Raw genomic sequence first — 72089 nt, 5'->3', positions numbered from 1 at the left:
ACCAAGCAAATGGATATGATCATTAAGGTTCATGTCATAGTCTGTTTCATAGTAGTCCCAAAGGAACTCACTATGTGACTTAGAAAGTGATTGAACATCCAACTTTCTCAAGACTTTGACACCCAACTCTCCCGGCTTGTCAATATGTGACTTCATCTCTAAGATGTGATCACACATAGACCTTGCTTGCCATTAGGGCTTGAGTGACCTTAAACTTGTGGGTTAGGGAGAATAATTGGAGGAGGTGGAGGAAGAGAAGTATGACTTCCATGAGCCAAACTCGGAAGTCATATTCATTAGGAAAGCTTGGTTTGGGAAGATCATTGTTGTCTAAACCAGACATCAACAATGGGAGAAATTCACGTAAAGTTGATTTAAGTCCTTAATATAACACCCAACATGATATATTAAGGCTAGGACCCAACAAACTATTTTATAACTTGGAAGAGGGATGCCGTAATCCAAGCTATAAAATATTTGAAGGTAGGTGAATGACGATTCACCAATTTCCACCAAGATAAACGAAATGTATTATTAGGTTTTAATTGGTTTTGAAACTCCTAGATTCTTTTGAGATTCATTGAACTTTTCAATGGCATGTTTCAATCTCGAGTGTGCCCTTTAGGTTTTGTGACTGGGATGCCGAGGATCACAAAACAAGGTGTGAAGTAACCATGCAAATATACTTGGTACCCTTAATATTTACCCCTCAATCGATGTGCCGGTTAACCACACACGCTCCAACGATACTATGATAAACATTAAGTTACCCTTTGCCTACCTTGTTAAGTCCAGGTTAGTGTGCCGGTTAACCACACACGCTCCACTGACAACTTAAACAAAGTGCAAAGTGTAATTTCATGGATTAGCACCTTATTCACATTTTCCTAAGTAACTAAGATTGAGAATTTATAAGTGTTTAGTTACATAGTATTTATCATTATACTTATAATGAAGGGAGAATTATAGTCCTTGTCCTACCTGTTCGGCTAACGACCCTCCACCGGTCAAGGAAGCGGTGAGTGAGAGTGGACACCCATTAAACTGCCATTTTATAGGTAGTAACCTTATACCCCCCTTATAGACCGGCTTCGTGAATGAGGCCTACTAATAGTAAAACGACTTGCTCTTATACATATAATATATTAAACTTTTAATATTCTAATAGTATAAGGGTGTATTTTAGACATTTAAAATACTTGGTGGTTTAATCTATTAATTAAACTAGACTTTTAATTTAATTAAACTCAAACTATATATTTATGGATTAATAATACTCTTTTAATTAATCGCTTTAATTAACTATTAATAATGTCCATAAGAGTTAATTGAATTATTCAATAAAAACATCATAATTCCAATTATTAAATTCAAAATTAAAACAATTTAATTAATTGTTTAAGTTATGAACCCAAGAGTTTTAGAATTCAATTCTTTTTTTTTATCATAAAAAACCTTTTTCCAAATTCCAAAACTTGAGGGCAAGTTTTGTAACTCTTGAAAACTTTTGGATTTCATAACTTATGGAGTTAAATACTTGTTTTATGATGAAACTTTTCATGTTCCATAACTTAAGAACAAGTTATGGAATTCTTTAAAACATTAAGACCAAGTTTTGTAACTCCATAAAAAACTTTGAATCAATTTTTTTGAAAAACCTTTTCATATCCATAACTTATGGAGGTTTCAAAAAACTCTTTAGATCAAACTTTTAAAACTAATAAAATAATCATATCATTTTATCTTTTACTAAATTTGACATAATTCAACTCATATAGCAAATGATTCAAATTTTACAAATAATTAGTTTTTCACAAAAACAAGTAATTATCTTAAAATTTGACAAACGTCATGTTTTTTTTCTTTTTTTTCCAACTTTGAAAATAAAACATTTGCATCAATATAACAGAAAACAACCCATGGCTCTGATACCACTGATGGGTTTTCAGCATTCTAACACTCCTATGGTGTACATACAACCCTAAATACCTTGGATCTATGTTTTCTCTATTATACATGCAAATATCAATTTTCAAGGTATTGTTCTAACTAGCATAATATAAAGTACATGTAATATAAAATCTAGTAGAATTACATACCTCTTTGTTGGTGCTTGATTTCTTCAAGCTTTAAGAGCTTAGCCCCAATAGTGTGGAAGCCTCAAATGGAATCACAAATCACCAAAACACCTTGGAAGAACTTGAGAGAATATGTATGCACACTAAAATCGGCCCACTCTTATTTTCACACACTTGTGCCAATTTTGTGAGCCAAGGACCCCTTTATATATTATGGAGGATTAGGGTTACATCCATGTAAACCCTAATACCCATGACCGTTCATTTACATAGGATCCATGGGTTAAAAGCTCCATGGACCATCCATGAAAGCTTAGCCCAACCTAAATGAACTTGGCCCATTCCATATATATAAGAGTCCATATTTAATTAGTTCTTTTTGATCACTTAATTAATTCTAAATTAATTCTTGATCAATACTAATTAAATAATATGATTCCATATTAATATATTAGAACTTATAATATATTAATATAAATCATAAATATACTATTCTCAAAAGACTATCCATATAAATTGTGCCGGTGAAGTGCAACCCAAATGGACCATGCCGGGTCGGGTCAAATACATACCAAATATAGTTATGGACTTAGACATTAATCCAACAAAATTTTCATTTTTAAACACCTAAAAGATACAAGTAATTGTTCCCAAACCAATCATAGTATAAATATCCTCAACATCAGACTAAAACCAGATAACAATGTGGAATAAAAATGAAGGAGATGTTGTGTGATCATGTCACGCTCTTCCCTTTGGAACTGGAAGTATATGAAAATGTTTAAACCACAAACCGTAAGCACAAAGCTTAGTGAGTTTTACCATACAAATCAATGGGTTCATCCCACACATTGGACCCAACCCATAGTAACGGGCTCAGACCCACAAACATCAGGCTCAACCCATCATACATACTGGCCCAAACCTCATGCAAACGGGCCCAACCCATATACCAACGGGCCCAGTCCTACATTCCAATACAAGAGTCATAAAGACAGCTAGCATCCTACATATCATAGTGAGAAGACTCACCTGTCTCATGAAATCTGATAAACTATAGCTCAACGTCTTGCGACATGCGCTACAAAGCACATCACAAATCAAACAAGGTTTAACCTTAGTCTTGATGGGTTTTGAGCATAACAACAATTCCTATGTGTGAATGCAACCCTAATGCTTTGGATCTAGGTTTTCTCTAATTGAACATGCAAACTTTGAACACAAAGAAGAGGCCCTAGGAGACTAGTATAATTATTGAAATCTACATAAAACTAGGGTTAGGTTACATACCTTAATTTTTATATTGTAATATCAATGATTCCCTTGAAGATCTTGAAGCTTGAGAACTTAATGTCACAATTGTAACACCTCTAATGGCTCACAAACAGAAAATGCAAGAGAATGATATGAGAGGAGGGAAAGAATTTTCGGTTTCTTTTTATTAAGAATGATGGCCAAAATTTAGAGGGTTAAGGACCCTTTTTATAGTGCACCAATGATGCTATGGAAAACCCTAATCTGAATAAAATATCATTATTTCAGATATGGTAATTATCCACCTCCTTTGATTATCCATATATGATAAGATATTCTAGAAATTCTAGAATAATCTTACATATATGTATATATTTCGTCCACCACCTTCCCTAGGAAGGTTCTGGACCCTTTAGCTCAACTATTGAACAATTGCACTTTTAGTTGTTGCACTTTTAATTAATTCCTTTAATCCCAAAATTAATTCCAAATTAATTTTTGATTAAATATTAATTAACAATATGATTTCTAACTAATATATTATTTCCATAACATACTAATAAATAATATATTTCAATTTATTAATAAAATTAATAAATTCTTCGTCTTCCTCTATTAATCATCATGTCTAGTTGCAAGTGTGAAGGCAACCCAAAAGGACCATGCCACTATCAATTCAAGTACATATCAATTATAGTTATGGACTTAGACACCTAATCCAATAAGTCTATACACTAAATCCAACAATCTTGACCAAAAGTTATCCCATTTCAACAAGTCAACTGTAACATACACGTTCAGTTATCGTGTTTTTTTTTAATATTATGAAATATTATGTGATTTTGAGCGTTGAGTTCTAACAAATAGTTTTTACTAGAATTGAAGTAAAACTATGTTTAGCATCATTCAAAAAGTATTGGAAGTCTTATGAGATTCCAATCAAATGTCAGTTATTGAAATTAACGAAAATATAACGTTGAAAATAAGTAAAAATATATTATTAAAAGTTGTAAAGAATCTCGTTAGAAACATTTAGGCGAAAACCTCATCAAAATATGAGTCATAACGAAGAAGTTATGAGTCCTTAAAGTTTCGCGACAGAACCGACACGACGCCATATGACGTAAAAAGTGAGTTTTCGATAAACTAATTTTAGCCTTTATGATCTAAATGAAAGTTGTAGTATTCGTTAAACCGAGAACTTTCATAAAAAGAACGTCAAAATCTGACTTCGTATGAGGAAGTTATGATTTTTCTAAGTTTCGGTATAGCAGTAGACAGGTAAAAACTCGAAATAAAGACCGAGTGATTTTTAGCCGACGCAACCTAAACGAGAATCTAAGGTCTCGTCAATAGTATTACAACGGTAAAAAGACAGACTAAAACGGACGTCGAATGAAGAAGTTATGAATTTTGAACGGACTTTTCCTATCCCGACCTGTTAAAAATATAATAATAAAAATAAATTCAAAATTAGCCAGCGGAGTCTAAACGAAAGTTGTATAGCATAATTTCACCTACGCATGGATATAAAGAGCGTCAAAAACAGAGTTCGTATGCAAAAGATACGAATTTTTGAAGTTTATGGAACAAATTACGAGAATGGTCCGAATCTGTACGCCCAGCGTACTTGGAAGCAAGGTCAAAGATCAGCCACGTTACCCTCTATTATCTCAGGTGACACGCAACAAGCCACGTCCGAGGCCCGGGTTCCGAACCATGGACATGTCGCTGGAACACCCTGCGTACGAGGGGTACGCCCTACGTAGCGAACACCCAGCGTACTCCGAGGCACCGCTACCCTATAAATAGAAACCGAAGACTTACGAATTTTGTTTACAAATTCTCCCATTTGATGCCCTTTACTCTCTCTAAATTTACCCTAACCCCCCCCCCCCCCTCGAAACTCTGCCCGAGTAAGGCCGATTTTCAACTAAAATCCCCGGTTTCATCACAGAAAGTCATATTTAGAGTCGAAGTGCTGCCCAAATTAATACTTTAAACCCCGGTTATTTCACGGAGAGTTCAATATATAGGAAAAATTGTATGTATGTGTTATATGTGCTATGTGCTTTTCCGTGTTATTATCTCGTGTTATTATTTCATGCTATTATGGTAGCAAAGTTGTACCCTTGACCATGTGATTAGTGAGAGGACTAGTATCACAATGGTATTGGTATGTAGCATCTGGCCATGGAGAGCATGTCTCGTAAGAGAATGACTTCTACCCTATGGCATTGGCAGAAGGTTAGATAGGGCTGAAAGCCTGAAATCTACCAATAAGTTTAATCAGAAAGTGTATGTCTTCTATGCCATTTGGGCCGAAGCTTTATTGATGTATATCAAGTATGGAAATTGTTATGTCTCATTGATTGTATATCTTTGAATCAAATCATTGATTGATATGGAAAGCTTGTCACATGATTCACATATGCCTTTTTTGTTCCTTGTTCCTCTTTGCTTCTGCCATATTGAAGTATATATATGGCATAATGTTATATTGTATCTATTATTGAACTCACTAAGCGTCACCGCTTATCCCTCTCAGTGTTTAACCATTAGAGGTAATAAGGATCCCGTATAAGCATATATTGTTAGAAGATTTTGAATAGATAATACTATTACTTTTGTAATTAGTGTTCATGTTTGTATAAAACTATAATATCCTGGGTAGTTATGTAATATATAACACTTTGTAATAGTTTAAATAGTCGGTTTGTATCCAGTCCTTTGTAATCAAATTATCAATGTAAAATATTATTTATGAATATGCACGTAGCATGTTTTGGAGTAATATAATGTAGTTTAAAGTTTTATTGAAAGTGGTTCTCTTAATCATATGAAAGTGTGGGTCCTTCAATCATGGTATCAGAGCAGTAGTTTAAGTGAACTAAATTCCACGGATTGGTATTTAGACTTAAACCGTCAGAAGTTCAATATATGAACGAATTCATTGTAAGTATATGGATACAAACCTTAGGAAAGACTTAAGTAAAGTATTAGATAATGATAAACCCTAATATTCTAAAATACAATGTTACTCCGTATTGCAGAGCAATAGCTGAACATGTGAGTAGCCATACACCAGAGATGGGTGGAGATCCTCGTCCTGATGAAGGAGATACTCTAGTATCCCCTCGTGAGGAGTGACTCTTCGGTAAACTTACTGGTGTTATTCGACAGACTCGAAGAACACAAAAAGAATGGTGATAAAGGAAAAGAGAAAGTCACCGGAGAATCTTCAAAAGTAGAGACGAGACATCCTTCATTTAAAATTTTTAAGAGTAGTGGTGCTAGAGAGTTTTCTGGTGTCCTTAATCCCATAGTTGTTCTAACTTGGATTCAGAACACAGAGAAAGTATTTTGTATCACTCATGTGGATAATGAAGACAAGGCTAATTATGCTTCTGCAATGCTCATCAGAAAAGCCTTGGTCTGGTGGGAAGCAACATATGAAGCTCTCAACGGGTTTGATCAGTAGAATTTATCCTGGGAAATGTTCAAAACTCATTTGCTAGGGAAGTATTGTCCTCTAGACATGAGGAAAAGATTGGAGAAAGAATTCCTCGAGCTTAAACAAGGAGGAATGACTTTGATTTATTATGAAACTCAATTCAATCAAAAAGCACGGTTTGCTACAAAGTATATTCCAACTGAAGACGATAAAATTCAGTTATTCCTGGATGGACTACGGTATGAAATCCGCGATTTTGTGGCTAATCGGGATGTTCTGTCATTTGATAAAGCTGTTGAGTATGCTCGAAAGTGAAAGAATGATTTAGAAATACGTGGTGCCACTCTTTCTGTTCCGAAGCATCCACGTATTGATAGAACTACTCATGTTTCCTCTATTCCACCAGCTCAATCTATTCGAACGGATCCTGGTAAACAAGTGCAAACTTGTTGAGAGAAAAACTTTGAGACACACTTGAACAAACGTTAGAACAAGTGGATTGCGGAATAGTTAATCTCGAAGGATCTAAAAGCTCAACAATAATATTCATAAGTTATAGTTAGAGAGTTAGTTGCGGAAAAGTAAAGAAATAGAAATGACAACAATTGTTATATCAAGTATACACATAAGTTGATTCATAACAAGGAATGCATTCAAACCAAGTTAATAAGGAAGATCAAACTTAGTGATTAAGTCACAGAAGACTTGCTCCGGAGAGAGGTTATAATCAGTTATGTTCTAGTAAGAATTGAGAGTAAGAAGTGATGCGTAGATAGAGAGAGGAGATGATTTCAGAGAAGTGTATTCAGAATAGATAGATGCGTGTTTTTTTTAATACAAAGAGAATGAGCTCTATTTATAGAGACTCACGATGTACACTAGATTACCTCTCTAATAGTAGCCATGCAAGGCATACTGGACAATAGAGAGTGTTACAATAAAAGACAAGTAAAGTAATCTAGTAAAAGTGACTGCGGTATGAAGAGACTCCGGTTGCGGCTGCTGATGAAGAAGTTGACTGCGGGTGTTGGATGGCTGCGGTAGCTGAAGAGGTTGCGGTAGCTGAAGTTCAAGAGGGTCACTTTTTATGATTCAACAATTTCCCCCTAAGTGACCTCTTTAACTTCGGTTCAGCTATCAAGTTTGAGAAACTTGATCAGGATCCACCAAAACTTCCTGATTTTTTTCAGCCAGGTGATTCTTCTTAAGATCTCGAACTTAACTTTTGCGGTAGTGTGTTTCGATCTTTCAACTGCGGTTCGACAGATGTCAAGTTGCTTCTTGGTGAGGCGATGCATGTCAGTCATAGGAATGAAGTATTTGACATTATCGATCTTCCTTTTGAAAATGACTCCAAGTTCAGGAAAGTTGGTTGCACCTAAGGATCTTTCTTGAGAGCCTTCGGTAGGCATTGGTGCAGGGTCGAGAGGTGGCATATCAAATTTCTTGGCAATGATAGGGTAGATATCTGCATCGATCTTGGCAAAATCACAGACCGTTTCCTTCAGAAAAGTATTGGCCTTTTCAAGCGCAATCTTCATTTTGTTGGATTAATGTCTAAGTCCATAACTATAATTGCTAAGACTTGACCCGACCCGACATGGTCCATTTGGGTTGCATGGCATCATGCATTTGGATAGACTATAATGAGAGAAATAACACTTAAGGTTGGTTAATATATTATAAGTTCTAATATTTTAATAAGGTTATTTAATTAGTATTGATCAAGAATTAATTTGGAATTAATTAACTGATCAAAAGGAGACTAATTAAATATATGGGTTGATTGTGTAAATCATTCATTCTTATATATGTGGGCTTGTGATCCAAGATTCCTTATGTTGGACTAAGTCCATGGGGTGACCCATGGATACTCCATGGAGGTTAAAATCCATGGAGCATAAGGAATGGGTAAAGTTATGAGTTACATGGTGTAACCCTAATAGCCACCATATAAAAGAATCCCATGGCTCAAGAAATCGGGCACTAATGTGTGAGTGTGAGGGCTAGACGATTTCAAGGAGTGTTCAAGTTTCTCTCAAGTTATTCCAAGTGTATTTGGTGTTGTGTGAACCATTTGAGGTGTCACACTTGGGGCACTAGGCACTCAAGCTTTATGAAGACATTCTACATCAAAGAGGTATGTATTCTATCTTGTTATATTTATTATTTTGTATGCTAGATTAGGATAATACCTTGGATGTTCATAATTGTATGTATAATAGAGAAAAAATAGATCCAAGGTATTTAGGGTAGCATGTACACTTAGGAGTGTTAGAATGCTCATAACCCAACAGTGGTATCAGAGCCAGGTTTGTTTTCTTGTTATACTTGCAAAAGTAGCTGAAAAATCGAGTTGGATGCATATATTCGATTGTTTTGGCTGGAATTGGACTAGGAACATTACCCTAAGATGTTTTTGGACTTATAAACTTGTTTTTGATGTGGTAATGTTCATGCTAATCCAATTTCTAAGATAATTGTCATAATTTCAAGATTTGTATTAGTTTGTATGTTCATGCTAATTTCTTGAAGATTGATGATTTGAATTATCTTGTTCTTATGAGGTTCTTAGATTAATAGAAAAGTTGTGTGAAATAATTGTTTTCAATCCATTTTAATCTAAGAGTTGATTCCAAAGTGTGTTTTTGTAACTTGTCCTCAAGTTATATGAAAAGTCACATTTAAGAATCATAAAACTCATAAAAGTTGGCAAAGGTTACAAAATGAAGAGTCTAGTTCTAATTAAATGGTTTTATGACTCCATAACTTGTCCTCAAGTTATGGAGGTTCAAGAGTCTCTTCATTAAATTAAAAAAAAAAGTGTAACCTTAATTAGTTCCATAAGTTACAATAAAAAAAAGTTATTTTTTTTATTAATTAGTTTAAAGTCTTCCATAACTTATCCTCAAGTTATGGAACTTGAAGAGTTTTTTTTTTAATTAAAACTACTTTAAACTCATAAGTTATGGAATTAATTAGTTTTGAATAGTTTCAAAACTTGCCCTCAAGTTTTGGAATTTGAAAAGTTTTCACTTATGAATACTTTAATTCCAAGTTAGCCCTTAGAATTTTAAAAGTTAAAATTCAACCCTTATACATTATAATATTATAAGTTAATAATATTTATATATATATGTATAAGAGTAAAGTCAGTCTTACCGTTAGTAGGCCTCATTCACGAAGCCGGTCTATAAGGGGGGTATAAGGTTAGTGCCTATAAAATGGCAGTTTAATGGGTGTCCACTCTCACCCACCGCTTCCTTGACTGGTGGAGGGTCGTTAGCCGAACGGGTAGGACAAGGACTATAATTCTCCTTTCATTAAAAGTATTAATGATAAATACTAAGTAACTAAACTCTTATTAATACCCAATCTTAGTTACTTAGGAAAATGTGAATTTGGTGCTAACCCATGAAATTACACTTTGCACTTTGCTTAAGTCGTTAGTGGAGCGTGTGTGGTTAACCGGCACACTAACCTGGACTTAACAAGGTAGGCAAAGGGTAACTTAATATTTATCATAGTATCGGTGGAGCGTGTGTGGTTAACCGGCACACTGATTAAAGAGTAAATATTAAAGGTACCAAGTATATTTGCATGGTTATTCACCCCTTGTTTTGTGATCCTCGACATCCCAGTCACAAAACCTGAAGGGCACACTCGAGATTGAAACATGCCTTTGAACAGTTCAATGAATCTCAAAGATCTAGGACTTTCAAATCCAATTAAAACCTAATAAATTATTTCATTTTTCATGGTGGAAATTGGTGAATCGTCATTCACCTACCTTCAAATATTTTATAGCTTGGATTACGGCATCCCTCTTCTAAGTTATAAAATAGTTTGTTGGGTCCTAGCCTTAATATTTCATATTGGGTGTCATATTAAGGACTTTAAATCAACTATCTTGAATATCTCCCAAAAAGATGTCTGGTCTAGACATTTATGATCTTCCCAAATCTCTTGAAACAAGCTTTCCTAAATGACGATGATGTCCCATGGATATCATACTTCTTTCACCTCCTCCAATTATTCTCCCTAACCCACAAGTTCCTAAAAAGTTTAAGGTCACTTAAGCCCTATTGGCAAGGCAATGTCTAGGTGTGATCACATCTTGGAGATGTAGTCACATATTGACAAGCCGGGAGAGTTGGGTGTCAAAGTCTTGAGAAAGTTGGTGGCGCAACTACTTTCTAAGTCACATAGTGAGTTCTTTTGGGAATCCTATGAAACAGACTAAGACAAGAGCCTTAATGATCTTATCTATTTGCTAAGATCAACTTCCTAAAACGCTATGGACATTGACAATGATGCCATTGGATATCCAGTAAAGCTCTCTCTTCCCAATGGAAAGGGATCGGCCATAGTCAACTCTGTTGACCCAATGGTAAAGAGAGAGGCGAAGTCTGAGATAGTCCCATTATCAAGGATCCATAGGTAACTATTGCCAAAGGAAGGGGCATTGGTTACGAAGCTGCCAAATTTACCTAAGGATGTTAAAGTCAATAAGTTTGGCTCTACTTCAGGTAAAGTCCATTGTCTAACTCTATTAAGTACATGCTGATTCTGATCGCGAAGATGGATTTCAATCGCATGGTTCGGTGATCAGAATTTTGGGCTATTACTTAAGAGTTATGATATTTATATTGCTTAAGAATAGATAACAACAAGGTTTTCATATGGATTGTAAGGATAAGTTTTTCCGCAAAGTTTTAAAAATAAAAGAAAAAAGGTTTTGATTTTATTTATTTTAAGTATCCTTACAATGGCATTTGTGAAAAGCTGTTGCTTATAAGATTCCATTGATAGCAATATTGGAAAAATGGATTTGATTCTTTCGGTTGTGGTAGTGTCTAATATTACCAAATAAGGAAAGATTCTCATCACCCAAGGTTCAATTGGACCGAAACTTGGAATCATGCAAGTTGTATAGTATGATGAATGAGAACTTTCAGCTTGGAAAATTAAGACTAATTCCTTATGTGAATAAGGAAAGGACTAAGGGATCGAGTACACATTCTTGTGCACTGGTCAAGTCCACCACAAAAGATCAAGAAGACTATTCGTCATGATTTACTTAAGTTGAGTAAATATGGTTATACTTATAAGTTTAAGTATAAGTCTGTAGCATTGGAGAAGTTTCAATGTGAGACAGAACGAATAAGAAGAATCAAAGTATGGCAGAAAGAAAAAAGTTTCTCAAATCTGAAAAGATGGGAGAGTACTTTAGTATCATGTTTATGATCATCTTAATGATTAAGATACGATATCACAATTGGTCCTCTAAAGTCAAGAAGAGGAGTCATGAATTGTTGAAATGGTTAAATCAAAAAGATGAGTCATACTTCATTCCAAAACAATTCTTAGAGTCATACTCCAAGATTGTAACTTGAGTGACATATCTTAAAGAGGGTTTGTTAACACTAGTCAAATGTAAGAGTAAAAGGTTATCTACTCTTGTACATTTGAAATTGGTAAGTTGTGATGTTTTGGATAAAACAGAGACCAACTTAGGCCAATTGTGTAAAGTGTTAGTCTTGATAAAGAATCCGCACTATCTCTTGAATATTTGACAAGGGAGTCTTATATGTCAAGAGGACAGTGGGAGTCTTAAAGCTCTTGAAAGTTTCAAGACTTAATCAAGAATAAAACCTAAAGTCCTTCACTAGCACACGACTTGAGGTTTATAACCTATCGTGTTGAAATTTTTGTGCCTATTCAAGTTGGCTTTGCATAGGAGTTCTGAGAGTTCTCAATTGGTTGCACAACTACTTGGAAGCAATGGCAGGCACCTGAGCTGCCAAATGGCAAGAATTTAAGATTGCACAAGTTTAATCAATATGAGTTTGGATTTGTCACTAACCTTGTCTTGTGATTATGGTTTTGACAAATTCACATGGATAAGAACACATACACTATTAAATCTAAGTGTCATAAGATTTCTCTCCGATTCATGAAAATGATGGTGAGGAAACACTTTCACTAAGTAGATTTTAGCTAGATAGCAATCGTGATATTTGCATTCTCAAAGTCGTTAGTGGAGCGTGTGTGGTTTACCGGCACACTAACATGGACTTGTGAGAAGTGGCAAAGGTCTAAACAATTGAGACTATGATTACGGCATCCCTTTTCATAGTTCTAAAATTGTTTAGACACACGTGTGAGCTATCTAAGAGAGGTGTATGATTTTGATAAAGTTTTATCAAACAATCTAGTATCAGAAATCTGAACTTTGGTAAGAAAGTCAGCTGATTTCTGAGTACATGTCAAAGCTAGTGGGAGCATAAGTGTTATGCTAATAATCATCATGTTAGTGGGAGCATGATAATTATGACAAAGGTTGCAAGTTAGCAATGTTAATTATAGAAAACAAAAGTTTCAATTCGTGAGGTTGCACGGGTTGAAAAAGTTGTTTTGCTATAATTAAGGGAGAGGAAATTATACTTCATTTCAATTCTAAAAAGCTTAGATTGAGATTTTAATCGTATTTAATCAAGGATATATATATGAATTTCATGTTGGAATGGCTCAACATAAGGAAATTCTATATATGGGTCCATTATTTGCGTTCTAAAATTCGATTATGATTATGGCATCCCTTTTCATAATCTGAATTTTGAGAACTTGGCAAATTGAAATGGAAATATTATAGCAAAAGACTGGTTTAGTCTTTATGTGAGACATCATGAATCGTGTCCCATATGCTTCGGATATAGGATCGATTACATGTGCTATATTCATCCTTTCTAAAATTTTCCAAATGCCTGGGGCATTATGAAGGGAAAAGGTCTAGAATTGGATATGACTAAAATGATTAAGCAATTGTCGAGGACAATCTAAGGTTTACCAAAGATTGGTTGCTCAAGGACAGTTGGAAGTATAATGTTAATTTTGGAAGGACCATATTGACATAATCTGTAAGGAGGCAACTCTTGTTCAGAAGTGATAATCAAAATGGAATATGGAAATGTTTCAAAGTTAGAAATTATTCAATCTGTGTAAGATTAGGAAACTTAATGAAAGAAGGATGTTTCCAAGGAGCTAATCTCCTTTGGAATGCTCTGTAATGATTGTTGTCAAGTCTTTCTGACTTTGTGCATAATCATTAAGAGGATCAATGCATATAAGTTTAGAATCTAACAGATTTCAGTAAATGGCATGAATTTGGAATTCTTGCATTTGCAGTAAGGATTTGGGACTGTGAAAAGAGGATCATTGGAGTGATGTTCAATTGATCTATTTTACAAAGTAAAGATCATAGACAAACATAGTATGCATACTTGGTGTATGGCATGACTAGTGTTTAGAAAACATAGTGTACATGCTTGGAGCATGGGACAACTATTGTTTTAAATTCAAGTATAAAGTTGATAAAACCGAAACAATGAATAATGAGTAATCAGTATGGTGATAAATAAAAGTGTTTTTTTATACTCATAGGGTTTGATACCATATTTGATTCATTTATTCTTGTGTTTCACTTTGCATGTTTTGACTTCCAGAATAACTAAGTCGCTCTTCCTGAATGATTAAGTTATTCAAAACCATCCACAGTCGGTCATATGTTGGAAGTAGATATGAATCAAGACTGTCATGGGTTGGTTTGTAGAGGTCCAAGTTGGTGGACAAAGTGGTGCTACAACACTCATGAGTGCTCATAAGTTCTGAGTATTGGATTCAACCCGCGCTCATTTGAATCACTTCATGGATTTTATCACAAGTGATCATGAGACGATAATATCTTATATTCTTCAAACCTAGAGATATGAGTTGTTACTATGAGTTGGTTATACATTGATTGCACGAAAACGCATTGGTAACTCGATGTTATAAAACATGCCTTTGTGTATGATTCAACAAGTTGTAGAACAAGCCATATGAGTCGAAGTTTATCCATTCCTTTTACCTTCGGGATAAAAGCGATATCTGTGGGCCCCTCGATGATTTAAAGATGATACATGTGAGTGCTTGGCCAAGCCAAGACTGATTTGATTTGTTCAATCAGTCAGTCATCATGAATCGGAAATCGGGAAACAACAAATGGACAGAGAGAATGATTGATAATCCATGTCTCAGTCCATATGATATCTAGAATGGAGGAATATATGATCCCTTATCTAATGGACAAGTCATTGACAAAGGTCAGAGTTCATCGACAAGGTCAGAGTTCGACAGAAGCTTTTGAGAGCTACGATTGCTGATCGGTTCCTGAAGTCATACGCAATAATAGTTTTATACTTATCCAAGTGGGAGACTGTTGGATTAATGTCTAAGTCCATAACTATAATTGGTAAGACTTGACCCGACCCGGCATGGTCCATTTGGGTTGCATGGCATCATGCATTTGGATAGACTATAATGAGAGAAATAACACTTAAGGTTGGTTAATATATTATAAGTTCTAATATATTAATAAGGTTATTTAATTAGTATTGATCAAGAATTAATTTGGAATTAATTAACTGATCAAAAGGAGACTAATTAAATATATGGGTTGATTGTGTAAATCATTCATTCTTATATATGTGGGCTTGTGATCCAAGATTCCTTATGTTGGACTAAGTCCATGGGGTGACCCATGGATACTCCATGGAGGTTAAAATCCATGGAGCATAAGGAATGGGTAAAGTTATGAGTTACATGGTGTAACCCTAATAGCCACCATATAAAAGAATCCCATGGCTCAAGAAATCGGGCACTAATGTGTGAGTGTGAGGGCTAGACGATTTGAAGGAGTGTTCAAGTTTCTCTCAAGTTATTCCAAGTGTATTTGGTGTTGTGTGAACCATTTGAGGTGTCACACTTGGGGCACTAGGCACTCAAGCTTCATGAAGACATTCTACATCAAAGAGGTATGTATTCTATCTTGTTATATTTATTATTTTGTATGCTAGATTAGGATAATACCTTGGATGTTCATAATTGTATGTATAATAGAGAAAACATAGATCCAAGGTATTTAGGGTTGCATGTACACTTAGGAGTGTTAGAATGCTCATAACCCAACACATTTTCGGGTGCTTTTCTGACTTGTTTTGGAACACCTTGGCAATGAGAAAGATTTCTTCAGGATTCATATAAGGAAAGTCTGCCTGGGTGCGGATATAGTCATGCTCCCTTCTAGTGAGGGTATACTGGATGTAGTCAGCCTTCATGAACTTCCGGATTTTGTAGTTCTTGACTGCGGATGGTCTATCGTTAGACCATATATTTTCAATGGAAGAGGCATGTTTAACATGAAAAAGACTAAGTCTCTCAAATTCCATTGGCAGTCTTTTGTGGTCAGGAAGGCTGCGGTCGAATTGCTCAAATAATGTGAAGTATTTGGCATTTGGAGAGATTGGGACATCCCAGTAGCCATCAGTAGGGGGTTCAGCATAGGTGAGGTGGGGTCTGTAATCTTCATCCTGCAGTCTGCGGTGAGGATTGATCCAAGAGTTTATCAAGGATTCGTCCATCATAGTATCAAAACCGTATTCTCTCCATATAAGCTCTGCAAGTTTGGCTGCCTTCCAATCGTGTTTTCTTTGGGTGGTGGCAGGAGAGTCAGTTGAGCTTGGAGATGACATGTGCTCAGCCAGGTTTTTGAAGTGAGGGGGAGTCTCTGGCTTTTCAGGAGTGGGCTTCTCTTGCGGTGGAGTGTGATGAGGTGGAGAATGATAAGATGGTTGCGGTGAAGGCTGTGGTGTAGGAATTTTTTCTGTGATGATGGGGGGGGCTCTGATGATGTGAGATGGAGTGATTAGAGTGATGGACTTCTTCTTCACTTCCCCCTCTTGAGGAATGCAACGGAGGAACTTCCTCAAGCCATTTTTTAAGGCCGTCAACCTTGGCAAAAACCTCTTGAAATTGAGCTTTGAGGGCTTCGGCCAACTGTTGATTATTGGGAATGGAGGAGCTGAAGAGTAGCCTGTGTATTTCCTTGGTGAGCTGGAGGATCTCGGGACCATGGAAGTTGAAGGACAGGGATCGTTGCAGTCTATTGATTGTTGCTTGAAGAACTGAGATAGTGGACTCATACGCAATGTGAGTCTCAGCTATCAGTTTCTGAGACTGAGTGGCTTGATCTGCAATGGCTGCTTGGAGATCCGTTTTGATTGCGGTCACCTCAGTGATGAAGCGTTCCGCAGCAGCCATAAAATCCTTGTGATCTGCTTTGCGGTTGTTGTCAAGGGACCGGATCCCCATTTCCACTTTGAGAGAAATTCTCTCAGCAGCCAAGTGCTCCCTTGTTTCCAAACGCTCTATACGTTCGATCAGTGACTGCGGCCCGAGGGTATCGTCTGGTTGGGGTTGAGTGGGCTTCACCATAGCTAAGATATGATTGACTTTGGTTTGTAGGCTCAAAAATTCTTTCTTGGTGACAACATTCTTCTTCTTTTTCTTCTTTTCTTTGGGTTTAGAAGTCGAATGTTGAGAGCCACTAGATTCCTCTTCCTCATCGAACATCATGAGGTCATCATCAAAAGGACTGGGCTTGTTTACTTCCTGTATGTCTTCATCATCAAGACCAAAGGTGGGAGTAGAACGGACTTCGATTGCGGTTCCTTCGTCTTGTGATTCATGGACTGTTGGACTTGGAGTTGGATTTGGAGTTGGAGTAGGAGTTGGAGTTACTCTAGAGGTACCTGCACCTTCTCCTGTTGCTTGAGCTCTGAGGAGTGTTTCAGCCATCTCGGTCATCCAGTCTTGAACCTTTAGAATGGTGGCAACGGTATGGGCATTATTGATTGCGTCTGCCCAATACCGTGCCACTGACTGGATTTCTTGCTCCTTTTGCTGTTGCTGCTTGATCTGTTGTTCCTTGCGGGCTTGGAATGCCCTCCTGAAGGCAGCATATTTCTTGATTTCTGACTCAGTTACCGGAGTGTACCGTAACCATGAGTCATTGGATTCATCGCCGTCAAAACCTTGGAAACGCACCGAAGTGTCCTTCGGGTCCACGGATCCTTGCACATTTGTGCTCACCGTGCCTAAACCACATGTTACCGATGTAAGCAGAGTAGGATTTCCTGAGCTTCCTTGGTCTCCTTGACCCGTGGTCAAGTTTGGCCTCGGCTCAGTTTTGGAATGGGCGGAAGAAGTGCCCTGCGGTTGGGGAGGTGTTTGAAGTGTTTGGGTGACGTTCAAAAGGATGGAGCGCAACTCCTCAGGTGAAAAGAAATGCAGTCGGGAAGCCCAGGAGACCTTAGGGCGAGTACCAGTGTCATCCTCGTGGGAGTGAACTGGGGGGAGTTTCCACGATATGGTGAATCAGACTCACTTTCTGAGTCTGATTGGAAAATGATAGTGGTGTTGAATGGGTCTGCAGCCACCCCAAGGACTACCAGAGCCTTTTGAGAGGCTTCAGTATCGGTCCGGTCACACATTTGGCCAGAGGTATCAGTTTTTCTTTTCTTAAGGATAGCAATTGGTTGCCTATCCTCATATGAATCACTATCAGGTGTGGTTGTGGTAGGTTTGGTTTTACGTTTCTTGGTGGGTGCGGTTCGTTTGGGAGCATCCTTCTTGGGTGTTCTTTGTTTCTTCTTGGTGGCCAATTGCTTTCTTCTTTGAGAAAGATTGGAAAGAGTAGTGGCAGAAGGGACTGCGGTACCTTCAGGGTTAATGGTTGCGGATGGGTCTTGAAGAGGCGGGGTAGGAGGGTATGGGGCAATACCTTCCGTAGCCTCAATATGATCTGAGACATCAGCAGTCTCAAGACCAAGTGTGGAAAGAATGTGGGTAGGGAGTCTTCGAATTGGTCCAAAAACAGTTTGATCAGAAAAGGGATTGCACCTTTTGAGATCCTTGGAGACAAAGAAATCGATGTCACTGCCCATGTCGATTCCAGCGTCCGCATGAAGGTCTGAAATGCAGAGTGACCAGAACCTTGCAAATGTGAGCTCGGTTGGGTTTTCCCTTGGGTTCCCCTTAGGAATGTATTGAAGAGAGTCGTCCTATAAGATCTGCCCGTAGTCTACATCGTGTCCTGTGAATATACTCCATACTAGCTCCAGAAGCTAGAGTCCCATATTGTCTGTGCCTCCGGTTCTGCCGGATAGGCTGCGGATGACGAAATGGCAAACAAATTGCCATACCGCAGACAATTGGTTTTTCTTGAATTCCCCAATTCCCCTTATCTTTTTTTGATAACCCATTTGGTAAAGGGCTGAAGTAACGTCCGCCATGGATGGGGAGAAAATCTTGATGGAGGGATGAACAAGGAGGTTTATGGCAGAAAGAAACTTTTCCTTGGACAGAATGACCAAAGAATCATTAACCAGGTTGAGATGAACTTCTTAGGGGTTTTCAATTGAGCGATAAGCGGAGAATGCACATTTGAAAAGGGTTGATATTGGGACAACATCTGTGAAAGCATCAAAGGGGCTAAACAGGGGATGATTCTTCAGAAACTTGATCATCATCTTGGTTGAAGCATTGTAAGATGGATAATCTTCGAACACTACTCGGAAGTTGCTTGATGAAATCGTGGGAGAGTCTGAACCAGTAGGGTTCACTGATCCTGAAGCCTTGGATTGTTTCTTGGATGCACCGGATTTCACCATTGTTGAAGGTTGAGAGAAGGAGTAAAGAAAAGAGTTCTTGAAGGATTTGAGAGGGAAGGTTCAATGTTCAGAAAGCGTAAAGTGATTTTAGGGAAGAAGAAGGGTTTATAAAGGGATGAAATTTTTACCCTAGGTAAAAAGAAAGGATAAAGTAAAACGTCGTTTGGGAGGGAATCTTTTGAATCGGAGATTAAATCTCAGCCACATAAAATGAAACGGTTTAAAAAAGATTTATTAAGATTTACCAAAAGAGGGTTTGCATTTAATGAAGTGTCAGACATATGTCAATACCTCAGGTGATCGTGGGGTGAGGGGAAAAGAAGTTGTAACGGATGGGACGTCCTGGGTAAGCGGAAAAGACAAATTAAGGATGTGATTATGAAAAAACGTTCTTTTTGTCATCATACCTAAAAATAGGTCTGACACAAGGTTTATTCAGAAAGAGAATGAGACAGTTTCTCAAGGGAATGTTTTTTTTATTTAAAGTTTTATTTAATGAAGGATCATTAAATAGCACACAAAGATTTAAGGGTAGATGAAACAGTTTAGAATTTATCAGAGTGATTGCGGATGGAAAAGTCATTGCGGATGGAAACGTCATTGCGGATAGAAACGACATTGCGGATGGAAACGATGAATGTCTGCAGTAAGGAACTAAGGAAAGCACTCGTACAAAAATTAGTAATAACAAACAATAAAGACCAATGAGAGATAAATATGATATATGGTTGCGGTACCTAGACTGCGGTACCAAAACCATCTATCATGAGTAACTCTCAGTTAGAATCGCAACAGAGACCAAGGATGGTCTGCGGTACCTAACAACTCAAAAAGAATTGCGGGTCTGGATTCATCATTCCTAACATTTGCAGGAAGATGTTAAGATTTGTGGAGTCGAGCGCTTTTGTGAACACATCAGCAATCTCTTCATGAGTATGGACAAAGATGAGTTCAATGTTACCTTTCAAGATGTGGTCTTTGATGAAATGATACCGTAGTTCAATATGCTTAGTCTTGGAGTGCTGAATTGGATTGTGAGAAATAGCAATAGCACTTTCAGAGTCACAATAAATTGGTATCCGCAGCATTCTATACCCGTAGTCCATTAGTTGAGTTTTCATCCAAAGGACTTGAGAACAACAGCTGGCTGAGGCCACATATTCAGCTTCTGCGGTAGACAGAGATACACAATTTTGTTTCCTTGATGACCAGCTGACGAGTCTTCCACCCAAAAATTGACATCCTCCTGAGGTACTTTTGCGGTCTAATCTGCATCCGGCGTGATCCGCATCTGTGAAAGCTTGTAGGATGAAGTCATTGCCTGCGGGGTACCATAATCCAAGAGACTTGCTTCTTTTCAGGTACCGTAGTATTTGTTTGGCTGCGGTCATATGTGACACTTTTGGGTCAGCCTGATACCTTGCATATACACCAGTTGCAAAGACAATGTCTGGCCTGCTTGCGGTGAGGTACATCAAAGAGCCTGTGATACCTCTATAAGTCTTGTGATCCACAGATTCGCCTGAGGGATCAGCAGAGATCTTATAACCGAAGGCCACGGGGACCTTAGTCGAAGAACAGTTGTCTATAGAATATTTCTTTAACAGTTCAGTGGTGTATTTCTCTTGATGAATAAATATCCCTTGCAGAACTTGTTTCACTTGAAGTCCTAGAAAGAAGTTAATCTCTCTATTCATGCTCATTTTGAACTTGTTGGTCATGAGTTTAGCAAATTCATCCACCATTCCTTGATCAGTCGATCCGAAAATGATATCATCCACATATATTTGTACAAGCATAATGTGACATCCCCAAAATCTCGGCCAGAAAAGACCGGTTTCATTTATGCTTTTAAAATAATTTCAGAGTAAATCCTTTTGATTTAAAAGAGTTGCGGAATTTGTTCCCAAAAACAAAATATGATAAAAATAATATTTACCAAAGCATTTCATCAAGAGATGCATTTTCATTATATAACAATATTCGGGATGTCATGTTCCGATAAACAGACCAAAAGCATAAACAACAAAAGATAGACCATACAACAGTTACATATAACAACTGGTCTAATAAACAAAATAACTTGATGATTCATCCATCTTATGCCCTCTCGCCACTACCTGTAATACAAATAAACTGAGTGGGTCAGGCTTGGGAGCCTGGTGAGCATATAGGGTTTTCAACCCGCAATAAATAATTATATTTACTTTCACCAACCAACAATAACCCGATTACCCATTCCCGTTATCCTCACTTTACGTCCCTAAAACAACATCTATCTCAAGGGACCTAATCTAGGATTTTTCATCGGGACGGACATTACTGCAAAGGGGTTTCCTCGACAGTAGATGTCCTAAAGGCAACCATGAGGGGGATAGAGTACACCGGTGAACACATCGTTCACAACACCTACAAGTTATGAGCCTGCTAGCGTTCCACAGGACTGTCTAGAAAGAGTTTGTGGTTGTTATCCATACTCCGCTGAATAACTAGATCAACAACAACAACATCGAGGCCTCTCATCTGTTTATCACACATCAACTATCTACCCATGTTCTACCCAACATATTAGTAGATAAAAATATATATTTTTATACATAGTTTAAAACCTGTATAGCATTCTCATTCAATACATATTCCAAACAACAGATGAGACACATACACATAACACATATTTCATAGAGAATAAATCATATCTATGAGATAGAAGAAAGTGAATATACATTCACACATATAACAACAAAATATACACATAACACGTATTTCGTATAAAATACTTCATAATTATGCGTTAGAAGAAAGTAACTACACACTCACTTGATCAGAAGATGATCGGACAACACTACGGCTTGTAGAAGTAGTATTCTTCGGTAGATCTGGAAGATCTTCACAAAAACCGGGCTCCTCGCGGGCAGAGCTTCGGCTCGGGAATTTTACTTCTCGGGATCTTCGGGGCTTCGGGACTTGCTTCGGGACTCGGGAATGATACCGGGGATTCGGGATATTTTTTGCATGTAAAACAGGGTAAAAACGCGAGAGAGAGAAGAGAAATTGGCAAAAGAAGCCGGCTGCCCTCGCATGCCTTTTATAGAGGCTGAAGCCTCGCATTACGCTGGGCGTAATGCTCCGGTACGCGGGGCGTACTCCGGATTCGTCACTGCATGCGTCATCAGAGCACTCGAGTGCGAGGCGGGTCACGCTTCGGTGTACACTGGGCGTACTCAACTACGCTGGGCGTAGTTCGGATAAGATCAGTGACTCCTTCGGATATCCATCCGAATTAAAGATTAAATAATAAATATTAATTATTTAAAAACTTCAGAAATTCATATCTTCTTCATAAGAACTCCATTTTCAACGTTCTTTATATCCACGCGTAGGTGAGACTACGCTCTACAACTTTTATTTAGATTCCGTCGGCTAATTTTGAATTTATTTTTATTATTTATTTTTTGTAGGCCGGGACAGGAAAACTCCGTTATAAATTCATAACTTCTTCATCTTACGTCCGTTTTCGTCTGTCTTTTCACCATTGCACTACTATCAACGAGATCCTCGATTGTCGTTTAGATTGTTTCGACCAACAATCACTCGATCTCGAATTCGAGTTTCGGGCTGCATACTGCTAAGCTGAAACTTAGAAAAATCATAACTTCCTCATACGAAGTCAGATTTGGGCATTCTTTTTATGCACGCTCTCGGTTTAACGAACTCTACAACATTCTTTTAGATCACTATGGCTAAATATCGCTCCATCATAAATTCACTTTTTACGTCATTCAGCGTCGTGCCGGTTCTATCGCGAAACTTCGACAGGTCATAACTTCTTCGTTATAACTCGGATTTCGGCATTCTTTATATATTCGAAAACCTCGTTTCAACTACTACAACATTATCCATAGATATCGGTTTTATCTAATATTTCATTTTGACACTTATTTTTATTCTTAATTAAATTAAGACACACAATTAAGCACAAAACACATAATACTCAAATAATACATCTTTATTATTTCAAGACGGGTTACACAGGTTAACCTAGACTATCACATCATCATTAATGACGAGCCCGGAAACACAGGACTTACACATAAGGTGGTTACCATTTGCTTTTCTAAATAACGTGGGGTCAATCACTCCTCTCTTGTACCCGGATGAGACAAGGAATTCAGAAAGAGTCTCATACCATGCTCTTAGGGCTTGCTTCAGACCGTAGACTGCTTTTTCAAGCTTGTAACAGTGGTCTGGGAATTCAACATTTTCAAAACTTGGAGGTTGCTGAAGATAAACCTCTTCTTTTAATTCCCCATTGAGAAATGCACTCTTAACGTCCATTTGGTGTACCTTGACGTTCTTGTGGGCTGCGTATGCTAGGAAGATCTGGATCGCTTCCATGCGTGCTACCGGAGCATACGTTTCATCATAGTCAATGCCTTCAAGTTGACTATACCCCTTTGCAACTAGCCTTGCCTTGTTTCTGACTACCGCACCAGATTGATCCAACTTGTTTTTGGACACTCATCTAGTACCAACAATAGAGTGACCACGTGGCTTTGGAACGAGCTGCCAAACTTTGTTTCTTTGAAATTCTTCTAGCTCTTCTTGCATTGCAGCTATCCAGTCAGGTTCAAGCAATGCTTCTTTGATCATTTTGGGTTCTACCGAGGACATAAATGTTGCGTAGTGGCAGTGATCAGATAGGTCCTTGGAAGATCGAGTCTGGATACCTCCGGATGGGTTGCCGATGATTTGACCAGATGGGTGGTCCTTCGTCCATACGTGTAGACGGGGCTGCAGATGATCAGCAGCCGCGGTAGAGGGAATATCTTAAATATTAGGAGAATCTGCGGTTGGAGATGGCAGTTCCCCCCTGGACTTGAGAACATCCTACTGAGTCATCTTGGTTTGTTGGAATGAGAATGGAGTTTTCTTGAACAGTTGGGAGAGGTTCCCCCTGGATTACTGATGGGAGTTCCTCTGGAACCTGAGAAGGTTCCCCCTGGACTGCGGATGGGAGTGTGAGAATCCTTGGATCGGTTCTCGTGTCAATGTTCTCTATGAGTTCATCATCCGAATCCGAAGATACGTTTGATGGTAATGATTCTCTGCAGATGGGAATTTGAACAACATCAGGTACTGGAACCTCGATGGTTGTTGCTAGATCCAGAGTAGAGCTTTCCCCCTCAACCGGAGAGGTGAAAGTATTGAGAGATGCTACTTCAGATAGAGATGGTCCAGAAACATCAGCATGTTGTTGTTGAGCTGCGGGTGACACAAGAACTTCGGATAGTTTCGCCGTTTCAACAGGATCAAAAATATCATCATAATTGACTTCAACTAGATTTAAAGTACCTGAAGAGGCAGGAATGTCGCTTTCCATGATTGTGGTGGTTTTAGTGGATGGAGGAGCGTTGTGGATGTGAGAATCATTAAATTTCACATCGAAGCTTTCATTGATCAGCCTTGTACGTCTGATGAGCACTCGATAAGCAACCTTGTTAGTGGAATAACCAAGGAAGATGCCTTCATTAGACTTCGGTGCAAACTTGTTAAGCTGATCTCTGTTGTTGATCACGAAACATCTACACCCAAAAATATGAAAGAAGTGAACATTTGACATGCGGTTGTTAAGGCCCTCATATGGTGTTTTGTTGAGGCGTTTGCACACAATGCTTCGGTTTTGGACAAAGCATGTGGTTGCTACAGCTTCAGCCCAAAAGTAGAGAGGAAGGTGTGCGAAGTTGAGCATGGATCTGGCTGCTTCTACTAGTGTGCGGTTCCTTCTTTCTACTACTCCATTTTGTTGCGGTGTGTAGGGGGCTGAGAAGTTGTGAGAGATGCCCTTAGACACCAAGAAGCTGTTGAGAAGATGATTAGTGAACTCTGTGCCATTATCACTGCGGATACGTCTTACTGGAAGCTTGATCTGAAGTTCAATTTCTTTGATGAAGTTGATGAAAATATGCGGTGTTTCTGACTTGAGTCTGAGGAAGAAGACCCATGTGAAGCGTGTAAAGTCATCAATAATAACCAGTATGTACTTCTTGTGGTGGAGACTGGCTACGGTTGATGGACCGCAGAGATCAATGTGCAATAGCTCCAGTGGTTCAGAAATAGAAGAGTCCGTTACCAGAGGATGACTTGCTTTAGACTGTTTACCGCATTCATAAGCCGGACAGAGAGTATCGTTGCTGAATTTGAGAATAGGGAGACCTCGGACTAGTTCTCCGGTGACTAAATTGTTGATGTACCTGAAGTTTAGGTGAGCTAGCTTGCGGTGCCATAGCCAGCTGACTTCGGATACAACTTTGGATAGGAAGCACAACTGCGGTCTGCCAATGATCAGAGAGACATCCAAAGGATACATGGTACCTTCGGATATGGATTTGATCAGACGCGTGTTCCTATCACTTGTCATTACGTAGCAAAATTGATCATCAAATTCAACTCGATGTCCTGCTTTACATAGTTGGCCAACACTGATGAGATTGTGTTTAAGGCTTTCTACATAAGCCATTCGCATTGTTGCCGAATGTGACATTTCCACCATTGCATATTGGCCTGAAATCCCGAAGATATTCTAACCTTCCGGTCATGTGCAAGGAGCAGGCACTGTCGATTAACCATTCTTCTTCTTGTTCCTCCTTGCACAAGGCCTGAGAATTACACGGTTAGTTTAGGTACCCAAACTAGTTTGGAGCCTGGGGCAATTGGTGAATTTCTGAAAGATGCATGGACCGAGGTTGCAGGGACGGGTCTCTTGTCAACTTTTATTCCTAGTCCTGAGTGTTTGTGCAGATTTGGAGTGTTGTGAGTTTTTGAAAAAGTACTAGGTTTCTGACTCCGACTAGATTTGACATAGGATGAATCTTTTTGGCAACTACACTGACATTTGCAAAAAGATTTTTTGTCATTGGATCTGACACTATGTTTGGTCAGCGGTCCATAGGATGAATTGGACTTGTTACCGGTCCGAGGTTGAAAAGATCTGACATGAGTGTTATTTTGTTTCTGAAAAGTTTGTTTTGAACAAGGTTTAGTACGTGTAGATCTTTGAGTCCTTTTTGGTGGATTTAGTAGAATACCTTTCCATTTGTTGAAGTTTTGACGTGACTTTAAAAGTGTTGGAGTGGGTAAAATACCTTTCCATTTAGGATCATTTGAGGAATAGACCTGAAAAACATTGTTTCGAAAAGACTGAACACCCTTTTGGGTTGTGTCAAAAGGATTAGGAATGACTTTTGAAACTGGACTTTCCTTTTTGTTTGTTTTCTTGGTAGGAGAGTTTTTTGAAAAATAGAGTGAGAAAACAAATTTTTCTGGACTTTTGGATTTTGGAAATCTGACATGATTCTTGTTTTTCGAAAAAATTTGTCTATTTGTGCCACGGGATCGAATTTCTTCTTTGAGTGCCTTTTTAGCTAAGGATTTTGGTGAACCGCAGTCTCTGTTGTTCAACTGCGGTTTCCTAGAACCTTTTGAAATTTTGTGAAAACGTGGGCTTGAGTCATCAGAACTTGAGGATTCAGGAATTTGAGAGCATTGACCTACTTCAAAGTTTTCTATGGGTAATTCATGATGAATTGGCTGAAGAGTCACAGTTCCTTGTACTGATGACTGCGGTAGTGATGATTTGACTACTGCAGAGTAAGTCTGAGTTGGGACTTCGGTGTGACTTCTGTGGGACTTTTGACTATAGTGAGAAACACTGTGGTATGAGGGTAGAGATGGAAAGTCTTTCGAGACTTCGGGGCCCTCAATGACAATTTCTTCATCAACTACATATGAGGTTTGAGAATTTGGATAACTGGTGCCACAGATAGGAATTTGATCACATGTGTGACCCGAAACCTCATGCACAATTTCCTCAATGACACAAGTATTGCTTAGAGTATGCAGTCTACCGAAGTGAGTTTTGATATCTTCGGGAAAGGTCTTGTCATTGACTGGGAAATGAAATTCTCGGTCTGGAGGGACATACAGTCTATCTTTGTTGAACCGGGGTGAGGAATCCATTGCGGTAGGATATCCATTTGACCAACCCCAATTGTATGTGTTGTCAACGGTTCCATTGTTTACCAAATTTTCAATAGCTTCACTTTCATTAAATAATTTTTCAATTAAGAGATTTAAGCGTACAATTTCTCTCTGAGCTAAATCTCTCTGGTTCAAAGCTATCTCTAATTGGGTTTCACTTAACATTCTTGCATCTTTTTCTAACTCTAGGTCCTTCTCTAACATAGCCATTTTGAGTCTTTTGTTATCCAGTCGTCCTTTCACGTGGAACATCTCTTGGGACGCAATGTTCTTCTCATCTAAGGCTTTGTTATAGTCTGTTAGGACGGCATCACAGGTGTCATTAAGATCATCTATGTAGGGCTGACAGTCATGCATGCTATAGTTTAGAGTTTGGATCATAAGTTTTACCTGTTCAACGATGCTTAGAGTTCCATCCTTTGCCATGTAGCAGTAGTTCTTGTTCAGCATTGTAGACCCATCATCATCCACAGTGGCCATCATGCAGATTTTCCCTTTTCCTTTGACACTGCTGATGGCTTCATCTTCGTCTCCGGATGACCAAACTTGATGGTCTCTTTTGACATGGGCGACGTATGCCCTTGCCTTTTCCTTATCTTCCAACTCTTGATCCATTCTAAGGTAGAATGCTCTGTCTTTTACTACATTGGCCTTACAATCTCTTGCAAAGTGATTCTCTTTGTTGCATTTGTGACAAATTACAATATCAGTTTTGTCTTCTGAGGGAGTACCGGAGTCAGTGGTTTGAGAAGACTGCGATACCTCCTTTGGTTGATTATTTTGAGATTGCGGTGGTGGATGAGAACTTTTGGGATATCGATGATGGTTATTCTGGGAACCGAAGTTACGGTTGAATGGAGGTTTGTTGAACTGTTGATTCTTGCGGAAGGAAGGAGGTGGTAGACGGTTGAACTGTTGGCTAACCAGAGCAATAGCCTTCTGAAATTCGTCTTCATCGTCATACTCTGAGTCAGCTTCGTATGACTGCGGTGGAGTGTCATATGAGGGAGAGTAGAGTGACTGCGCTGGGGCTTGTGCAATGAGTGCGAGTGGTCCTCCGAAGTCAGCACATTCTTTGAGTACGGTGGATTCTTGTGCTTGAAGCTCTCCATAGAGCTTGTAGAGTGACAAAGAGTGAATCTTTCTATCGCCCTGGACTATCATCTTAGTCGTAGTCCAATGTCTTCCCAAACCACTAAGAAACTGAAGATTTGTTTCATGGTTACTGCGGATGATGCCCGCATTGGATAACTTGGTGAGTATCAGGTTGAACCTTTTGAAGGAGTCTTCCAAACTTTCGCCAGTATGAGCTTTGAAGTTGTTGAACTCATTGAGTGCAGTAGTAAGCTTTTTGTCTTGTGCTTGTTCTAAGCCTTCGTACAAGTTCTTGAGAACTTCCCAGATCTCTTTTGCTGATTTGCAATTTATGATAATATCGAAGTTGTCAGGAGCAACTCCACAGGAGATTTCATAAAAAGCAACAACATCATTTTCCATTTTATCGAGATCATCCTTGGTGGGACGGTTCATGACTGGTTGACCTCCTCCTAGTCTGGTTGTAGCGCCGTTAGTTTGAATTGGTGTAAGGACTGGGACATGTGGTCCTTCTTCTACGGATCGCCATACATCTCTACCAAGTCTCCTTAGGTATCTTTCCATTCTTTGTGACCAGTGATGATATTCATGTGCTACCAGTATTGGGGCTCGGTTAGAACCACCAACACTGTTGGAAACGTTCAGAGATAACGATTGTGCCATTTGAAAATTCTTGAAGAAATGAGCTTTAGTGGTATAGAAGGCCCTTTGAAAAATCAGAGTTCCGTTTTCAAAAAAGCAACCACTATGGCTCTGATACCAATTGTTGAGAGAAAAACTTTGAGACACACTTGAACAAACGTTAGAACAAGTGGATTGCGGAATAGTTAATCTCGAAGGATCTAAAAGCTCAACAATAATATTAATAAGTTATAGTTAGAGAGTTAGTTGTGGAAAAGTAAAGAAATAGAAATGACAACAATTGTTATATCAAGTATACACATAAGTTGATTCATAACAAGGAATGCATTCAAACCAAGTTAATAAGGAAGATCAAACTTAGTGATTAAGTCACAGAAGACTTGCTCCGGAGAAAGGTTATAATCACTTATGTTCTAGTAAGAATTGAGAGTAAGAAGTGATGCGTAGATAGAGAGAGAGGAGATAATTTCAGAGAAGTGTATTTAGAATAGATAGATGCGTGTTTTTTTTAATACAAAGAGAATGAGCTATATTTATAGAGACTCACGAAGTATACTAGATTACCTCTCTAATAGTAGCCATGCAAGGCATACTGGACAATAGAGAGTGTTACAATAAAAGACAAGTAAAGTAATCTAGTAAAAGTGACTGCGGTATGAAGAGACTCCGGTTGCGGTTGCTGATGAAGAAGTTGACTGCGGGTGCTGGATGGCTGCAGGTAGCTGAAGAGGTTGCGGTAGCTGAAGTTAAAGAGGGTCACTTTTTATGATTCAACAAAATTCATAATAACCCTCATGGCCGCGGTAGGTCACAATCTTTTTCTCTTCAATTGCCATCGTGTCGAAATTGTGGAAAGAATCATACGGGCGAATGAAGATTAGAAAAAGGATCGGTGGTCTTTTATGGATGTGGAGAAGTAGGCCACATGAAGTCTGTTTGTCCGATGAAGAATGTTACATGCTTTGCTTGTGGTGTTGTTGGCTACTGGAAGCGTTTTTGCCCTACTCTTACTAGTCAAATGACGGGAAGTCAAGCTTCTGTTCAACAACCGGTGAGAAGTCAAGCTCCTGTTCAACAACCAAAGGGTACTCCAACTAAAAAGGAGGAGGTGCCAAAAGCTAAGGGTCATGCATTCCAAATTACCATAGAGGAGGCACGCGAGGACCCGAATGTTGTGACGGGTACATTTCTTGTCAACTCTAGACCTGCTCACATCTTATTTGATTCTGGTGCCTCAGATTCTTTTGTGTCTCATGAATTTGCGCATTCCTTTCAAATTGCTTGCTATGCACTTGCGCAACCATTTCATGTAGATACTACGGGAAGTATATCATTACTTGCTGATAAAATCTATAGGGATTATGTCATAGAAATTGAAGGCTACAATTTTCTTGATAATATGATTCCTATCTCCTTGCCCAACTTTGATATTATTCTCGGCATGGATTGGTTGTCAAAGAACCACGCAGAACTCTTGTGCTATGAAAAGATAGTACGCATTCCCATTGAAGGGGAGAATCCTATTTATGTCTACGGTGAACAAAGAATCTTAAAAATAATCTCTTTCCTCAAAGCCCGTAAATTCATATCGAAAGGATGTTCTATTTATCTGGCTTACACAGTTGATATCTCAAAAGAGGAGAAGAAAACTGTAAATGATGTTCCCGTTGTTAACGAATATCCTGATGTTTTCCCCGATGATTTGCCTGGACTTCCTCCGGACAGGAAAGTAGAATTCCGAATTGACCTTGTGCCTGGTGCTGCTCCGATTGCAAAGACTCCTTATCGTCTTGCGCCAGCTGAAATGAAACAAATGATGATCCAACTACAGGAATTACTTGACAAAGGCTTTATTCGACTGAGTACATCTCCTTGTGGTGCACCAGTATTGTTTGTCAAGAAGAAAGACGGTTTGATGCGAATGTGTATTGATTACCGTGAGCTAAATAAGGTGACTATCAAGAACAAGTACCCACGACCTCACATCGACGATTGTTTGATCAACTTCAAGGTGTTAGCTATTTCTCAAAGATTGATTTGAGATCTGGCTATCATGGCTTGAAAGTACACGAGCAGGATGTACCGAAGACTGCTTTTCGTACTCGATATAGGCATTATGAATTCCTTGTCATGCCGTTCGGTTTGACAAATGCTCCTGCTATATTCATGGATATGATGAATCGCGTATGCCGTCCAATGCTCGATAAATCGGTCATCGTATTCATTGATGATATTCTAATCTATTCCAAATCTGAAGCTGATCATACCATTCATATTCGCAAAGTATTAGAACTTCTTCGAAAGGAGAAATTATATGCTAAATTCTCGAAATGTGAATTTTGGCTTCGCCAAATTCAATTTCTCGGCCATGTGATTTCTGGTGAAGGTATATCCGTAGATCCTACCAAAATTGAAGCCATTCATAATTGGGAAGCGCCTCATAATGCTTCTGAAATTCGTAGTTTCTTGGGTGTCGTGGGATATTACCTGAGATTCATTAAAGATTTCTCACGTATAGCTGTACCACTCACAAGTCTTACACGAAAGGAAACAAAGTTCGAATGGGGTGAAGCCCAAGAAAAAGATTTCTCGACTTTAAAAGATCTTTTGACTCATGCTCCGATCTTATCACTTCCAGAAGGTGATAATGATTTTTCCATATATAGCGATGCTTCAAGGTTAGGACTTGGTTGTGTGTTGATGCAACATGGTAAAGTGATAGCCTATGCCTCAAGACAACTGAAAGATTATGAAAAGAATTATCCCACCCATGATCTCGAACTCGCTGTAGTGGTATTTACCCTAAAACTTTGGAGACATTATCTTTTTGGTACAAAATGCCAATTGTTTACCGATCACAAAAGTCTCAAGTACATATTCAGTCAGCAAACTTTGAATATGAGACAGCAACAAGCCATGGAACTGATCAAAGACTATGACTGTGAAATCCTGTATCATCCTGGAAAGGCCAATGTAGTTGCTGATGCTCTTAGCAGAAAAGTTTATCATAATAGTATGTGTTATACTATTACTCACACTACAGTAAAGTTCACTATTCTTGATGAACTAGAGAAATGGCATGAAGAGGCTTTAAAGCCAGAAAATGTGAAGAAAGAAGGGATGATACATTATACTGATGTTTTACTTGATGATCCACAAGGATTGAAGGTATTTAAGAATCGGTTATGGATTCCAAAGATTGGCGGATTAAGACAAGAGATTTTAGATGAAGCTCATAAGTATAAGCTGTCTATACATCCTGGTACAAGTAAAATGTAATGATGTACGGACTGATTATTGGTGGCCTGGATTAAAGAGAGACATTGGAAGATATGTGCAGGAATGCTTAGGATGCTTACAAGTCAAAACAGAGCACCAAAATCTTTACGGAACTCCAGAAAGTCTTAGTGTTCCCGTGTGGAAATGGGAAGAACTGTCCATGGATTTTATTACCAAATTGCCAAAGACTGCTAAACAGCACAATAGTATTTGGGTAATTGTCGACCGCCTGACTAAGAGTGCACATTTTCTCTCCATACGTGAAACAGCTCCAATGGAGAAATATGCACAAGTTTACTTGGATGAAATTGTTGCGAGACATGGTGTGCCACTAAAGATCATTTCTGATTGTGATACTCGCTTCACTGCTCACTTTTAGGCGAGTATGCAACATGAATTGGGATCTCGAGTTGCTCTTAGCACATCTTATCATCCCCAGACAGATGGTCTAACGGAGAGAACAATCCAAACAGTAGAAGATATGCTTCGTGCATGTATCTTGGAGTTCAGTGGTAACTGGGATAAATACTTACCTCTTGTCGAATTTTCATATAATAACAGTTACCACGCTTCTATCATAATGCCACCATATGAAGCACTTTATCGACATAGATGTCGTACTCCATTATGTTGGTGTGAAATAGGACAGAAAATCCTTGGAGGCCCTAAAATGATTCTAGACACCACCTACAAGATTCAAATCGTACAAGAAAGAATGAAAGCGGACTAGGATCGACAAAAGTCTTATGCAGAAAAGAGGAGACGACCCATAGAATTCCAGGTGGGTGATTTTGTAATGCTAAAGGTATCCCCATGGAAAGGCCTTATGCGATTTGGGAAGAAAGGAAAGTTGAGTCCCAGATTTGTTGGGCCTTCTAAAATCATCCAGAGAATTGGTAAACAAGCATACCGCTTGGAATTACCTGAAGATTTGGCAGGTATTCATGATGTGTTTCATGTGAGTTATCTGCGTAAATGTTTAAGTATAGATGATGAAACAGTCTCGTTATCCGAGGTGAAACTGGATAATAAATTAAGATATGTAGAAGAGCTTGAAGAAATCGTGAACGAAAGAACGACTGAATTGCGTAATAAAGAAGTGGAGTTGGTGCTTGTCAAGTGGAAACATCATCGAGGCCCAAATTATACTTGGGAAAATAAGAATGAGATAAGAGCAAAATATACCCATTTGTTTAAATCGATGTAATTTCGGGGACGAAATCCTCAAAAGGAGGAGGTATTTGTAACATACACGTTCAGTTATCGTCTTTTGTAATATTATGAAATATTATGTGATTTTGAGCGTTGAGTTCTAACAAATAGTTTTTACTAGAATTGAAGTAAAACTATGTTTAGAATCATTCAAAAAGTATTGGAAGTCTTATGAGATTCCAATCAAATGTCAGTTATTGAAATTAACGAAAATATAAAGTTGAAAATAAGTAAAACTATATTATTGAAAGTTGTAAAGAATCTCGTTAGAAACATTTAGGCGAAAACCTCATCAAAATCTGAGTTATAACGAAGAAGTTATGACTCCTTAAAGTTTCGCGACAGAACCGGCACGACGCCATATGACGTAAAAAGTGAGTTTTCGATAAACTATTTTTTAGCCTTTATGATCTAAATGAAAGTTATAGTATTCGTTAAACCGAGAACTTTCATAAAAAGAACGTCAAAATCTGACTTCGTATGAGGAAGTTATGATTTTTCTAAGTTTCGGTATAGCAGTAGACAGGTAAAAACTCGAAATAAAGATCGAGTGATTTTTAGCCGACGCAACCTAAACGAGAATCGAAGGTCTCGTCAATAGTATTACAACGGTAAAAAGACAGACTAAATCGGACGTCGGATGAAGAAGTTATGAATTTTTAACGGACTTTTCCTATCCCGGCCTGTTAAAAATATAATAATAAAAATAAAGTCAAAATTAGCCTACAGAGTCTAAATGAAAGTTGTAGAGCATAATTTCACCTACGCATGGATATAAAGAGCGTCAAAAACGGAGTTCGTATGCAAAAGATACGAATTTTTGAAGTTTATGGCACAAATTACGAGAATGGTCCGAAGCCGTATTCGGAAGCAAGGTCAAAGATCGGCCACGTTACCCTCTCTTCGCTCAGGTGAAACGCAACAAGCCACGTCCGAGGCTCGGGTTCCGAACCATGGACACATTGCTGGAACGCCCCGCGTACGAGGGGTACGCCCTGCGTAGCGAACGCCCAGCGTCCTCGCTGGTACGCCGAGCGTACTCCGAGGCACCGCTACCCTATAAATAGAAACTGAAGACTTACGGATTTTATTTACAAATTCTCCCATTTTATGCCCTTTACTCTCTCTAAATTTACCCTAACACCCCCCGAAGTCCCGATATCATCCCCGACACCCGAAGCAAGTCCCGACGCTCCGAAGTTCCCGAGAAAATCATATTTTCTAGTCGAAACTCTTCCCGAGTAAGGCCGATCTTCAACTAAAACCCCCGGTTTCATCATAGAAAGTCATATTTTGTAACATCCAGATTTTCAGAGGTATTATGGTGTAGGTTAATCTTGTGATTAAAGGAGAGACTTGACGAGTTGAGGGTCCAACTCGCCGAGTCGAGTCGGGTTTCTCCCGTGGATTTAATGAGTGTACTCGACGAGTCCGAGGAGGGACTCGCCGAGTAGGTGCTGGGCAAAGAAACCCTAATCTCCGGGGTTTGGGACCTATTTAAAGGCACTTATAGCCTTCTTGGCCCCTTCCCAACAGTGTCTTCGCCCCTTGAGAGAAACCCTAGAGTTATTTATGAGCTAGAGAGGAAAGAGGCTTCTTGGAGGTCATTTCTTTGAGAAGAAGATCAAGGGAGTTGCATGGATCTCAGAGGAGAGTTGGTGGATCAGTCTCATCTTCATTTCAAGCTTCAGATATAGTACAACTCTTGCCTCCCTTGTGTTTGAGTAGATTTCCTTGGTTGTAAAGTTGGGCTTGTATCCTTAATGATGGGGTTTTGGGTGCATCCAAACCCTTTTTCGAGTCAATTGTAGATCTGGACCTTGTGAGGTCCAGAGATCCAGAAAGTAGGCAGCCATGAGTGAGTAACCTTGGAGCTTTGAAGCTATGGAGCTTCAATGGAGTCAAAATGGTGTATAGAGCAAAATACACCATGCATGAGCCTCAAGTTCAGACCTTTGCGTGACTTTTGGGTAGTAGGAGGTTAGATCTATGAGTTTGGGTTGCATATCTGACCTCAAATGGCTGAATGAGAAATCTGTGGGAGCCAACTCGCCGAGTCCAGGGATGACTCGACGAGTCGTAGCGGGTTTGACTGAGTAGTCTTAACCCAGTGTTGGCTCGCCGAGTTGGGAGTCAACTCGACGAGCTGAGTGAGTCCTAGGTAGAGTTCAGTTGATGCGAGGGGACTCGACGAGTCGCATGGGTGCACTCGACGAGTAGGGTCAAATGTGGACGGTTGACTTGAGCTTGACTTCTGTTGACTTTGGGGTTTTGGTCAACATAAGTAATAGAGGCCTTGGAAGGGTAAAATGGTCTTTTACCCACTTTAGAGAGTTAGAAAGAGAAGGAACCGCCTTCGATTATCTGAGTCGTGAAAAAGAGTTATTATAAGAGATATTCATCCTATGTGTTAGGCGGTGGCGAGTTCGAGATTCAAGTGTGAGGATAGCTGCTTTCTGCTTGCCAGGTGAGTCTTCTCACTATACTTTACCTAGAGTGGTAATTAGAGTTATGTGACGGAGTATTTTGTATGCTATTTATGGGATGTGATGCACTGCATTATTTCTATGTGATTTATGATGTGTGTGTGTTCCAGAGTTTATAGAGTTAGGACCGAAAGGTCCACAGAGTTAGGACCAGAGGGTCCACAGAGTTAGGACCAGAGGGTCCATAGAGTTATAGCCTCGAGTGGCTAATATGTGTTTTATGTGGTATTTTGGGGAACTCACTAAGCTTCGTGCTTACCGTGTTATGTGATATGTGTTTCAGGTTCTCAGGATCACGAGACGGCACCGGTTGATTGTACACACCAGAGAAAGAGTCATGAGGATCCTGGATTTTTAATTACTAAAATATGGAGTTATGTTTTGTGAATTGAACAAATGAGATTTTAATAAAATGTGTCATGAGGATTTATATGATTTTAAATGAAAAACTTCTTTTGAAATTTACGTTGTTACAAGTTGGTATCAGAGCCTTGGTTTGAGGGACTCGGATGCACCTTCGGGTATGTCTGAACTCAAACTGAGGAATAGAGGAAAGTTTTTCAAAATAAATGATTTTTCTAAAACGAGCGGGAGTTTTAAGAGAAAATGAGAAAGAGCAGTGTGTACAATCAGCCAGAGCCCGAACAGTGATTTCCCAAAATACCCTTACCTTATGTGTTATGAGATATTATGAGATATTATACATGCTAGAGACAGGCTAGGTATTTCATATTTTAGGACTAGAGTGGCCTGATTTGTGACGCCTTAGTCTAGGAGTTGCTGTTATCGGTGATGCTCTTTCGAGTATGTGCTGAGTAACAGTATCCAGCGGGAATCCTTGTAGCGAAGGGACTTGAGTAGAGAAGTAATCTAGGAGAGATACCTAGATGAGCATTTATGACACCCGCGAGGGGTAGAGTTACTTGATTTTGGTGATATCTTTTGAGCGTGAGTAGAGCCAGTGGAGTTGTACCTAGAGTGGTTTCTCATGTTGGTAGAGATTATTCAATGCTCGAATGTTGCTTGCTTTGTGCTTTGTAGAACTCTCGGTGATGGGAGACAGCTACTAAATTAATATGACGATATTCAGGAGGTAGATGGCTGGCATTATTAGGAGTTCTTCAGCAGCTGATGGCGGAGAAATGTGAGAACCTAGGAAGAGCCTAGGAAGTGACCTTAGTCAGAAGAGTACGCTGGCAGAGTAGAGCATTTCGCTGGGAAGCGAGTACGCGTATGGGGATTGGTGATTGAGAGAGTTAGCAGCTACTCAGGGAATCTGGGATGGTCCGTGTAGAGAGTATGGGTAGATGTGGCAGGTAGTATGGGCCGTACTACTGAAAGCAGAGGACCCATACTCGATGCAGGGAGTATTCTAGATATTCTGAGTAGCAGATCGAGAGGTGATGTCATGGTTCGGGTACCATGATCAGTAGCAGATCGAGAGGTGATGTCATGGTTCGGGTACCATGATCAGTAGCAGATCGAGAGGTGATGTCATGGTTCGGGTACCATGATCAGTAGCAGATCGAGAGGTGATGTCATGGTTCGGGTACCATGATCAGTAGCAGATCGAGAGGTGATGTCATGGTTCGGGTACCATGATCAGTAGCAGATCGGGAGGTGATGTCATGGTTCGGGTACCATGATCAGTAGCAGATCGGGAGGTGATGTCATGGTTCGGGTACCATGATCAGTAGTAGATCAGGAGGTGATGTCATGGTTCGGGTACCATGATCAGTAGCAGATCGAGAGGTGATGTCATGGTTCGGGTACCATGATCACTAACAGATTGAGAGGTGATGTCATGGTTTGGGTACCATGATCGGTAGCAGAGCAAGAGGTGATGTCATGGTTCGAGTACCATGCTTCGTAGCGGATAGTGTTTGTGCTTTTTCTAGTTATCCTGTCGTGTTTGGGTTATTCTATGATCGGATGCGATAGAATATGGGGCCGGAGGGCCATGTTGAACGAGTTTCAACAGAGCATACCTTGAGAAGAGATTTGAGTTGATTTCCAAGAGATTTTTAGTGAGATGTCAGTTAGAGTCGCAAGACTCAAAGATGAGTGGAGATGGTATTATATGAAGGATTGCGGCCTGAGTTGAGCAATCAGCCGATAGTGGAGATGTCACCTTCTGTGATCTGAGTGGTGCTATTTCCGTTTCCTGTGGGAAACATAAGAAGTGTCGAGATCTTCGGTTTTGAGCTTGGGGGTAAGCCCTGCGGGGTAGCAGTGATGGCGATCTTCCGCCGGAGTATTTGGCAGTATGTCTGCCGCGAGGTAATGATATAGCATGAGCAGGCTGTCGGTGGGAACTAAGATGGTCAAGGACCAGGACACACCCTACTCGAGTATAGTAGGGCACGTGTTAGCTGTAGCAACGGATGATCAAGAAGAGTATATCGGGGCGATGGCTTTTTGTCTATGATGGGTATCGAGAGTGGAAGTGGAGTCTGTGCTCTTATGATGAGTGATGTGATAGAACGTTGGTTGAGGAGTCGAGGATGAAGAGAATGATAGTGCATTATTTCCAGACTAAGAGTCAGAGTTAATACTGGACAGTTGGGGAGGTCCGGTGATGGGAGGGTGTGAGTTTCTGAAAGACTAGAGACAGTCATGATGGGAAGTTCTGAGGATTTCATCTGAGATTGGGGTTATTTGGGGTTGCTTGATCTCTATCGGGAGATCATCGAACGTGCGTAGCACCTTCCAGGAGTAGGTGCGATGTTACTGGTGGGAACTGTCTGTGGGATAGATTGTTGTTGCGTCAAATGATGATGGTTCAAACCCTGAGTGGGGGATAACCGGGTATTCTAATGAGAGAATCAAAGGTTGGTTCAAGAGCGGTTAGAGAACTGGATATAGAGACCTGGGGTACGGATTCAGAATACCAGCGTTATTGGTGGTTAAGGTGAGGTGCAGAGTAAGTTCATGCATGAGGCTCGTGCTCATGAAAGGATGAGTGTCTCCACGGCCGGTGGCCGTTGGTCAGGGAACTTGTAGTGGTTAGAAATTCTTCGAGGTGGTTTGGCTTGTAAGGTTAGTTCGGCGGTTGGGAAATTCCGGTCCGGTGTATGGGCTGTTATACGTAGTTTGGGAAGAGCAGATGTGGAATTAGACAACCAACCTCAGGGTCGGTCAGTGTATTCTTGCATGAGTTTTGAGCAATAGAGGAGGGAGTTTCAGATGGTTGTCATCATGTTCCGACTCATTGTCGATTCATCAGTGTTTCAATTGAGAGTTGGGATACTCCGAAGTTGCGTGTTGTGTGAAATGAAGGATAGTTATGATATCCTGAGGGAATGCATTGAGGTATCCGTGTGTGATGTCGTAAGTATGGGATAGGTGGTTGAGGCAGGACATCGTGATGTTCTGCGATGGTGTTCCGGGGTATCCGAGTATGATGCCCTGAATTCCGAATTATTTTTAGAGTCTTGAGTTTGAGGCGGCAAGTGGTGTATCAAGTATCTACGGTTCCAGTGGGAGCCCTTCGGGTATTGACATCAAGAGGGATCATTTAAGAAGGTGGATTGCAGCAGGGAAAGGTGTTTTGTTATGGCGGTTGTCGTCAGATATTATGATGCATAATTTGGATGAGTGTGGGTACCTATCTATGTTAGTCCGCGGAGCATGAGTTAGAGGACGCAGTGTGGTGTTAACGTGAGTATGAGACTATGGGATGATAAGAGAAAGCTGCTAGTCAGCGAGAGGGTGTTGTGATACTGCGGGGAGCCGTAGTACTCACTAGTCAGCGGGAGGGTGTTGTGATACTGCGGGGGGCCGTAGTACTCAGCAGTCAGCGAGAGGGTGTTGTGATACTGCGGGGAGCCGTAGTATTCACTAGTCAGCAAGAGGGTGTTGTGATTCTGCGGGGAGCCGTAGTATTCACTAGCCAACGAGAGGGTGTCGTGGTACTACAGGAAGTCGTATTATTCTCAAGTCAGAGCATGACGCAGAGGAGTGTTAGGATTGGGTAGCCTTATTATTGAGTTTTTGGGGACCTGGTGGTCGGACCAGGAGCGAGACCATCGTCTCCTTAATGATCAGGAATCATTATATACTGAGTTAAGGTGTGGTTATCACAATCAGAAGGAATTGGGGAAGTGATGTACGCATGGGTTGCGGGTCATGAGTCATGAGTTGAGTGGTTGATAGGGACGAGTGGTTCCAATTCTGGGTCGGACCAGACTCTCGAGTTCGAGTTTGGCTCTAGTGGTGCTTGGAGTAGACGAGATGAAATTCTAAATTCTGAGATGGGTCCCAAGTTGAGGGGTATTGTTTATCAGCTCATGTCTTAAACCTGTGTAGGTCAACACTCGGGTACGGGAGGTACCGCGAGGCGCATGTATCTAGGGAGTGGTGTTCGACAGAGGTCGAGGGTGAAACGATTTAGTGGGATTGTGGTATTCGTTGGGGTAAAGAGAGCTTCTTGACTTGTGTGTCACCGGGCCAAGATTGTGGTTGTGAGAAGGAAGTCGGTGAGACATTTTGGGACATGTTATGGGTGACCTTTGGAGGTTCAATTGTGGAGTCAGGAGTTGACTTAGTGCCCAGTATTGAAAAGGGATATGAGAAACGAAGTTGGGGCTTACGAATGTATTGTCTGAGGACACTTCTGAGCGAGTATGGTTTTTCCCTTGTGTCTGAGGGCAGAGTGTTAAGGATTCTTTGTTTGGATGGGTTCTGATAGCGATTTAGTGGATGAGCCCTAGTGAGGTGTGGACCCTTCCGTTTCTTGGGGCGTGATTCAGATCTTTTAGCATGTTGGTATGAGTGAGTGGTATCCGATTGTTGGATTCGGTCTTGTGAGAATCAGAGGATCAGTGGGTTATCAGGGCTGACATTCGAGGAGCGAATATCATGGTGATCGCTTGAGTAGGTGGTCTGGCGGCGAGTTAGGCCACTATAGTTTCCAGATATTGGGAAAGAGTATATTAGCGACCGAAGAGTTGGTTTAGTTTTGGGACTTGGGAGTTTCTGTGTGGTTTCAGGTGTCCATTGAGAAAGATATCGGTGTAGTATGAGATCCTTCCGGTGGTGTCTTTTGTGTTGATGAACTTTGTGTGGTCACAGAGTGATTTCGAGGGCGAAATCTAATTCAAGTGGGGGAGAATTGTAACATCCGGATTTTCAGAGGTATTATGGTGTAGGTTAATCTTGTGATTAAAGGAGAGACTCGACGAGTTGAGGGTCCAACTCGGCGAGTCGAGTCGGGTTTCTCCTGTGGATTTAATGAGTGGACTCGACGAGTCCGAGGAGGGACTCGCCGAGTAGGTGCCGAGCAGAGAAACCCTAATCTCCGGGATTTGGGACCTATTTAAAGGCACTGATAGCCTTCTTGGCCCCTTCCCAACAGTGTATTCGCCCCATGAGAGAAACCCTAGAGTTATTTATGAGCTAGAGAGGAAAGAGGCTTTTTGGAGGTCATTTCTTTGAGAAGAAGATCAAGGGAGTTGCAAGGATCTCAGAGGAGAGTTGGTGGATCAGTCTCATCTTCATTTCAAGCTTCAGATCTGGTACAACTCTTGCCACCCTTGTGTTTGAGTAGATTTCCTTGGTTGTAAAGTTGGGCTTGTATCCTTATTGATGGGGTTTTGGGTGCATCCAAACCCTTTTTCGAGTCAATTGTAGATCTGGACCTTGTGAGGTCCAGAGATCCAGAAAGTAGGCAGCCATGAGTAAGTAACCTTGGAGCTTTGAAGCTATGGAGCTTCAATGGAGTCAAAATGGTGTATAGAGCAAAATACACCATGCATGAGCCTCAAGTTCAGACCTTTGCGTGACTTTTGGGTAGTAGGAGGTTAGATCTATGAGTTTGGGTTGCATATCTGACCTCAAATGGCTGAATGAGAAATATGTGGGTGCCAACTCGCCGAGTCCAGGGGTGACTCGAAAAGTCGTAGCGGGTTTGACTGAGTAGTCCTAACCCAGTGTTGGCTCGCCGAGTTGGGAGTCAACTCGACGAGCTGAGTGAGTCCTAGGTAGAGTTCAGTTGATGCGAGGGGACTCGACGAGTCGCATGGGTGCACTCGACGAGTAGGGTCAAATGTGGACGGTTGACTTGAGCTTGACTTCTGTTGACTTTGGGGTTTTGGTCAACATAAGTAATAGAGGCCTTGGAAGGGTAAAATGGTCTTTTACCCACTTTAGAGAGTTAGAAAGAGAAGGAACCGCCTTCGATTATCTGAGTCGTGAAAAAGAGTTATTATAAGAGATATTCATCCTATGTGTTAGGCGGTGGCGAGTTCGAGATTCAAGTGTGAGGATAGCTGCTTTCTGCTTGCCAGGTGAGTCTTCTCACTATACTTTACCTAGAGTGGTAATTAGAGTTATGTGACGGAGTATTTTGTATGCTATTTATGGGATGTGATGCACTGCATTATTTCTATGTGATTTATGATGTGTGTGTGTTCCAGAGTTTATAGAGTTAGGACCGAAAGGTCCACAGAGTTAGGACCAGAGGGACCACAGAGTTAGGACCAGAGGGTCCATAGAGTTATAGCCTCGAGTGGCTAATATGTGTTTTATGTGGTATTTTGGGGAACTCACTAAGCTTCGTTCTTACCGTGTTATGTGATATGTGTTTCAGGTTCTCAGGATCACGGGACGGCACCGGTTGATTGTACACACCAGAGAAAGAGTCATGAGGATCCTGGATTTTTAATTACTAAAATATGGAGTTATGTTTTGTGAATTGAACAAATGAGATTTTAATAAAATGTGTCATGAGGATTTATATGATTTTAAATGAAAAACTTCTTTTGAAATTTACGTTGTTACATATTTAGAGTCGAAGTGCTGCCCAAATTAATACTTTAATCCCCAGTTATTTCATGGTGAGTTCAATATATAGGAACAATTGTATGTTATGTGTTATATGTGCTATGTGCTTTTCCGTGTTATTATCTCGTGTTATTATTTCATGCTATTATGGTAGCAAAGTTTTACCCTTGACCATGTGATCAGTGAAAGGACTAGTATCACAGTGGTATTGGTCTAACGGCGGGGAAGGCTTTCGCCTCGAATCCAAACGATTTCTCGTCTTTTCTTAAGAGATTTGTAGTTAGGACTTGATCGAGGGATCAATTTTATCAGGAACATGAAGTAAAAAGACTAAAACCCCGTGTGGACAATGAACCAACAAAAAAAAGAGCGTCAGCCCTAGGCATTCTTTCTGGTGTGGGTAGTGGTTCATTGGAAACTATTTCAGGTTTCGGCTCATCAACCTGAAGAATGGTTTAATATACTTCATGGAAAAAGTATAGCATAAAAGAAAGAAGATATGGCTTTGCAAGAGACATGATATGTTTGAGAAGGGGTCTATTACTCGCTTTTTGTTATTCAAAATTTATAGTTTCATTCTTGTAATTTTCTAGTTGTTCCAAAGTCTTATAAGTTGAATCAATCAAATTCAATTTTTCTCGCTCTGTCTCATAGTATCAATTCACGCGAAACTGAGATAGAGAAAGCTCTTCCAGAGATTCATGTCAAACCACTTCTTGAAAAACAGCCAACTCATGCAAAGAGTCCTTTCCCCATGCCCATGCTATGAAAACTTATGTAGCCTCTGGCCGTGTAGAGCATGTCGTGGGAACTGGGTCTGAACAACTTAACGAGTTATGCTATTTTCTGACAATTCAAATAGCTCAAAAGCTCAGATCTGATCCTTCCCAAGGTCTTGATGAATAAAGTTTCCAACTTTATCCATTAAGACATTCCAATAAGACAAGATCTCTAAATCTAGGTTCTTAAGGACATCAAAAGGCGTAACTTATCCCTTAAGCTCTTAATCACCAAAGACACTCATCTAGGTTTTCCTAAAAGCTTTCCCACACCAATTAGATCACAAACGTTGGTACTTTATGGACATGCATGTCCAATGCATGTCCAATGCATGTCTCTACTCTATTTTTAGGTCAAAACATGGGAAAAATGAACATAAACGTTTGCATGGGACCAAATACTCCAAGATACTCTAGATCTACAACATATGACCACAAAGAGACCTAATAGATCTATAAAGTTGCCAACTTTATGGAGTCTAGTCCTTCAAACTTTCATATTCATGAATAAATAGGTCCAGAAACCTATATCTAGATGCTTAGAGAAAAAATCTTGGATCTTGAACACTTACAAGAGTCCAGAGAATGCACAATAGGATGATGATGATGGTTGCTTGCTGAACCAACACACTAGAACACCTTTTTACCAAAAGTACCAAAATGAGCCATGAATCACCAAGATGAATTAGAGTTAGGCTTTCTGAGGTTGAGAGTGATGAAGGATGAGAAATATGACCGAGAATGAGATTTAAGGTGTTTATATATGAGAGAAACCCTAAAAATATTGGGTTTTGGGTTGCAGTGGCTGCCACGTCATAGCCATCCTTTACCACGTCGTAGAGCGCATCAAATTTGTGCATTCCAGGCTAACCTTGCCACGTCATGGGCTTCCATGCGTCACATCGTGGCATGTTGTTTTCCCAAAAACTCCATCTTTTTATCCCGCTAAGTTGAAGCTAAACCAATCTAGAAAACAGGTGTTACACCAACACGCTTTGCTTTTGCAGTTAAATTGAAAACATAGAACTCATAAGCATTACCAACTTAATTGGAAGTACACAAAAATAAGAATGTTTCAATTAAAACACAATAGGTTTTTCAAACTCAATTCACGAGCTAGTGACAAGTAAAAGGATTCTTGTCCATTATCACTTGTCATTCTCAAGATTAACACGACTTCTACTGACTTCCTGACATATGATTTTTTATCTCAAAGAACATTCCTTAACAAAGTTCAAAAATTCATGCGGATTTCTTGTAAGAAACACATTACAAAATCATACTATATTTAGCTTTTATTTTCTGATCAATGAAAACATCAAAACTCCAATTCTCAAAGTGTTTGAGTGAAGAAAGCATTCTTACTCCACATCTTATGATGTGCTACCGACCTTCTTAGTTTGGAATGAGCTAGAAGACATGATACTAGAGTTATTTTAAGCATAGCTCTAAAACTTGATTGGAATGAATCATGACTCATCTATGATCGAACCATTTCCAACAATGTTCGATTCCTCATCCAAGTCATACAATTATACTAAGATGTTCTTTGAGGATCTAATCATGATATAATTCCACAATTACTAAGATTATTATAATACATGATATTAAAGTATTCTCTTTTCCTTTCAGATTGGAGAACCTTCATTTTTCTAGCTAGTTGATTCTTCTACGTCATCCTATTACTCTTTGAATCTTTTCAAAAGTATCATAATTATGCTTAATCTTATAAACACAATCATATTTACTAAAGCATTAGTAAATCATGACGAATAGAGTTATCGTCCCTTGTGGTGGATCTGAAGAGTCCATATCAACATGCGCTAGATCTATCAATCCTTCACTTGCTTCACATGACCAAGTGAATAATGATTCAGTCATAATTTTCCAAAGAACAAGATTCTCATGCATCATGCAATTCGAATTGTACGACTCCAAGTTTCTGTCCAATTAAAACTTGGTGATGATATTTCTTTTCACTTGGTTAAATATGAAAACGCCACAAGCGCATTTTAGAAGAGTCAATACTGATTATGAATATTGCAATTGTCAGAGACATAATTGACACACTATTTAATGCCATTGCAAGAAAATATAAAATAAGGCAACTTTATAAACCAAAACTTCACTTTTATTGATCTAAAATGAAAATTGGAATTTATCCTTACAATGCATAAAATGAAAAACTGTGTTTCTGACCATCGAACCATGCGACAAAAGTCCATTTCCCATGATCAGATGTAGCTCGTCCTACCCAAGCTTCCTACTTTTTTTTTAAATCCTGCAATACCATTAAATATAATCATCACATTATGTATTAAGAGTTTATTAATAGGAAATTATTATTAAAATAATGGAGTTGGGTAATGGATGGACCTGAAGTAGACTCATACAACTTAACTTTAACATCTTTAAGTTCCTTCAGGTTTTTTGGGTAGCTTCGCATCCAAGGTCCCTTCATTTGGAAGTAAAAACAAATGGACTCATTGGGGTCAACACAAGCAGTGATCTTAGAACTAGCCTTTCTCTTTATCATATGATCAAACAATTTGACCTTGGCCGATCCCTTTCGATTGGGAAGATAAATCTTTTCTTAATCACCAATATTACCATTGCCAATGTCCAAGTAACTTTTAAGATTAGATCCTATAAGCATTTATGCTTCATTTGTACTCCTAAGCATTTTTGCTTCAACAGTTATCAATATATAAGTCAGATCAAATAGGGCCACATCGATATTCCTCATATGAAAGTTCTCAATGGACTAACCATATGAATTTGAAAGCGATAGAAGAACCAAATCTTTAGCTTTATACTTTGGGAATACGACACTCGTTCTTCCTAACTTGTCAATGTAAGATTTTGTTTTAAGAACATGTTCACACACAAAATTTTCATTTTTGTGTTTACATGCCAATAGGGCTAGAGTAGTCTCATATCTTTCAACTTGAGGAAAATGTGACGTTGGGAGAGGCGTAGGAGGAGGAGGTGGGAGAGGTGAAGATGGAGCATGTCCAGTTTTACCACTACCTAAGGAAGGGAAGACAATTTCACCTTGACTTGAACATGGAAGACCATCTCCAGAAGATTGAGGAAAACCATTTCCATAAGAATGAGGAAGACTATTTTTATCTTGATTCTAGTTAATTTTAATCCTTAATTATTAACCCAAATATCAAATTAAGGCTAGGATCTATATTTTTATTTTTTAATATGAAGAGGGATGGCGTAGTCATATCATGAAACTATTTTAGGTAGGTAGAAACATTTCACCAATTTCAATCATACGAAACTCCTAGAACTCTGGAGATTTTCATCGAACCATCAATTGCATGTTTAATCTCGGATTATGCTCTTACCAATTATGACTGGGATGCTCAGGATCACAATTAATATGTGAATAACCATGCAAACCCGCTCAAACACCCTTGATCGTTTTATGATCTCCCATTGATGTGGCAGTTAACCACACACATTCCATCAACAATCATAAACACGAGTTGTTTCATCATTTCATCTTTGTAGTCTCACATTAGTATGTCGGTTAACCACACATGCTCCACTAACGACTAGCAAACAAATGATGTGTATTTTTTCATGGATTAGCATACATTTCACATTTTTCCTAAAGTAACTAGAGAGAGATTTGTAGAATGCTCTATTACTTTATTTATTATACTTTTAATGTTATTTATGTCCTATCAAATACATTCGGCTAACGACCCTCCACCAGAAGCGATGCGTGAAAAGGACATCTGTTCAACGGTAATTTTATAGGTTGTTTCCTTATACCTCTCTTATAGCATGACTTCGTGAATGAGGCATACTAGAGATTCGACTGAATTTTAATGAGTCATATAGTAATAAAGTCTTATATGTATAGGGTGTATTTTAAACATTTTAAATTTTCAAGGTTTAAATATTAATTATCTAAATTATCTATTAATTAATTAATTAATCTTTTAAACCCTTATATGATTTATCTTTATCCTTTAATTAACTAATTAATTAAATTAATTGAATTGTAACACTCGATGGTACTATGGTATTATTTTTTTAATTGTCTAAACCATGTAAGTTGTTTTGGGCTTAGTGGACTGGGCCTTTATGAGTGGGCTTAGTCGAGGTCGTACATTGGGCGTAAGCCTGGTGTATGCAGGGCGTAGATGGATCATAAGGAACGCGGAGGCATTCACGTACGTGCAACGTACAAGGTGGTACGCGCAACGTACAAGGTCAGACTCAAAACCCTAATTTCTAGGGTTCAAGCCCTATATAATGTCATTAAGTCCCAAGTGTAAGCCTCCTTATTAGCCTCTATTCTCCAGAAACGATATCGAACCATATAGCATCTTGGTGTGTTCTTGACCTTGTGGAGTGTATTTTTCGTAGTTTGGAGCCTCATAAGTAAGATGAAGAAATTGGTGAAGAAGAGTTGTTGAAGCTTGAGCTTGAAGATCCAGGTTATCATCATCATCATTTGGCACTCATTTGAGGTATAAATCTCAGAACTTGTTGTGTTAAAGCTTATATTTCCTTTGTTTGAGTTTTTGGACCCTTTTAGTCTTATAGATGAGATCTTGTGGATTATTGTCATTTCTGAAGCTTACAGTTGCTACTCTTGGTGTTCTTTTGGTCCGAGATTCATAAAGTTGCCATCTTTGAAGCTTAGAACCATCCATGCATGAGTTTGAGTTCATTTAATGGAAGTAGACTGTTGTATTTCGGGTTTGGGTCCATTTAAGGCATGCAAAGCTACCAAGTTAATGACTTTATGGTTTAAGATGTTCAATATGACCCAGATCAGTGATTGGGACCCTTGGATTTAAGTAATTAAGATCTTAATGGAGAAATACCTTAATGGGTGAGTACGCTGGGCGTACAAGCTCGTACACGCAACGTACAAGCCATGCAACATCTACATTTAGCGTACAGTTCAGTATGCCCCGCGTACTCAATGATTGGGCTTTGCGTCTTTGGGCCTCGGTTGGGCTACTTCCTTGGACATTTCTGTTTTGGGCCTTAATGGGCCATTTGGAATCGAACTTTTAGACTAAGTGAGTTTATTGGGCCTAGGGGTAAGGCCTATATTTTGGGTTTGGGCCCAATTTGGAAAATTGGGCCATTAATGGGCCTTAAAGGAACAAGTGATTTTGGGCCTTGGTTTTGGATGATATTATATCAGGGGTAAAATGGTCATTTTACCCCAAGAACGGATTATTGGTTATGGATTGGAACCCAAGTGTTTATTGGGTGTAATTTTTGTACTGTTAGCTCGAGGAGTCATTAGGACAGCAGCTTGAGATTTATTTCAGTGAGACTCACCATTCGAGGTGAGTTTCCTCACAGGGTTTAGCGGGTCTAAGGCACCAAAGCCAACCATGGATTGGCTATGTTAGTATATTTGTTGTCCGTGTGATACTTGTATGTGATTGTATATGCATGTTATTTTGGGCGGGGCCCGTTATGTGAGTGTGGGCGGGGCCCGTTGTGCGAGTATGGGCGGGGCCCGTATCTCATTTGGAAAGGTCTGTTATATGTTATGTATGTTATGCGGTATCTTGGGGAACTTACTAAGCTTTGTGCTTATGGTTTTTAGTTTATGTTTTAGGTAGTTTCAATTCCAATGGGAAGAGCTCGGGTTGACTACATCGTACACACCATATGGATTCTGTTTATGGGACATACTCTGATTTTTATGATGTTTGACATACTTATTTTATTGGGTTGTATAAACAATGATTTGGAATACTATTTTCACTTAAATCAAATTTTTAGGTCATATTATTTGGGATGTTTCATAAAAAATATAATCCAATTATGGAGTTTATATTTATCTTGTGATTAATATTTAATTAATTTAATATTTAAATCCATAAAGTATAATGACATTCAATTATCTTATAATTACGATTAGGTTTCCTTATTTGATGCCTTAATTTTAGGGTTAGGGTTTTAATTTCACTAAGCATTATAGAAATCGGATTTTAATAGTTAAAATATAAGATAATGACCAAAATAAACCATACAATCGAATTAGGCAAGCAAAATAGAAAAAAAAATGTTTTCTTAAACACGACACGCCCTTCGATTTTTTTTTCATCTATCATGCACTCTTAATTACAAGATATGGCTCTGATTACAAGTTTATGGACATGCGGTAGAATCACTTAAAATGCTTAAGGGTACATGCAACTTAAATGATCTATGTGTTTATACATTAATAGCAACATACTATGAATCCCTTCTTGTTCTTAGAAAGCTAGCACCAAAAATGTGACTGCCTCTAATGGATCATATCCAAAACCCTAGATGAAGAGGAGAGAGAGGATGGAGGAAGAATTTTCTATTATAAGCCACTTAGAAAAGGTATGAATGAAATTTGCACTCATTGGGGACCTATTTATAGTATACCCTACATTTGAATAATAATAAAATAATACTATTTTATCTATTCAAATTGGCAATCCTTATCAGTTAAACAAGCTTCCAAAATCCTCCAAATGCCTTGCAAAACCGTCCACACCTATATGATTCTAGAATTTTCCTTCATTGCTCAATTAAAAACAATTACAATTTAACTCTTGGACTTTTAATTAGTTCCAGTTAATCTCGAATGAATTTTAAATTAATTCTAATTAATAATTAATTAATTTCAACCATTTCTAATTAATTTAAAATTAATTATTATTTATTTCCAGTTAATATATTAATCATATAATATATTAACTGGTTTGATATTGACTTTGACATTGAGTTGACTTTGACATTGACCATTGACTTTTGACCAGCTTGACTTTTAGTCAAACTTGGAGAGGTTTTGAGTGGTAGCCTGATGTTTGGTTTGTGTTTGGTTAGGAGGTCCGTGTAGCTGGTTTTGTAGGAATTTCGAGTAAAGGATTACAGCTCTATGACCGGGTGAATTTTCTCACTATATTATGTAGGACACTAGGTATCGTGATATCCTACACTGTCTATATAACTTTTGCATTAAAGACAACGGTGGGATCACAACACTTGTATGTGTAACATTTGCATTTCAGGTATTTTTCCTTTTTTTCCCTTAACATAAAACTTCTTGCATTTTAGCCCCTGGCCTATACGCTTGGTGTACACTAGCGATACACTGGGCGTACTAGGTCAAGAGCTTGGTCGCGGAGTCACCCATATACGCGGGGTGCACATGGGAGTACGCAGGGCATACGGTCACCGGGGTAAACCCTAATTTTTTGGGTCTATGCCCTATTTAAACACCTTAAGTTACTCTTGGACCTTCGTATGACCAGCCTCTACCTCTCTATACCCTGAGAACGAAACCTTAATTGCTTTTTGAGTGTTTTTGAGCTTGGAAGTGATCTTTGAGAGGGTTTTTGGTGATCTTGAAGGTAAAAGTGCTCTTGAAATTTGCATTGGTGTGGTTGAAGCTTGTAGATCTAGAATCATCACCAACTTGGAAAGCTTTTGGAGGTATAAAGCTCTTAACTTGATGGTTCATTTTTATAGATCTATTTAGGGCTTGTTTTTGTGCTTTTTATGGTCCTTCAATTCATCCATGAGAGTATGAGCTATTCCAGAAGCTAGATATGGTAGATCTTATCATTTTTGAGGTCCATTGTGCATAAAAATGCAATCTTGATATGTTATATTGGACCATGCATGAGTTAGGGTTCTTATTATGGGTTCTATTGGTCAAAATCAAGTATTGGATCCCATTAAGATATGCAAAGGAGTAAAGTTGGCAACTTTACGTGTTAAGACATAATTTAGGATCGTATCTTAGAAGTGGACTTAGTGGCTTAATCAATTAAGCACTTCATGGTAAGTTTGGACTGCTGTGGAGTAAGCTAGGCGTACCTAACTCGTGCACCACGCGTACTGGCAAAGGTGGCGTACGCACGACATAAGTCTGAGTACCGTGGGTGTACTCAACAGTTGTTGGCTTTCGTTGATTTTTGCGATTTCGGCCATATTTTGACTATTAGAGTTTTGGACCTTGTTGAGCTACTATTCTTTCTGAATTTGGGCCATTGTTAGGCTTTAGGTCTTCTTGGATTTGGACCCATAATGGGCTTTGGGTACCATTTAGAAATTTGGGCCATATTAGGCTTTTTGTGCCATTAGGTTGGGCCTCGGTTATTGGACAAAGTGAGGAAAGGGTAAAATAGTCTTTTACCTAGGGTGTTGGACAAATTAACTAGATTTCCAGTTATGGTTTATGGCCCAATCAATGATTGGGTTTTTATTTGATTGATTAGCGTGGGGATTTCTGGTTTAGCAGCACGATCATTTGTTTGACTGACAGCAGACTGAGTGCTCACTATACTATAGGTCACTAGGATATGTTATGTGCTTGTAGTCTTTGTGACTCTTGTTTTATGTGGTATATGCCTATGTGCCAGTTTACTATATGTATGTGGGGTGAAATAGACCCAGTACAGACTTGTGCTGACACACGAGTTGAAATAGACCCGGGGATGAAATAGACACGAGGGTGAAATAGACCAGATACAGCCTTGTGCTGACACATGAGTTGAAATAGACTTGGGCTGAAATAGTCCCAGGGATGAAATAGACCCGGTACGGCCGTTGTAGCTTGAGACCTTTTATTGTGAAACTCTTGTTTAAGTCCAACCGTTGTTTGAGTCCAACCGTTGTAGCTTGAGACCTTTTATTCGAAGAATTATCTGGTGTCAGTGATATGTAATTGTATTCATGAGATAGTTAGAGGGTTTGGGAGGGGGGGGGGGGATTTCCTCTTGCAGCTGATGGCAGAGAGTGGTGTGGTGGTTACCCTAGGAGAATCTAGGAGGCAATTCGGTGCCGAATGCCTTGTCTTGTTAAGGGTTGTTTGGATTAATAAAGGAGTGACTTGGAGGATTCGAGGCCATCCTTGAGGAAAGTATGGATAGATGTGGAAGGTAGTATGGGTAGGTACTACGGGAAGCAGAGGATCCATACTCGAGTCAAGGAAAGTCACGATGATACCAAGAAGCTTGTAGAATGTGGGATTCTTCGAGTATAATCTGATGGTTTATATGGATTATTTTTAGTATGGTGGTCACTTGAGGAGGTTCTGGTAGCGGCTCGGTGCCGGTGATGGTTCGGGTTTGGGCTCAAGAGTCGGACATATGGATGATCAGATGCGGGAGTTCATTTCAAAAGAGATTACCCATAATATTCTTGAGCAGACTCCTGTGATCTTTGGCATGGTCAAGGAGGCTGGAGATTTTGGATGAGCGTTTGGGTGCTTTTTGTTCTGAGATGGTAGCGATGGTGGGAGCCCGCTCTTTGAATTTCCTTGAGTTCAGGCATGTGGGGCTCCGGAGTTCTTTGGGAAGAAGGATCCAAATGCGAGAAGGTGTTGGTTGGCAGATGTCGGGAATGCTTTTCGATCTAGCCGTTGTCCTGAGGAGGCAAAGGTCAGATTTACATCCTGTCTTCTGAAAGACAGAGCTCGAGAATGGTGGAAGGAGGTTGGCCATGCCTTGGTAGGCGAGGTGATTAAGTTGATGAATTGGGAGGATTTTGTGACAAGGTTTCAGACTATGTTTGCGACTGTGATTGAGGTCCAGCAGTTAACGAGGGAGTTTTAGGACCTTCGCCAGACTATTGACACGGTGACGGAGATCACTGTTATGTTCCGTGAGAGGGCGTTATTGGTTCCGCAGTATGTGGCGGACGAGGAGATGAAGAAGGTGAGATACCATGAGATGTTGAGGAGCGATATCAGGCAGTTTGTGAGCCGGTCCAGTTGCAAAGCACTGTATGATATGATAGCCTGAGCCGGAGAAAGGGAGATTGATTTGGAGATGGAAAAAAGAGGAATTCGGATCAGATTCAAAATTCAGAGGATTCGGGCAAGAGGCCCATGATTTTTGATTCGAGATCGAGAGGCGAACAAGGTCGGGGCCACTGTAGCAGGTGGCAAGATGCACGATGGAGCTTGCAGTGGTGGTGGTTCATGCTGCTATAAGTGCGGCAAGAATGGACACTTTAGTCGGGATTGCACAACCACTACCCAGGGATCGAGTCTGGTTTACTCCATTACAATCAGAGGAGCCATAAAAAAGGCCAATTGTCCGAGTCTAGTAGTAGCAGGACCAGTTGCAGTTCCCGCTCTGACGAATTTGAGGATCACGGATGGCTACCAGGGCAAGGCGGATGCTTTTGTTATGAGGAGCAGGGCTTTTCAGATGATTGCCGAGGAGGCTCATGCAACACCAGATGTAGTGATGGGTATGTATCTTCTCCTTATCTCTTTATTTATGCTGATTTTTCTACTTATATATGTGTGTTTTGTTTTAGGATAGTTCCTTCTGAATGGTATCTCTGCTCTGGTTTTGTTTGATTCGGAGGCTACCCAATCTTTTTTATCTCTTGTGCTCAGCAAGAGGTTTGCTGATGCTCCGAGGGCGCTACATTATCCATTAGAGGTTGAGATTACTGATGATCATCATGTACGCGTATCTAGGGTTCATCGGGGCTGTGTCCTGGAGTTGTTCAACGAGCGGTATCCGATTAATTTGGTTCTTATTCTCCTGCGTGAGAGCACGATTATTATGGGATGGATCGGCTGAGCCCCAATGGGGAAATGATTGATAGTGAGCAACAGTTGGTGCATATCTGGACCCCAAGTGGGGGAGAGTTGGTGATTCAGGGATAAGGTGTTCAGCGTGGGCTGGTTTTATGTTCAGCAGCTAGGGCCAGGCGCTATCTTCAGCAGGGTTCTTCTGGATTTATTGCATATGTGATGGATACCCACGAGAAGGGTAAGGTGATTGTGCATGATGTACCGGTTGTTCGAGAATACCCGAATATGCTCCTAGAGGATTTTCCTGGAGTGCCTTCGGAGAAGCAGGTGGGTTTCGGATTGAGTTGGTTCCTGGTGCGGCTCCGATAGCCAAAACACCTTATCAATTAGCACCTTCAGAAATGTAGGAGTTATCTACACAGCTGCAGGAGCTGTTAGACAAGGGATTTATTCGTCTGAGTAGTTTGCAATGGGGAGCAACAATCCTGTTGTGAATAAGAAGGATGGGTCGCATCGGATGTTTATCGACTACCGAGAGCTGAATAAGCTAACAGTGAAGAGCCGTTATCCACTCCTTAGGATTGACGATTTATTTGACCAGCTTCAGGGTGCATCTAGGTTTTCCAAGATTGATCTATGTTCGGGTTATCATCAGATGAGGGTGAGAAAGAGGAGGATGCGCAGAAGACGGCCTTCCGGACTTGTTATGGTCATTACGAGTTCGTGGTGATGCCCTTCGGGCTCACCAAAGCTCCAACCGCATTCATGGATCTCATGAATCGCGTATGCAGACCCATGTTGGATCGTTTCATGATTGTGTTTATCGATGACAACCTGGTATATTCCAAGACCCAGAAGCTGCATGAAGAGCATCCGAGGGAGGTATTAGAGACTATGAGGAAGGATAGACTGTATGCAAAGTTCTCCAAGTATGAGTTCTACTTACGCGAGGTGTAGTTTCTGGGGCACCTTCTCAACCAGAACGATATTATGGTTGATCCGGCCAAGGTCGAGGCAGTGATGAGGTGGGAGGTTCCGAGGTCTCCATCCGAGATTTGGAGTTTCCTTGGATTGGCAGGTTACTATCGGAGATTTATTCATGATTTCTCCAAGATAGCGGTTCCTCTGACTCAGTTGACGAAGAAGATCGTCAGTTTCGTTGGGGCCTGAGCAGCAGACAGCTTCTGATACCTTGAGACAGAGATTGTGTGAGGCGCCGATTCTGACCCTGTCGGAGGGTGTTAAGGATTTTGTGGTTTATTATGATGCGTCGATCACGGATTTGGGTGCGGTGTTGATGCAACGGAGTCATGTGATTGCTTACGCTTCGAGGCATATGAAGCCTCATGAGGCGAATTATCCTACGCATGATTTGGAGTTAGGGGGTTGTGGTGTTTACCCTCAAAGTTTAACGATATTACCTCTATTGGGTCCAATGTACTATCTAAACAGATCACAAGAGCCTGATGTATTTGATGGATCAGCCGAATTCGAACATGAGGCAACGTAGATGGTTGGATGTGGTGAAGGATTACGATTGTAAGATCCTTTATCACTTGGGGAAGGACAACATGGTGGCCGATACTCTCAGCCGCAAGGCGGTCGCGGCTCCGATCAGGGATATGTGTTTTTAGGATGACAGTGATTACTCCCTTTCTAGAGCAGATCCGAGAGGCTCACATTGAGGCTATGAAGGAAGAGCACCGGAAGAGTGAGCGCATAGTGCGTCGGGTGGCTTCCTTCGATTATGATAGTCGGGGGTTATTAAACCTTCATCGGAGGGTGCGCGTTCCGTATTTGGGTGGTGCACGCCAGGTTTTGATGGGGGAGGCGCACAAATAAAGGTTCTCTATTCATCCCGAAGCAAAAAAGATGTATAGGGATCTCCTACTTGATTATTGATGGCCATGCATGAAGCGATATGTAGCCTGGTATGTGTAACATACACGTTATTAACCTAATTTAATTATTGTGTTTTGTAAAGCTTATTAGCTTAAAATGAATAATATTATATGTTTTTGAGCGTTGAGTTCTAACAAGATAGTTTTTACGAGATTTGAAGTAAAACTATGTTTAGAATCATTCGGAAAGTATTGGAAGTCTTATGAGATTACGATCAAAAGTCAACTATTGAAATTAACAAAAATATAAAGTTGGAAATAAATAAAAATAATGTTATTGAAAGTTTTAGATTATCTCGTTAGAAACATTTAGGCGAAAACATCATCGAAATCCGAGTTATAAAGAAGAAGTTATGACCAATCGAAGTTTCGCGATAAAACCGGCAAAATACTATTTAGCGTAAAAAGTGAGTTTTCAATAAACTACTTTTTGGCTTTAGTGATCTAAATGAAAGTCATAGTATTCGTTAAACCGAGAATTTTCATAAAAAGAACGTCAAAATCTGACTTCGTATGAAGAAGTTATGATTTTTCTAAGTTTCGGTATAGCAGTATACAGCTAAAAACTCGAAATAAACATCGAGTGATTTTTTAGTCGATACAACCTAAACGAGAATCGAAGGTCTCGTCAATAATAGTACAACGGTAAAAAGACAGATGAAAACGGACATCGGATGAAGAAGTTATGAATTTTTAACGGATTTTCCTGTCCTGGTCGGTTAAAAATAATATTATTAAAAATAATATCAAAATTAGTCAACGGAGTCTAAACGAAAGTTGTAGAGTATAATCTCGCCTATGCGTGCATATAAAGAACGTCGAAAACGAAGCTCGTATGCGAAAGTTATGAATTTTTGAAGATTTAGGCACAAAATTCGAGAACCTTCGCATGCTAGGCTCGAACTCGGCCACGTAGCACCTTCGCATGCGAGACGCGTGTCCGGTCCGTGGCATGACCGAAGTGAGCCACGTTTCCCTTCCCTTGCGAGCCACCCCGTGTCCGATCAGGTCAATCATTCGAAGTGCAGGTCCAATCTGAAGTCTACGCGTGCGTCGCCTCGCTGCTGACGCGTGTTTCCCCCTCGCCCTCGCATGTCCGACGCGTGCCCCTCCCCCTCGCTTGCGAACCGACGCGTGTCCTTCTCCATTCTCTCTTCGGTCCGAAGCCTCGCCTATATAAAGGGAGGTGCGAACCCTCCCGGTTTTGGTTGGAAATTTCACACTTTTTACACCTTACACCCTCTTTTAAGCTATTTTACAACCCCCGAAGCCCCGGGATCATACCTAACACCTGAAAAATGTCTCGAAGTACCCGAAGACCCCGAGAAATTTATCTTTTCGGTTTGAAGCTCAACCCTCGCAAGGCCTGGTTTTCAATACAGCTCCCGGTTTTCATCGAAGAAAGTTAATTATAGAAACGAAGTGCTGCCCAAATTATTATTTTAACCTCCAGTTATTTCACGGTGAGTTCAAATTATAGGAACAATTGTATGTTATGTGTTATATGTGCAATATGCTTTCTCGTGTTATTATTATAATGAGCTATACCTTTGACCACGAAGTGAATGACTAAGCATCACTTGGGTATTGGTATGTAGCCTTTGACCATGAAGTGAATGAGTAAGCATCACTTTGGCACTGGCAGAATGATGGATAAGGCTGAAAGCCTATAAATTCTAGCAAAATGTTAATTCAGAAATCGTTTATTTTCTGTGCCACTTGGGCTGAAGTCTTATTGATGTATATCAAGTTGAAATTGTTGTATCTCATTGATTGTAAATATTTGAATCAGATCAGTTGTTGATATGGAAAGCTTGTCACATGATTCACATATGCCTTTGTTGTTCTTTATTCCTCTTTGCTTCTGTCATATTGGTATATATATATGGCATAACGTTATATTGTATCTATTTTTGAACTCACTAAACGTCACCGCTTATCCCTCTCAGTGTTTAACTATTGCAGGTAATAAGCATCTAGTATAGACATATATTGTTGGAAGATTTAGAATAGTTAATAATATTACTTTTGTATTTAGTGATCATGTACGTATAAAATTATAATTTCGTGGGTAGTTATGTAATATACTAAAAGTTAGTCGGTCTGTATCCTGTCTTTTGTAATTAAACTTTCAATGTAAAATATTGTTTATGAATATGCATGTAGCATGTTTTCGTGTAATATGATGTAGTTTTAGAGAGGGGTTTTCTCAATCATGATATCAGAGCAGTAGTTTAAGTGAACTAAATATCACTGATTGGTGTTTAGACTTAAACTGTCAGAAGTTCAATATATGAACGGATTCATTATAAGTATGTGGATACAAACCATAGGAAAGACTTAAGTGGAGTATTAGATTATAATAAATCCTAATATTCTAAAACACAATGTTACTCCAAATTGCAGAGCAATGGCTGAACAGGTGAGTAGTCATACACCAGATGTGGGTGGAGATCCTCATCCTGATTAAATAAATACTCCAGTATCCCCTCATGAGGAGCGACTTGTGGATAAACTTACTGGTGTTATCCGGCAGACTATCGAAGAACATAAAAAGGATAGTGATAAAGGAAAAGAGAAAGTCATCGAAGAATCTTCAAAAGGGGAGGCGAAACGTCCCTCATTCAAAACTTTCAGGAGTAATGGTGCTACAGAGTTTTCAAGTGTTCTTAATCCCATTATTGTTCTTACATGGATCCAGAACACAGAAAAAGTTTTCTGTATTTCTCATGTAGTTAATGAAGACAAGGCTAATTATGCTTCAGCAATGCTCATCGCAGAAGCCTTGGTGTGGTGGGAAGCAACATTTGAAGCTCTCAACGAGTATGACCAGAATAATTTATCTTGGGAAATGTTCAAAACTCGTTTGCTAGGAAAGTATTGTCCTCTAGACATGAGGAGAACATTTGAGAATGAATTCCTCAAGCTTAAACAGGGAGGAATGACTGTAAATGATTATGAAACTCAATTCAATCAAAAAGCACGGTTTGCTGCAAAGTATATTCCAACTGAAGATGATAAAATTCAGTTATTCATGGATGGACTACGGTATGAAATCCGCGATTTCGTGGCTAATCGGGATGTTCTTTCATTTGATAAAGCTGTTGAGTATGCTCGAAAGCGCGAGCATGACTTAGAAATACGTGGTGCAACTCTTTCTGTTCCGAAGCATCCACGTATTGATCGAACTGCTCCTGTTTCCTCTATTCCACCAGCTCAATCTATTCGAACTGATCCTGGTAAACAAGTGCAATCTCATAATACCCCTCGTGGCCGTGGTAGGTTATAATCTTTTTCTCTTAAATCGCCATCATGTCGAAATTCTGGAAAGAATCATCCGGGCGAATGCAGATTAGAAAAATGATCAATGGTCTGTTATGGATGTGGAGAAGTAGGCCACATGAAGTTTGTTTGTCCGATGAAGAATGTTACATGCTTTGCTTGTGGTGTTGCTGGCCACAGGAAGCGTTTTTTCCCTACTCTTGCTAGTCAAATGGCGGGGAGTCAAGCTTCCGTCCAACAACCAAAGAGTACTCCAGCTAAAAAGGAGGAGGTGCCAAAAGCAAAAGGCCGTGCATTTCAGATTACCATGGAGGAGGCACGTGAAGACCCAAATCTTGTGACCGCTACATTTCTAGTCAACTCTAGACCTACTCGCATCTTATTTGATTATGGTGCCTCAGATTATTTTGTGTCTCATGAATTTGCGTATTCCTTTCAAATTTCTTGCTATGCACTCGCGGAACCATTTCATGTAGATACTGCGGGAAGTATTTCATTACTTGCTGATAAAGTCTATAGGGATTGTGTCATAGAAATTGAAGGCTATAATTTTCTTGCTAACCTGATTCCTATCTCCTTGCCCAACTTTGATATTATTCTCGGCATGGATTGGTTGTCAAAGAACCGTGCATAACTCTTGTGCTATGAAAAGATAGTACGTATTTCTATTGAAGGGGAGAATCCTATTTATGTCTACGGTGGACAAAGACTTAAAATCGTAAAAATAATATCTTTCCTAAAAGCTCGTAAATTCATATCGAAGGGGTGTTCTATCTATCTGGCCTATAAAATTGATATCACAAAAGAGGAAAAGAAAACTGTGAATGATGTTCCTGTTGTTAATGAATATCCTGATGTTTTCCCCGAAGATTTGTCTGGACTTCCTCCGGATAGGCAAGTAGAATTCCGAATTGACCTTGTGCCTGGTGTTGCTCCGATTGCAAAGACTCGTTATCCTCTTGCGCCAGCTGAAATGAAAGAAATGATTATCCAACTTCAGGAATTACTTGACAAAGGCTTTATTCGACTGATTACCTCTCCTTGGGGTGCTCCAGTGTTGTTTGTCAAGAAGAAGGACAGTTCGATGTGAATGTGTATTGATTATCATGAGCTAAATAAGGTAACTATCAAGAACAAGTACCCACTACCTCGCATTGACGATTTGTTTGATCAACTTCAGGGTGTTAGCTATTTCTCGAAGATTGATTTGAGATCTGGCTATCATCAGTTGAAAGTACACGAGCCGAATGTACCGAAGACTGCTTTCTGTACTCGATATGGGCATTTTGAATTCCTTGTCATGCCATTCGGTTTGACAAATGCTCTTGCCGTATTCACGGATATGATGAATCGGGTATGTCGTCCAATGCTCGATAAATTTGTCATCGTATTCATTGACGATATTCTAATATATTCCAAGTCTGAAGCTGATCATGTCATTCACATTCGTGAAATATTAGGACTTCTTTGAAAGGAGAAACTATATGCTAAATTCTCGAAATGTGAATTTTGGCTTCGCCAAGTTCAATTTCTCGGCCATGTGATTTCTAGTGACGGTATATTCGTAGATCCTACCAAAATTCAAGCCATTCATAATTAGGAAGCGCCTCGTAATGCTTCTGAAATACGCAGTTTCTTGGGTCTCGCGGGATATTACCAGAGATTCATTAAAGATTTCTCACATATAGCTGTACCACTCACAAGTCTTACATGAAAGGAAGCAAATTTCGAATGGAGTGAAGCCCAAGAAAAAGCTTTCTCAACTTTAAAAGATGTATTGACTCATGCTCCACTATTATCACTTCCAGAAGGTGATAATGATTTCTCCGTATATAGCGATGCTTCTGGGTTGGGACTCGGTTGTGTGTTGATGCAACGTGGTAGAGTAATAGCCTATGCCTCAAGACAACTGAAAGATTATGAAAAGAATTATCCCACTCATTACCTCGAACTCGCTGTAGTGGTATTTGCCCTAAAACTTTGGAGACATTATCTTTTTGGTACAAAATGCCAATTGTTTACCGACCACAAAAGTCTCAAGTATATATTCAGTCAGCAAACTTTGAATATGAGACAACAACGAGCCATGGAGTTGATCAAAGACTATGACTGTGTAATCCTATATCATCCTGGAAAGGCCAATGTAGTTGCTGATGCTCTTAGCAGAAAAGTTTATCGTAATAGTATGTGTTATACTGTTACTCACACTACAGTAAAGTTCACTATTCTTGATGAACTAGAGAAATGGCAAGTAGAGGCCTTAAAGCCAGAAAATGTGAATAAAGAAGGGATGATACATTATACTGATGTTTTACTTGATGATCCACGAGGATTAAATGTATTTAAGAATCGGCTATGGATTCCAAAGATTGGTGGATTAAGACAGAAGATTCTGGATGAAGCCCATAAGTCTAAACTGTCAATACATCCTGGTGTTGGAGATAGTGTCTAAGTCCATAACTATATTTGGTATGTACTTGACCCGACCCGGCATGGTCCATTTGGGTTGCACTTCACCCGAACAATTTACGGATAATCTTTTGAGAATAGTATCAGTTATGATTTATTAATATATTATAAGTTCTAATATATTAATATAAAATCATATTATTTAATTAGTGTTGATCTATAATTAATTTAGAATTAATTTAGAGATCAAAAGTATAACTAATTAAATATGGGCTCTTGTATTTATATAGTGTGGGCTAATGCTTATTTGGAATGGGCTAGGCTTGCATGGAAAGTCCATGGATACTCCATGGAGCTTTAACCCATGGATCTCATGGAAATGAAAAGACATGGGTATTAGGGTTTACATGGATGTAACCCTAATCCACCACACTATATAAAGGAGGCTTTGGTTCTTGAAATTACACTAGTTGTGGTGAGTAAAGTAAGAGGGCCGATTTCAAGAAGGTGATTACTATTCTCTTAAAGTTCCAAGTTTGTGGTGATTTGTGATTTCCATTTGAGACATCCACACTATTGGTGCTAGGCTCTAAAACTCCAAGCAATCAACTACAACTACAAGGTAAGTAATTCTACTAGCTTTATTTGATTCAAGTTCCCCATGCCATGCTAGATAGGATAAGAACCTTAGAAAAATAATTATTTGCATGTATCATTGTCAAACATAGATCCAAGGTTTCTAGGGTTGCATGTACACCATAGGAGTGTTAGAATGCTCAAAACCCATCAGTGGTATCAGAGCCTGGTTTGTTTATTTGATACTTGATGCAAAAAAAAAACAAAAAAAACAAAAAAAACAAAAAAAAAAACTTGAAAATCGAAGTTTTGTTCAAAAGCTCGTATCAAAATTTCAAGTTTTGTATATGTACTTACTATTCTTGAAATTTTTGATATGAACATTCATAAACATATGAGTTTAGAAGATCATAGAAATTATGTGCTAATAATTGATTAGATTAATTCTTGATCTTTATGTGTTTTAATGGAGTCCATAACTAGTTCTTAAGTTATGGATAACCAAAAGTCACATTTATAAATAACCATTAAAAGAACACATAGGTTACAAAAAATGAAGAGTCTTCATTTTTAATAACCATTAACTCATAAGTTATGAGAAATGAAAAGTTTTGAAAGTTTACAAAACTTGCCCTCAAGTTTTGGAACATGTAAAGTCATATTAAAAACTTTAGTTCCAACCCCTAGAATTTTAAAAGTTAAAATTCAACCCTTATACTTTATAATATTATAAGTTTAATAATATTTATATATGTATAAGATCAAGTCGTCTTACCGCTAGTACGCCTCATTCACGAAGCCGGTCTATAAGGGGGTATAAGGTTGTTGCCTATAAAATGGCAACTTAATGGGTGTCCACTCTCACCCACCGCTTCCTTGATCGGTGGAGGGTCGTTAGCCGAACGGGTAGGACAAGGACTTATAAATTCTCATTAAAAGTATAATGATAATACTAAAGTAACTAAACTTTATTGAATTCCCAATCTTGGTTATTTTAGGAAAATGTGAATAAGGTGCTAATCCATGAAATTACACTTTACACTTTGTTTAAGTCGTTAGTGGAGCGTGTGTGGTTAACCGGCACACTAACTTGAACTTAACAAGGTAGGTAAAGGGTGACTTAATGTTTATCATAGTATCGATGGAGCGTGTGTGGTTAACCGGCACATCGATTGAGGGGTAATACATTAAGGGTACCAAGTAATTTGCATGGTTACTTCACACCTTGTTTTGTGATCCTCGGCATCCCAGTCACAAAACTTGAAGGGCACACTCGAGATTGAAACATGCCATTGAAGAAAGTTCAATGAATCTCAAAGAATCTAGGAGTTTCTAAACCAATTAAAACCTAATTAAATATTTCATTTTTCATGGTGGAAATTGGTGAATCGTCATTCACCTACCTTCAAATATCTTATAGCTTAGATTACGGCATCCCTCTTCTAAGTTATAAAATATTGTGTTGGGTCCTAGCCTTAATATTACATTTGGGTGTTTTGTTAAGGACTATCTCTATATCTAATCTAATCTATTCCCACTTCTTTTCAGATGTCTTCCAATAACAATGCTTCTGGCTCAAACCCTACTAGCTCCTTCTCTCTCATGAATCTTTGTGGGAGGGTCATCTTTGATGGGTCCAACTTTACAGATTGGATCAGAAACATCAGGATGGTCACTCGGTATGAGAACAAAGAATATGTTCTCGATAAGGAGCTGAAGGTACCCGAGCCAACTGCTACTCCTGAAGAGCTTGCTGAATATGAGGCACATGAAAGAGATGCTACAAAAGTGGCATGCATCATGATGGCCACCATGACAGCCGAGCTCCAAAAGTCCTATGAGGACTATTATCCTTTTGAGATGCACCAGGACTTGATGGACCGCTACCATCAAAGTGCTCGTCAAGAGCGATATGAAATAATCTCCTCCATGATAACAACCCGAATGAAGGATGGTGAACCCATCACGGGCCACATGCAGAAAATGCAAAGGTATGTGGACCGTTTACTGAAGCTGAGTGTGAACTTCCCTGAGGAGTTAGGAATAGACATCATTTTGCACTCCTTGTCATCGTGTTATGATCAATTCCGCATGACATATCACATGAACAAGGAAAAAGTCACCCTCAGCAAACTTCAAGGACTCTTGAAGACCGCCGAAAGTGGTCTAAAGGGTAAGTCGGTTGTTACTACTCCTACTCCTACTCCAACTGCGGCCAATGTCTTGGCAATCGGGCATGGCAAAGGGAAGAAGATAAAGAACCCTTCTAAGGGTACCAAGGGTAAGACCCTTGAAGGCTCCTCTTCAAGCAAAACCAAGAAAGGTTTTATCACTCCTTCTGCTAACCCTAATGAGGCTGAATGCTTCTATTTCCATGAAAAGTCGCACTGGAAGCGAAACTGCCCAAAGTACCAGCAAGATTTGAAGGATGGGAAAGTAAAACCCAACCATGCAGGTATATACACTATATTGTCTAATAACTCACCTCATTCTAAGTCTTGGGTCCTTGATACAGGTTGTGGTATTCACATATGTTGTGATTTGCAGGGACTAAAAAGAAGTGAGAATGTGGAGCAGGGAAAGATAAACTTGATCATGGGAAACAGGAAAGCTTCACCTGTCACCAAGATAGGAGTTTATTCCTTAGTGCTAAATAGTGGGTTTACATTAGATTTGAATAAATGTTATTATTCGCCAGAAATGGCAAGAAATGTTATTTCCTTTCATGCATTGTTTAAACAAGGTTTTACCTTTTATTTTGATAATAATATTGGTAGTATTGATGCTTTCTTTAATAATGTTCTTTATTTTAAAGCATTACCTTGTGATGGCGTGTATGAAACTGTATCTGTTGTAGATAATCTAGGAAATAATGTATTGTGTATTAACTCTTCCACTAGCTTAGATAAAGCATCCTTATGGCATTGTCGTCTTGGACATGTAAGCAAGAAACGCATAGACCAACTCCAAAAGGATGGAGTCTTGGAGTCATTTGACCTAAAGTCAGATGATAGTTGTGAATCTTGTTTGCTTGGTAAAATGACAAAGTCACCTTTTATTGGCACTTGTGCTAGGGGTGAAGGTTTGTTGGACCTCATACATACGGATGTGTGTGGACCCTTCAGAACCGCCACAAGAGATGCTAATCGGTTCTATGTGACTTTTACTGATGATTTTAGTAGATATGGATATGTCTACCTAATCAAGCATAAGTCAGAAACCTTTGAGAAATTCAAAGAGTTTAAGCAAGAAGTGGAGAATCAGTTGGGCAGGAACATTAAGATGCTTCGATCCGATCGTGGTGGTGAGTATCTTAGTACTGAGTTCCTTGACTGTCTTAAGGAATGTGGGATTGTCTCACAATTGACACCTCCTAGGACACCACAGTTGAATGGTGTAGCTGAGAGGCGCAATCGGACCTTGTTGGACATGGTTTGTTCCATGATGAGTCGAGCTTCGCTACCAATCTCATTTTGGGGGTATGCCTTAGAGACTGCCGCCCATATCCTTAATCTAGTCCCTACAAAGAAGGTTGCCAAAACACCTCATGAGGTGTGGACTGGAAAATTTCCCGATCTAGACCACATCAAGATTTGGGGTTGTGAGGCTTTTGTGAGACGCGAGACTCACGATAAGCTCGAACCCCGAAGCGAAAGGTGTATTTTCATCGGCTACCCACATAAATCCTTTGGTTACATCTTCTACAGACCCAGTGATAATGTGGTCTTTGTAGCAAGAAGAGGATTCTTTTGAGAGAGAGAATTCATGAGCCAAGGAGACAGTGGGAGGCAAATTGACCTTGAGGAAATTCAAGAGTCAAGTGGTGAAGGAACCTCAAACCCTAGCCCTCAACCTGAGGAGGAAACTCCTGTTAAGCCGACTGAAGAATCTATACCTCTGAGGCGTTCCACCAGAGTTAGGAATGCACCTGAGCATTATTATGGTTTTCATATTACTGCAGAAGGTGAGACACTTATCAGTGATAACACACTGGTAAATCTGGATGAGCCTAACAGCTACACGGAAGCCATGGCAGGCCCTGAGGCTGCTAAATGGAAAGAGGCTATGGATAGCGAGATACAGTCCATGTATGACAATCAAGTTTGGAACTTGGTTGACAATGTACGTGATCGTAAGATAGTTGGGTGCAAATGGATCTTCAAGAAGAAGACCGACATGGATGGTAATGTACACACTTATAAGGCACGACTGGTTGCAAAGGGTTATTCTCAAACTCCGGGAGTTGATTATGATGAGACCTTTTCACCAGTGGCCAAGATTAAGTCTATTAGGGTTCTGTTAGCCATTGCTGCACTTCATGATTATGAAATATAGCAAATGGATGTCAAAACCGCTTTCCTTAATGGAAAGTTGGATGAAGATGTTTACATGGTTCAGCCAGAGGGTTTTGTCAGTACAGAGTACCCCAGTAGAGTGTGTAAGCTCGAGAAATCCATTTATGGATTAAAACAGGCACCTCGCAGATGGAATCTTTGCTTTGATGAGAAAGTCAAAGAATTTGTCTTTTCAAGGAGTGAAGATGAATCTTGTGTATATATCAAGGCTAGTGGGAGTATAGTCAGCTTTTTGGTACTGTATGTGGATGACATACTACTCATAGGAAATGACATCCCAACCCTACAGGAAGTAAAGTCCTGGCTTGGGAAGTGTTTCGCTATGAAGGACCTTGGAGAAGCTGCCTATATCCTAGGGATAAGGATTTTGAGAAACAGGAGTAAAAGACTAATTGGACTTAGTCAAAGCACCTATGTGGACAAAGTGTTGAAAAGGTTCGACATGCATAACTCCAAGAAAGGAGAGTTACCCATCCAGAGTACTGAGGCTGAGATAGCAGAAATGAGTCGAATACCTTACGCTTCAGCTGTAGGATCGATCATGTATGTTATGACGTGTACTCGACCTGATGTAGCCTTTGCTTTGAGCATGGTTAGCAGGTATCAGGGGAACCCTGGCAAGGCACACTGGACTGCGGTAAAGAATATTCTCAAGTACCTACGGAGGACTAAGGATTGGGTCCTTACCCTCGGTGGTAGTGAGGACTTGAGAGTTGTAGGGTACAGTGATGCTAGCTTTCAGACTGACAAGGATAATTTCCGCTCTCAGTCGGGCTGGGTCTTTACTCTAAACGGAGGGGCAATTACTTGGAAAAGTTCCAAGCAGGAGACAGTGGCTGATTCCACTTGTGAATCAGAGTATATAGCAGCAAGTGAGGCAGCAAAGGAGGCTATATGGCTAAAGAACTTCATCGGAGACCTTGGAGTTGTACCAGCTATAAAGGAGCCAATGGAGATTTTCTGTGACAGCAATAGTGCGGTTGCCTTAGCCAAGGAACCAAGAGATCATGGGAGATCCAGACACATTGACAGAAAATATCACTTCATCAGACATCGAATAGAAGAAGGAATCATCGTGGCAAAGAGGGTATCATCGGATGAGAACCCAGCAGATCCCCTCACGAAGGGACTGACTCGGGCTAAGCATCTACAGCATGCTCGGAGCATAGGGCTGAAGGATGATATTAGTTTTAGTAGTTAGATAATCTTGAAATTTGTAAAATGTAATTGACATTTGATGATAAATAAAAGCTGTTATTTATGAGTAAAGTGTTGCTATCTCTTGTCAATCGTTTACTATTATTTCTTTTTGCATGTTTTGACTTCCAGAATAATTATGTTATGGTTTATATCATATTATTCAAACTCTCCACAGTCGTTCATATGTTGGAAGTAGATATGAATCAAGACTGTCATGGGTTGGCTTGTAGAGGTCTAAGATGTTAGACAAAGCGGGGCTACAACACTCATGAGTGCTCATAAGTTCTGAGTATTGGATTCAACCCACACTCACTTGTATCACTTCATGGAATTTATCTCGAGTGATCGTGAGACGGTAATATCATATAAGTCTTCAAACCTAGAGATATGATTTGTTGCCTATGAGTTGGTTATGCATTGATTGCACGAAAACGCATTAGTAACTCGATGTTATAAACCGAGCTTTTGTGTGTAATTCAACAAGTAGTAGAGCAAACATATGAGTCGAAGTTTATCTGTTCCTTCTAGGATTAGAAGCGATATCTGGGCCCCTCGATGATTTTGTTTTGACCTATGTACCGGGCCCGGTCATAACTAAATTGATGTGTTCAGTTAAGTTCTATGTCAAACAAATCAGAAATCGGGAAACAAATGCTGGACAATAAGCAAGACCATGTTCCATGTATTTGTCCGGCTGATATCTAGAACAGAGTTGTAAGAGCTACGATTGTTGATCGGTTCCTGAAGTCATACTTGCAACTATAGTTATTAGACTTATCCAAGTGGGAGACTGTTGGAGATAGTGTCTAAGTCCATAACTATATTTGGTATGTACTTGACCCGACCGGACATGGTCCATTTGGGTTGCACTTCACCCGAACAATTTACGGATAATCTTTTGAGAATAGTATAAGTTATGATTTATTAATATATTATAAGTTCTAATATATTAATATAAAATCATATTATTTAATTAGTGTTGATCTATAATTAATTTAGAATTAATTTAGAGATCAAAAGTATGACTAATTAAATATGGGCTCTTGTATTTATATAGTGTGGGCTAATACTTATTGGTAATGGGCTAGGCTTGCATGGAAAGTCCATGGATACTCCATGGAGCTTTAACCCATGGATCTCATGGAAATGAAAAGACATGGGTATTAGGGTTTACATGGATGTAACCTTAATCCACCACACTATATAAAGGAGGCTTTGGTTCTTGAAATTACACTAGTTGTGGTGAGTAAAGTAAGAGGGCCGATTTCAAGAAGGTGATTACTATTCTCTTAAAGTTCCAAGTTTGTGGTGATTTGTGATTTCCATTTGAGGCATCCACACTATTTGTGCTAGGCTCTAAAACTCCAAGCAATCAACTATAACTACAAGGTAAGTAATTCTACTAGCTTTATTTGATTCAAGTTCCCCATGCCATGCTAGATAGGATAAGAACCTTGGAAAAATAATTATTTGCATGTATCATAGTCAAACATAGATCCAAGGTTTCTAGGGTTGCATGAACACCATAGGAGTGTTAGAATGCTCAAAACCCATCACCTGGTACAAGTAAAATGTACTTTGATGCATGGGCTGATTATTGGTGGTCTGGATTAAAGAAAGACATTGGAAAATACGTGCAGGAATGTTTAGTATGCTTACAAGTCAAAGTAGAGCACCAAAAGCCTTACGGAATTCCAGAAAGTCTTAGTATTCCCATGTGGAAATGGGAAGAACTGTCCATGGATTTTATTACCAAATTGCCAAAGACTACTAGACAGAATGATAGCATTTGGGTAATTGTCGACCGACTGACTAAAAGTGCACATTTTCTTGCCATGCGTGAAACGGCTCCAATGGAGAAATATGCACAAGTATACTTAGATGAAATTATTTTGAGGCATGGTGTGCCACTAAAGATTATTTCCGATCGTGATACTCGCTTCACTTCTCATTTTTGGGCGAGTATGCAACATGAATTGGGATCTCGAGTTGCTTTTAGCACAACTTATCATCCCCAGACATACGGTCAAACGAAAAGAACAATCCAAACAATGGAAGATATGCTTCGTGCATGTGTTTTAGAGTTTGGTGGTAACTGGGACAAGTACTTACCTCTTGTCGAATTTTCATATAACAACAGCTACCACACTTCAATCAAAATGCCACCATATGAAGCATTATATGGTCGTAAATGCCGTACTCCATTATGTTGGCGTGATGTAGGACAAAAAATCCTTGGAGGCCCTGAAATGATTCAAGACACCACTGATAAGATTCAAATTGTACGAGAAAGAATGAAAGTGGCCCAGGATCGACAGAAGTCCTATGCAGAAAAGAGCAGACGACCCATAAAATTCCAGGTGGGTGATTTTGTAATGCTAAAGGTGTTGGGTTTTGAGCATTCTAACACTCCTATGGTGTACATGCAACCCTATAAACCTTGGATCTATGTTTTCTCTATTATACATGCAAATATTAAATATTCCAAGGTTTCATCCTAACTAGCATATTATGAAGCACCTATACTACAAAGTTCTAGTTAGATGACATACCTTTTGATGTAGCTTGATGTCTTCAAGCTTTAAGAGCTTAGCCCCAATAGTGTGGAAGCCTCAAGTGGAATCACAAATCACCAAAACACCTTGGAAAACCTTTAGAGAATATGGATACTTGGCTCACACTATGAAATCAGTTATTGCCCTCTTTAGTGTATCCACACTAGCCACTAGCATAATTTCATGAACCATAAGACCCTTTACATAGTGTGGAGGATTAGGGTTAAACCCTAATACACATGACCTTTCATTTCCTAGGATCCATGGGTTAAAGCTCCATGGACTATCCATGAAGACTTAGCCCAACCTAAATGAATTTGGCCCACTACACACACACACACACATATATATATATATATATATATATATATATATATATATATATATATATATATATATATATATCTAAGAGTCCATATTTAATTAGTTCCTTTTGATCACTTAATTAATTATAAATTAATTCTTGATCAATACTAATTAAATAATATGATTATATATTAATATATTAGAACTTATAATATATTAATATAAATCATAAATATACTATTCTCAAAAGACTATCCATATAAATTGTGTCGGTGAAGTGCAACCCAAATGGACCATGTCGGGTCGGGTCAAGTACATACCAAATATAGTTATGGACTTAGACATTAATCCAACAGTCTCCCACTTGGATAAGTCTAAAACTATTATTGAGTATGACTTCAAAAACCAACTGGCAATCGTAGCTCTTAAAGTCGTTGTCGAACTCTGATCTTGTCAATAAACTCTGACCTTTGTCAATGACTTGTCCATTAGATAAGGGATCATATATATTCCTCCATTCTAGATATCATATGGACTGAGACATGGATTATAATCATTCTCTCTGTCCATTTGTTGTTTCCCGATTTTCGATTTATGATGACTGACTGATTGAACAAATCAAATCAGTCCTGGCTTGGCCAAGCACTCACATGTGTCATCGCTAAATCATCGAGGGGCCCACAGATATCGCTTTTATCCCGAAGGTAAAAGGAATGGATAAACTTCGACTCATATGGCTTGTTCTACTACTTGTTGAATCATACACAAAGGCACGTTTTATAACATCGAGTTACCAAATGCGTTTTCGTGCAATCAATGTATAACCAACTCATAGTAACAACTCATATCTCTAGGTTTGAAGAATATAAGATATTATCGTCTCATGATCACTCATGATAAAATCCATGAAGTGATTCAAATGAGCGCGGGTTGAATCCAATACTCAGAACTTATGAGCACTCATGAGTGTTGTAGCACCACTTTGTCCACCAACTTGGACCTCTACAAACCAACCCATGACAGTCTTGATTTATATCTACTTCCAACATATGACCGACTATGGATGGTTTGAATAACTTAATCATTCAGGAAGAGCGACTTAGTTATTCTGGAAGTCAAAACAAGCAAAGTGAAACACAAGAATAAATGAATCAAATATGGTATCAAACCCTATGAATATAAATAAACACTTTTATTTATCACCATACTGATTACTCATTATTCATTGTTTCGGTTTTATCAACTTTATACTTGAATTAAAAACACTAGTTGTCCCATGCTCCAAGCATGTACACTATGTTTTTCTTAAACAATAGCTTTGCCA

Source organism: Lactuca virosa, chromosome 5 (assembly GCF_052849685.1).
Source record: "Lactuca virosa cultivar CGN04683 chromosome 5, Lactuca_virosa_CGN04683_v6, whole genome shotgun sequence".
In the NCBI taxonomy this organism is placed as follows: Eukaryota; Viridiplantae; Streptophyta; class Magnoliopsida; order Asterales; family Asteraceae; genus Lactuca; species Lactuca virosa.
This window is presented reverse-complemented; position numbering follows the sequence as displayed.